The sequence below is a fragment of the Rhineura floridana genome, chromosome 15 (genome assembly GCF_030035675.1).
Source record: "Rhineura floridana isolate rRhiFlo1 chromosome 15, rRhiFlo1.hap2, whole genome shotgun sequence".
Classification (NCBI taxonomy): Eukaryota; Metazoa; Chordata; class Lepidosauria; order Squamata; family Rhineuridae; genus Rhineura; species Rhineura floridana.
This window is the reverse complement of record NC_084494.1, coordinates 15,336,612-15,390,521: the sequence shown is the minus strand read 5'-3', so window position 1 is coordinate 15,390,521 and position 53,910 is coordinate 15,336,612. Positions and strand designations below refer to the sequence as shown.

General features: G+C 44.3%; 1 protein-coding gene across 2 annotated transcripts; it reads left to right on the top strand.

The window, feature by feature from the left end:
* Positions 1-24,928: 24,928 nt before the first annotated feature.
* On the top strand, positions 24,929-52,697 carry TRIM63 (tripartite motif containing 63). Of its 2 annotated transcripts, none has more exons than XR_009759100.1 (9): positions 24,929-25,252; positions 33,312-33,481; positions 38,633-38,801; positions 42,269-42,364; positions 43,081-43,314; positions 45,717-45,739; positions 48,237-48,357; positions 50,050-50,121; positions 52,028-52,697. XR_009759100.1 is itself a non-coding variant. In XM_061596243.1 (9 exons), the coding sequence occupies exons 1-9, from the start codon at positions 25,094-25,096 to the stop codon at positions 52,036-52,038; spliced, it is 1,059 nt and encodes a 352-aa protein (XP_061452227.1). In that variant the 5' UTR covers positions 24,930-25,093; the 3' UTR covers positions 52,039-52,697. The 2 variants fall into 2 exon arrangements, 1 of the variants encoding a protein (XP_061452227.1); XM_061596243.1 differs by having other exon boundaries at positions 24,930-25,252; positions 48,237-48,361.
* Positions 52,698-53,910: the final 1,213 nt, after the last annotated feature.

Below are 53,910 nucleotides of genomic sequence, written 5' to 3'. Positions count from 1 at the left end.
CAGGATCAGAGGCAGCATGTCTCTGAATGCAGGTTGCTGGGAATCGCAAGTGGGAGAGTGTTCATGTCCTGCTTGCGGGCTTTCTGCAGGCATCAGGCTGGCGATAGCGGTGAAAAGGATGCTGAACTAGATAGACCTTTGGTCTGATCCAGTAGGGCTCTTATTTATTTATTTAGACATTTCTATACCGCTTAATATCTAAAAATATCTCTAAGCGGTCTGATCCAGTAAGGCTTTTCTTATGTTTTTATACTTGATGCATACAGTAAGCGTGCAAAGACGACAACAGATAATGAAAATCATGGACTGACAAATAATTAAATGTTCACGGGCAGCGATAGCTGTCGAAACCGGAAACCTTGATCTCAACTACAGCAGGCCATAAGATTGTGTCAGTTTTCAGTGTGGGTGGAGGGGGAGGAGGCAGGGGAAGTCATAAAGTTCAGGTCGCACAACTCATTCACTAGGCAGACATGTGAGAATCCAGATCAACACCACTCCAAACAACAGCTGAGACTCTCCCAGGCCACACAACAGATGTTAGTGTTGCTTAACTCTTCTGGAAAAAGAGAGAGAGAGAGATATCCAGAGCTGAGAATTTCTGTCTTCCATTTTCTCATACACTAGCAGTGTGTTGCTACACTGTCACGGACAACCATGCCCTACCCCAAATGTCACAAGAACCGAATTGCATGGGGAAACGATGGAGTAACTGCACCCCCTCATTCCTGGAACTTTCAAAGAAACAAAATCAGGCCTGGCAAAAACAATTTCTGGCTGTAGAAATCATAAACAGAGCAGGCAACGTGATCTGTGCTCCTGTGAGTTTCTATTCCTGGTCTTCAGCAGGTTGCCTGCATGGCCCAACCATACACCTGTTTACTTGCAAGTCAGTCCCACTTGGTTCACTCCCCAAGTAAGTAGGTGCTGGGCTCCAGCCTTGGCCTTGAAATTATTTTCTATGAAATTTAGCAGCACTGGAGGCAATGCCTTTTTCTTGTAATGAAAACTATGGGATGGATTGTCACTGCTAGATTAGGGTGACCAGGTGCAAAAGAAGACAGGCAGGCCTGTAGCCAGGAGGGTGCAAATGGGGGCACCTCCCCCCCGAGCTGTTTTGCCCCCCCTTAGGATTTTTTTTGGGGTGGATATTGTCTTTTTAATTTGTGACATGACAGACAATGACAACCTCCTTAAACAATGATATCTATTTTTAAGGACAGGAGCAATTTCAAGAATAGGGCTCTCTGAAAAATTTAGTGAATAAGGCAGGTTGAGGGCACAACAAAAACTTCATCTGGAAGAGCCCCCAAAACTCTGCTCACTCAAGACCTTCCTTGACGAAGGGTGGATTTTTCATTATCACAATCACCCTATAATTGCTTAAGTGATCCTGAAGAAAACAGCCCATATAACCCTTGAAAAGTTAAATATTAGAACTTTGTATTGTGGGCTGGAGTTAGACTTCACTCCTTGGACTTTCCTTTGCTCTGCTTTTCAGTTTCAGTTGTGTTCTCTGTCAAGTCAGCAATAAAGAAGCATGTTTGCTTGCCTACAGTAAAAAGTAAGAGTTTGTTAATTTTGCAGTTATTATAATGAGTAGAGCAGGATTGAGTGCTTATTCCTAAAGGGAGAAATACAGCGATAACTTAAAGTGATCTGAAAAATTGCTACGTTAAGTTAGTCTTTACTCTTTTAAAGCATTCACTGTCCTCACAATAATGGTGGCTATTTTTTTCTTCTTTTCTTGAATACTTGATGGCAAAAGGATGAAAATAGTCTTACAGGAATAGAAATATTGTTATATATGCTACAGTTAGCTAGCTGGCTGGCTGGCCACCTAGGCTGTAACTCAGGCCTAATTTCTGATTTTACCAGTATGTACCACTCAATGTGAGTCCTTTTCAGGTTTCTGCACAGAAAAATCAACCCAGCAACTGGTAAAAAAAAAAAAATCCCACCACTTTCCGCAATTAGTTTCCAATTGCTTAGTTAGCCCTTTATACAATTCCACAATTAATTTCCAATTGTTTAGTTAATCCTTTATGTAGCAGCCACTTAAAAGGTGTTCCCTTGATTGTCCAACAAGAAGGAAAATCTAAAGTTCACGAACAAGACTAGAAGAAATGACTCTCAAGGAGGAGTTAACAAACACACCCTAAAGAATTTGTTTTCTCTTTACCCTTCCTAAACTTGTATTGTGCACAAGTTTGTTTTTCAGGTGCAATTTTAAACTGAGATAACTAATGCAGCATCAAAGCCAAGCTCAGGAACTCACTGTCATTACCAAAAAAGTTCAGTTCATGAAGAATCAGAACACAGGGACAGACCACAGGTGAAAGGGGACTAGGCAAAGTCATGCTTTTGAGTCTGGTATTCTGGGGATCTCTCAAAAAAAAGTGAGGCAATTCAACATATTAAACTCCATTCATGTAAGTTAACACACTCTCTGGATGGAGAAGGAGTGAAGGAAAGGTCACTGCCTTTCCCTTCCCCTGGCCTCATGTCTTCTCCACCAGTTGGGGGAAAGATTGACTGGTGCTATGCGCCTCTCTCCCTCAAATGCCTAGAAACGTGGCAGCTCCATCTGCAAATGTGGCTGCCTCATCTGACAAGGAAGGATGGCTACCGGGCTGAGGACAGGACTCCTGCACATAAGAAGAGCCTGCTGGATCAGGCCAATGGCCCATCCAGTCCAGCATCCTGTTCTCCCAGTGGCCAACCAGATGCCTGTGGGAAGCCTGCAAGCAGGACTTGAGCACAAGAGCACTCTCCCCTCCTGAGGTTTCTAGCAACTGGTATTCAGAAGCATGCTGCCTCCAAAAGTTCAGTTCATGAAGAATCAGAACACAGGGACAGACCACAGATGAAAGGGGACTAGGCAAAGTCACGCTTCTGAGTCTGGTATTCTGGAGATCTCTCAAAAAAGGTAAGACAATTCAACAGGTTATAGCATTGCCATAATGGCTAGTTGCCATTGATAGCCTCATCCCCCATGTTTGTGTCTAATCCTCTTTTAAAACCTTCAGTAGTTGTGTAGAACAGCCTTTGCCAACCTGCACAGCAAGCTACACCAACTGAAATTCCCTCTTCTCCACATCTATTCAAGGTGCAAGAGTCCTGTCTTCTTTTGCACCTGGCCACCCTACCCTAGATTCATTTGATCTGGAATGGTCACCTTTGGCCATGCTAACCCCGGTCTCTTGTAGGGGCAAATCCTGCCTTGCCCTCAGCACTGGATCTACTCCACATTTCACAGCTAAGAGCAACTGTCAGCTGCAAGACTGAAATACAAGGCATGCTTCTTCTCCTTCTTGTATATATTTTGGAAAGTTGTTTGTCCGACTATTCTGTTTGCATTTGGACATCTCTCAAGACATAACAGCCACATTTTGCATGATGGTTCTTGAGATCAAAAGGCAGTTTTTTAAATCTTTGCTTGGATACAGTTGGACACCTTTTTGAAACAAGATGGCAGAATGAACCTTTCAAAACTGCACTGATTTTAACAACTGATTTCACAACTGCACTTTTTTTGGTTTCTTAGAATTCCCAAGCAACACCACATATGAGCTGCTAGTTTTACATACACATATATGTATGTAAGCAAATGTTGCCCTTGAGTTATCGTCAGTGAATCTGCATGTTAATAAATGCATTGGACTGGATGCAGATGTTCTGATATTTATGTATTTGCATCAGCCAGTGTCCTTTGCAATTTAAGAAAAACACACAAACATATATAGACAACAAAGGAAATAACGTTATCAAACGAAATGAAAACACCAATAATGTTGTACAAATATAAACATAATATGAATATAAGCATAAAAACACTACTAAGATAAAATTACCAATTTAATTTGAATTCTAAAATTAAAATTAAATTAAATTAGGATTTTTAAAATTGTACCATTTCAGATTCAGGGCATTGCAGTGGCTCTCATTTTTTTGGCAATTGCTAGGAATTTTGCAATTTTTACACTCATCAGCTTGTTTGATCCGAAAGGAGAAAAGTCACATAATAACTAGCTGAATGCACTGGTGAGGCAATAATAATGGAGCAATCAACTCTTTATGTGAACCTATGTTGAACGTACAAAACAGCAAAATATGGGCCTCAGTTTCAACACTGTCATCTCCACATGGGCATATTGGATTTTGTAATGGAATTCTCTTATAATGGCCCTCAAGTACTGCTGAGGGAAGTACATTCAGACATGCACTCAAGAAGGCTCTTCTAGCTTTGGGGAATGTTAGGTTCTGTAGATAAGATGCTACATCATCAAGAGGCCTAACTGGAAAAATGTCATGCCAAGGACTCCATCTTCTCATGCAGACAGATGCATCAAACAGGCATCGTGGGGCCCCAGGGATCCATACCTAGGCCAACTGATGCAGGCTCTCTGGTTAAGCTTTGGACTGGATCTAGACCAGCCTTTCCCAACCTTTGGGGGCCCAGGTATTGCTGTACTACAACTTCCATCAGCCCCAGCCAGCATGGGCAATGGTCAGGACTTATGGGAACTGTAGTCCAACAAACTGGAACAGGTTCAAAAGAGGGCAACAAGGATGATCAGCCCTATAAGGAGAGACTGAAAGAACTGTGCATGTTTAGTCTTGAGAAGAGAAGACTGAGGGGAGATACGATAGCACTCTTCAAATACTCAAAAGGCTGCCGCACACAGAGAAGGGCCAGGATCTCTTCTTGAACGTCCCAGAGTGCAGGACATGGAATAATGGGCTCAAGTTGCAGGAAGCCAGATTTTGGGTGTACATCACAAAAAACTTCCCAACTGTTAGACTGGTACGACAATGGAACCAATGACCTTGGGAGGTGATGGACTCTCCAACACTGGAGGCATTCAAGAGGCAGCTGGACAGCCATCTGTTGGGAATGCTTTGATTTGGATTCCTGCATTGCACAGGGGGTTGGACTTGATGGCCTTATAGGCCCCTTCCAACTCTACTATTCTATGATTCTATGAACATCTGGGGACCCAAAAGTTGAGAAAGGTTGAGAAAGGCTGATCTAGACTAAGGCTGCAATCCTAGAATATAGGGGCGGGAAACTGCAGGCCAAGGGGCCACATGTCAACCCTCCAGGTCTTTCTATCTACCCCTCAGGATTCTCCCCAGGTCATGCCCTGTCCTCAGCCGAGCACTGTCTCCTCCCTTGCCTACTTCATACCTTCCTTGAGTGTGCTTGCCTGGCTGGAATGTGTCATCATTGAACTCCGATAATGCCTCTTGCAGCCCTGGATGGAGGATAGAGTCGTGTATGTGAGTGTGTTTAGAAACTGGCCTACTGTACAACAATTAACATTTGTTGCTCCACCTACTTTTGCCTCTGGCCCCACCCACCACTGGCATGTGGCCCCCAGAAGGTTGCCCAGCTACGAATATGGCCCTTGGATTCAAAAAGTTTCCCCACACCTGCCATAATACTTATCTGGAGGTTACTCCCTTTGAACATGGGGCTTACCTCTGAATAGAGATGCACAGGATTGGGCTGTAAATTAGTCGCCTTTCAATCTCATCAGAATCGGTGTGAGACATTACAGTGTAACCCTCGTGCTTCTATTCAGAAGTAAATCCTATTGAATTCAAAGGGGCTTACTCCCAGGTAAATGGGATTAGGATTGCTGCCTTAATCATGCCTTAGCAAGTCCATTGACTTGTCCATTGACAAGTCCATCAAAGGGAACTATGTGCTATTAACTTTCAGTGGAATCCTATGTGTTCTCAGAAGTAAGTCCCATTGAATTCAAGGAATCTTAGGTAAGAGGATATAGGAGAGTCGTCTTATTCTGGATCATTGGTTCCCAAACTTTCCTCCCAACGTGGACCACTTGAAAATTGCTGAGGGTCTTCATGGACTACTTAATGATTTTTCTGCCAGTTGCGGCAGTTGTAATTACAGTTGTAATACAAATAAAATACAATATAAGAAATAAAAGAAGCAATAAAAATCCAATTAAAATCAATATGAATATTCAGTGCAATGGATGTGCTATCTCCCATCTTCAACCACAAATCCACAGACATGCCATGGACCACCTGAATGAACCTCATGGACCACTGGTGGTTCACGGACCACAGTTTGGGAACCCCTGGTCTGGATTCAACCCATTATTTATTTTTATTTTATGCATTTACCCACCGGTTTTCAGGTATACAGCCTCCTAAAGCAGTTTACAGGATTTTGAAACAATACCATATCAGTAAAGAATACAATGCAGCAGCAGAAGAGCATTTAAAAAGCCATTAGTCAAACAAAACATCCTGCATTGTATTTATTTACTCCATTTATATTGTGCCTTTCAGTCCAAGTAGTTCAAGGTAGCACCTATGGTTCTCCTCTCTCCATTTTAATCTCACAGCAACCCTGCAAGATAGGTTAGGCTGTCCCAGCAGTGCAGCTGTCCCAACAGCAGCAATGTAATGTTTTTTTAAAAAGGGTTGAAAGGATTATTAGACCTGATTTTGCCAATCTGGTGCCCTCCCTATGTTTTGGACTACAACTCCCATCAGTCCTTCTAGGGAGTTCTAGTCCAAAACATCCGGAGGGCACCAAGTTGGCGAAGGCTGTGTTAGACGCTGGGGTGGGGGCAAAGAAGGCTTCACAGGACCAGCTGCCCCTTTGCTTTTGCACTCAAGTTGCTTTTTTACATGAGGCTGGAATGCCTCCCCGGAGAGTGCCAATCTGATTAACACGAGGTCCTCTGGCATCATAACCCTGAGTCACTGTGCTAAATTTATGCTGTTTGCTGTTATCCCCACACCCCAGCCCTTAGCCTGCCAATATTTAGGTCTCTGTGTAGATCTGGAATAATAACCTGTTTATCACTTGGGTTCCCAGATGCAACTGAAAGTGAAACCCTGATCATATGAGCCAGTGGGTTGTTTGGGGTGGATTCCCCCCCCTTTGGCCTATACTAAACTCCTACCTGCCCTCCAGATATTGGGGAGATGTCCTGCCCCAACTCCCCAAAATTAGCCCTCTTTCTGAGAGCAACAGAGTGCCTATTGAGTGGGATCATAATCATATGTAACCCATTGAGATGTTCAGTTTCTGTTCTCTCCGTTTCTAATGTTTGCACTCTTGAATCCAATTCCCCACATTTCAGTAGCAACATGAGGATTTAAAAAAAAATCAACATTTTAGTGCGAATTTCACCTAATAAACTTATTTTTGTAAGCAGCTTACACATGTAAACATTGTTGCAAGCAATTTCTCCTAACATAATGCATGCTGTATGCCATTTTCACCAATATATTCATTTTGTGCATGCTTTCCCCTAATACATGATTTTTTGTAAATATTGCTTTGCTTGGAGAACTGCATCCCCAAACTCAGATAAGTGCAAATTTTGAAGGACGGCTGTGTTTCGGTTCTCATATTGCTTCAGAAACTGCAAATTTGATAGATTCCACTTTAAATTTGAATGGAATTGAATTTCTCCCCCATCCCTGATAACCTACTAACTGCCTGAATGGCAGGACACTTCCTATTTTCATGCATTTCATCCTGTATAGCAGGGTGGGGAACCTTTGGCCCTCGAGATGTTGCTGAACTACAGTTCCCATCAGCCTTAGCAAGCATGACCCAGTGGCCAGGGATGGTGGGAATTGTAATTCAACATCTGGAGGGCCAGGGGTTCCCCACTCCTGCTACACATTATACTAATTGCAAGTTCATTCCTATGGATTCATGAAATGGAAATGGACTGCCTTCAAGTTGATCCCGACTTATGGTGACCCTATGAATAGGAATTTCATGGTAAGCGGTATTCAGAGTGGGTTGACCATTGCCTCCCTCTGAGGCTAGTCCTCCTCAGCTGGTGAGGGCCTGCTCAGCTTGCCACAGCTGCACAAGCCAGCCCCTTCCTTGTCCGCAACTGCCAGCTGGGGGGCAACTGGGCTCCTTGGGACTATGCACAGGTGGCAGGGCACATAACCCCTGAGCCACTCACTGTGGGGGTGATCTTTAGCTGGCCCTTGACGCCCAGGAGACATGAGTGGGGATTTGAACTCACAGACTCTGGACTCCCAGCCAGGCTGTCCTCCCATCTGTGCCATATACATAGCCAAAACTGCACCAGCCATGCACAAGAAGAAGGTATGTGTGGGCTTGGGGGAACCTCAAGATTTGCACAAGTGCAATTAAAAAAAAAAACCTTAAGGAGGGGAAACCTCCCAAACAGTCCAGAATGAGTATTGAGCATGCTGAATGGGCTGGAATGTTGACTGACTTGAGTGTTTGAGGGGGAGAGAAGACCGGGAGGGGGGAGGGAATGGAATGGAATGGAGCATCCTGGGAGGGTATAGCTGGCTGGCACCCTGAATGGGAGCGCTCCACACGCCAGCATTTTGTTGCCAGTGAAAATATTAACCCCGGCTGATTTTAAACCCAGGCGAAGGTGACAATTTTTACTGGATTAATCACATTCAGTTTTGAAGATGCTGGAGTGCCAAGCCCCTTGCAAACAGCTTTGGCACATCTGGGAAATCCCCCAGGAGAAGTGACTGTGCTTCAGAGCATAGTTGTCACCTTCTCATCACATGACAGTGAACAATTCCTGAATTTCCAATGGTTGTGGGGTGCACAAGGCAGTGATTAGGTAACTGCCTGAATCAACATTCCCCCAAGCTGGTGTCACACCATATATTTTGGATTACAAGCCTCATTAGTCCTAGTGCCAGGATGGTCAATGGTCCCTGCTGGTCATGACCATGCTGGTGGTTAGAGTTAGTGCTGATGGTCATCCAAAATGCCTGGAGGGCACCAGGTTGGAGAAGGCTGAGCTAAATTCTTCCTTTCCTCCAGGATAGGCAGAATTAAACAATTCATTCTAAGAACATGCCTTTTCCAGGCCTTTTATCAGCTCAGACTATTTGTCTAGCCTTGTGTGGTTATCTACTCTGACTGGGCATGACATTCCAGGATATGAAGCCCAAGCTTTTGGCTGTGCACACACAACATTTTATTCTAAAATCATAAGAACATAAGGAGAGCCTCCTGGATCAGGCCAGTGGTCAACTAATCCAGCATCCTGTTCTCACAGTGGCCAACCAGTAGCCAACCATTCTCAGTGGAGAGTTAATACTTTTGTATTTTTACCCAGTCCTCACACATAATCTACATTTATTGCATAGTTTTTTGTCCCTGAAAAGTGGTTATTGAGAAATAGGTCTCATCCCAAAAACAAAAACTTATCATAGATTGATTCTGCATTATCCTGCAGTGTGTCCTTTTGCAAATAGATGTAGGCAGTCCTGGCAATGGGTGTGTGTGTGTGTGTCTGTATCCACATCTGCCCAATGATGTTGTGTGTGGGCGTATACCAAGATCACAATCACTTCTTCCTTTGTCAGTCACTGGGAAAAGTGTGAATAACCTAACCAAGGGGAGGGTTTTCAAAATCGTATCAAGTAACCACATCTACCCTTATGGACAACAGGATCTAGAATCAATCTAGACTGAAAGTAGCATGTTGAGAATGAGCATGAACTATTCCAGATTGAACTACCTAGTGTGTGTGTTTTTAACTGGAGATGCCAGGGACTGAACTTGGGACCTTCTGCATGCAAAATGTCTTTCCCATGCACAATGTGAGATAGTACAACAATGGCCATTAAAGTGAAAAGCTTTAACCCAGGCGTGGGGAACTTCCATATGTTGTTGAACTCCAGCTTCCATCTCCCCTGACCATTGGCCATACTGGCTGGGGCTGATGGGAGTTGGAGTCCAATTACATCTGAAGAACCACAGGTCAGCTACCACTGCATCAAGTTTTTGCTAGCTAATAGTTCAGTGCTTCCTCCTTCCCCTTTGGGCAAAATATATACATTTCCTTTTCGTATATAGCACTGAAGGCAGATAACAGGAGGAACAATTTTAAAATACAATCAAACAATGTTTAAATCAGTATTTCAGTTCAAATGCTTATGGGTATTGGGAAATAGCCTCTGAGACAGGTAATATGGCATACTGTGGTGGTCACATCCACATCATACATTTAAAGCACATGGCTTCCCCCAAAGAATCCTACAGACTGTAGTTTACCCCTCAGAGAGTTATAATTATTTATTATTATATTATGATTACTCTTTATTTTTACCCCGCCCTTTTTCCAAAACTGGAACTCAGGGTGGCTTACAAAAAAAAACTACACACAGGTAAAAAACATACAAAAATATACAATTAAAATAGAATTAAACTATTCGTAACATTAAAACCATGAAACATACACTTAAAATACTAAGACAATTTAAAACATTAAGAATAGGACCATAGAACAATACAACAGACCTTATGAGGCCCTATCTTAAACATCTTCTAGTCCAAAAGCCTGTCGGAATAAAAAAGTCTTTGCCTGCCGACAGAAGGATAGCAAGGAAGGGGCCATTCGTGCTTCCCTAGGAAGAGAGTTCCAGAACCTGAGGGCAGCCACCAAGAAGGCCCTATCTCACGTCCCCACCAATCGCGCTTGCGAAGGTGTTGGGACTGTGAGAAGGGCCTCTCCTGAGGATCTCAACGCCCGGGCAGGCTCATATGGGAGATACAGTCTGACAAATAGCATGGACCTAGGCCATATAGAGCTTTATAGGTCAAAACCAGCACTTTGAATTGTGACCGGAAACAAACTGGCACAATTCCTAGCACCTTTAACAAATGACACTTCCCAGGATTCTTTGGGTGATCAATGTGCTTTAAATGTATTGTATGGATGTTAACTTAGTTCTGTTTACTAAAGTCACATCCGCACCATACATTTAAAGCATTTCTGTACCATTTTAACAGTCATAGCTTGTGCTGGGAACTGTAGCTCTCTGAGGGGTCTCCAAACAGCTCCCAGCACCCTTAACAAAATGCAGTTCCCAAGATTATTTGGGACAGTCGCAGCTTGTGGCTCCATGTCAGTGGGGCAGTGGAATCCACTCCAAACTTTCAAGTTGTCCAAGATGCTGAAAGTTCAGACTAAAACCCAGAGCAGATTCTACTGCCCCACTGACATGGAGCAGGCAGACCTTTAGGCTTAAGCTCAGACTCCCTGTTTCCTTTGTGAAGTTTAGCTGTGGGAAGAGTTAGGAACTCCACCTATCTGTAGGTCTGCAGGAGAACTGAGATACAAAATGCCCCATACCTTGTAGTCGCAAAGGAAGCTTCACTCATTCAGCACCAGGTGGAGGGATTTGAGCGACTGACCTCCCCCAGCTGCATCGTGCAAGCTGGTGGGTGCCGGGTGAAGGAGATCAAGCACTTTGGTTTGGCCAGCAGGATGGCAGCACAGAAATCAAAAGTATAATAAACTGTGCAGCCGCTCTCTCATTGAACTGGATAGTCTCATTCTATAGCTTCATCACTAGGTGTTTTTTTTTAAAAAAAAGTGGTCTGTTTAATTGGGGCACCTTTTTTTGTTGATCCAAAGTTTCTTAATTGATTAAATGCTTCAGCCTTAGAGATCAGGAGGACGACTCGTTGTGGGCTTTAGTACTTCAGGGGTTGAGGGTTTAACTTATTATTTATTTATTTAATTTCATTTATACCCCACCTTTCTTTTCTTGATAGAAACCCAAGGTGGCTTACATATGGTTCCCACGCGGTCTCCCATCCAGGCAACGACCAGACCTGACCCTGCTTAGCTTCAGAAGGGAGCTGGCCACATGTGCCTTCAGACCATAAACTGGGACTTAGGACAAGGGAGGGACTTTTTCAGCTGGAGGGCCACATTCCCTTATAGGCAACCTTCCAGGGACCTCATGCTGGTGATTGGCAGGGCCAGAAGAAAAAGTGGATGGAGCAAAAAATGTTCATTTGCTCCCCCGCCTCGCTCTGTACTCCATCCAGGCAAGCAAGAAGCGTTATCAGCATTCAAAGAAAAAATCTAGTCCAGCAAAAACATTCAAGGAGTAAAAGCACGGACGGGGGATGTCTTGGAGAGAAGGGGTGGGGCCAGGAAGGGGGGATGTTCTGGGGAGAGTCTGAAGGGCCAGATATAGAAATCTGGAGAGCCAAATTTGGCCCTCAAGCCAGAGGTTCCCCATTCAGGAGCTGGAGTGTTCAAAGCAGAGCATCCTAATTGCTAGAGAAGTTCTTTCTTGTTGGATTGCCACCTTTTTATTCACCCAGCTCTTGCGTGTTTAGCAGCAGCCTGTCTGACACACTGAAATTTGGCAGACTAGGTGAATCCAATCATCTCTCCACGAGAAGAAAACAGTGGCGGCTGGTGGCTCGTTGCCAGTGGGGCAGTGGAATCTGCTCCGGGTTTTAGTCCAAGCTTTCAAGAAGCTGTCTAAAGTACTTCAGCACCTCAGACAGCTCTCTGAAAGTTCAGACTAAAACCCGGCATGGATTCTACTCCCTCACTGACATGGAGCCACCAGCCACCACTGCAAGAGATGTATTACTTGCTAAATTTCTGTGTGTCACACTCCGAATGTAAAACATCCCCAGGTTTGGCCCAAGCATCTCCAGTTAAAAGGATCAGGTAGATGGGGAAAGAGCCTTGCCTGTGTCCCTGGAGAGCTGCTGCCAATCAGAGTAGACAATACTGGCCCAGCCGAAACTGATGTAAAACAGCTTCCTAAGAGTCTCCTTAAAATTATTAAAATGCCTTTACAGGACTGTTTTGCCATTTCCCCAATCTAGATTCTTCCATAGCATCTAAAGATATCTTCTGGAAACAAATATGCTTGATTATTCTTTCAAAACAGAAATCAGCATCTCCCTTATGGTTTGTCCTTAGCATTTGGTATTCAGAAGTAGATTGGTTCTGGCCGTGGAAGTCATGATAGCTAAATAGAACCCCTAGCTCCAGATGCTGTCTACCAGGCACAAACAGCATGGGAGAGTTGTTGCCTCCATTCACTGCTGGTGTGATTACTAGAAGCATCTGACTGGCCGCTGTCAGAAACAGAAGACAGGGTTAGATGGTCTTTGACATAAACTATGAGGAGTCTTCTGATGTTCTTATCTAAAAAGCTCAAATTTCCTTTTACTTTTGTTCTTTGCTCACAACACAATCATATGAATGTTTATTTGGAAGTAAGTTCCATAAGGATGTTAAGAAGACTGCAGCCTCAGTGTACAATCCTCACCTAATTACGCCCAGTTCCTGCAGTGCCTCAGTTTCTCCAGTTGCAAATATGGACTATTATTTTTAAATGTGCTGTGATTTGCAATCCTTGGATGGAAAGGAAGATATAATTAGACCATGGCCGATAGTGGCAATGGTGCAATGCTTTAAATTACAACACTAATGTCAGGAAGAGCAAACTGATGCATTTCTCTTTGGGTTTGACAAATTCCCAAGTTCCCGCAGTTAGCATTGCTACAATCCACTATGAAAGATAACACTTAGCTCGAATCCCAGAGGCTAGTGGGAGACTTTTCTTTTTTTCTCCCTAGAACTACAGCTGCCAGCTTGGTTAACTGTCTCCGGGGCAGAAATGTTAATAAAAGAAACTCCGCCTAGTAACGGCTCCCAGTGTTGGGCAGCAAGTCCAGATCAACGCAAAGCTGCTAATTTTGTCCCAGCTGTTACTTGGCTCCCTGCAAAACCCATCAGGGAAGAGAGAGACAGGAATGGGGAGAAGGCCTTGGAGAGGGTAGAGAGGAGGCCAGCCAAAAATAAGCGGCAGGCGCTCAAAGGTGACCAGGGTCTGCTGTCCTCTTGAGGTGTAAGTGCTGCCTGTATACTGCATATAGACTAGGGATGGGGTTCGCTGCCTAGTTCCGATCCACTTGTATTCCGATAGTCCGTTGTTCAATTCCGATCCAACTTTTTTTTGTTCCTCCTTGCTTTTGCACTAGGTGATTTGATCCGCTGGTTGTTGTCTTCTGGCGGCGAAAAGAAAATCCATAATTTTTAACATAAATGCTTATGTAAATCCATGGAAGTTCATGGATTATAGCGATTGTAATGACGAAGATAATTACGTAAAATCAGGGGAGAATTCAGGGGGGGAAAGCCATGCCAATTACAGCCGCGACCCACCACAAGAAATCAGTGCTGGTCCAAAAAGACAGCGGACAGTCGGATTCAGTCAAAATCTGGTACTAGGTCCAATTTAGTAGATATTCTCCCCCTTCCCTGATATAGGCACACAGCAATCTCACAGAGCCACCCCTGTCGTCGGACAGATTGTTCAATTGTCCCATGTGCCGGCATCTAAAGTTATAACTGTGCAGCCATTTGCTGTTCGGGAGCAGGTGGGATTTTCCAAGGGTTGCTAGTTTTTGATTTTGGAACCTGGGTGAGGCCAAAGGGAGGCGGAGCCAATGGAGGTCAGAGGGTGGAGTTTGACAGACTCAGATAGGAGAGGAGGCAGAGCTCTAACAGCCCAAGCCAAACTACTGTGACTGGCTCTGACAGCTACAGCAGACCTAGCCTTCTCTTGGAATCTAATTGCTACGAGGAGCCATGGAGAGGATCACATGTGAGTGCAAAGATGATGTACAGCTGCTGCTGCCACCACTACAGCACCATCCTTTTCTTCCGGTCTTACAGAACAAGCCAATCCAAACCATAGGATGCCAACATAATTTATGCTGGGATAAATTAAAAATGTAAATGTACTGCCTTCAAGTCGATTCTGACTTATGGCAACCCTATGAACAGGGTTTTCATGGTAAGCGGTATTCAGAGGGGGTTTTATCATTGCCTTCCTCTGAGGCTGAGAGGCAGTGACTGGCCCAAGGTCACCCAGTGAGCTTCATGGTATGTGGGGATTCAAACCTTTGTCTCCCAGGTTGTAGTCCAGCACCTTAACCACTACACCACATTAGGCCAGTGTAATTTACCCCATTCCAAACTCTGTTCAGGAGTGGGGCTACTGTCTGCCGAGCCAGCCTGAGCCTAGCAGAGAGGAAACAAGACTCCAAAACAGAGTTTGATTTGCACCATCGTTTAAATTTTTTTTTATTTTACTTTATTTATTAAATTTATATCTCATCCTTCCTCCCAGAAGGAGCTCAGGGGAGCAAACAAATGATAAAACACTAAAAACATCTATAAAACGTTTTTTAAAATCTATAAAACATCTTAAAACAAAACATATTTTTTAAAAAAATATTTAAAGACATCTTAAAAACAATTCTAGCACAGATGCAGACTGGGATAAGGTCTCTACTTAAAAGGCTTGTTGAAAGAGGAAGGTCTTCAATAATGCCAAAAAGACAACAGAGGTAACACCTTTCTTGCCAGGGTAACTTCTGCTGGGTTGCTAAGTCATGTAACCAAGCTGAATGGAGTGTGGAAAAGGGGTAAGTCTCCCCCTGCCCTGAAATGCCCCCTTTTCATGATTTACCAGGCCTCTGCTCAACTGGCCCTGGCTGAGCCAGGATGGAGCATTTACCCTGGTGTATCTCTGGCTGAGTTGGGACGAGGGGCTCAGGCAAAGTTCCATCTATTCCAACCCCGGTTCATTCTGGCAAATCCTGGGTTTGGATTGCTCCCTTAGTCTCCAGCTCTTCCGATACTAGAAGACAGCGATTGTCCCTCCACGTCATCTTCTCTATTCCAGGCTAGACATGACCAAGTCCTCATAGGACTTGGTTTCCAGACCACTCGCTATCCTGGTTCCCCTCCTCTGAAATGTTCCAGTTTGTCAATGTGCTTCTTAAAATGTGTTGTCCAGAATCTAGTGCAGAATAGAGTGGAACTATTACTTTTCATGATCTGGACAGTATGCTTCTTCATGGGGAAGGCCATAGCGGAGCCGTGGATCATCTGCTTTGCATGCTGAAGGTCCCAGGTTCAATCCCCAGCAACTGCAAATAGTGCTGGGAGAAACCCCTGCTGAAACCTTTGAGAGCTACTGCCAGTCAGTAGTGACAATATGGAGCAAGATGGACCAGTGATCAGTATAAGCCAGCTTTATATATTCGCATCCATCGCAGCTCTGATGCAGTCTCTTTTGGGAAGGGCCATAGCTCAGTGGCAGAGTATCTGCCTTGCATACAGAAGCTCCTAGGGTCAATCCCTGGCTTCTCCAGGCAGGGCTGGGAAAGAATCCCTGTCCGAAACCCCAGAAAGCTGCTGCCAGTCAATGTAGATGATACTCTTGGAAAAGTTACTTTTTTGAACTACAACTCCCATCAGCCCAATCCAATGGCCATGCTGGCTGGGGCTGATGGGAGTTGTAGTTTAAAAAAGTAACTTTTCCAAGCTCTGATACTGACCTAGATGGACCAATGGTCTGACTCAGTCAAAGGCAGCTTGCTATGTTCCTATGTCAATGCAGGTAGGAATTGTCATTCTTCACAGTTCAGCTCCTTCTCCCTGGTCTCTAGCACTTACATCTCATGTGAGCTTTGTGTGTGTGTGTGTGTGTGTGTGTGTGTGTGAGAGAGAGAGAGAGAGAGAGAGAGAGAGAGAGAGAGAGAGAGAGAGAGCAGGGCCGCCAAGAGTGGGTTCGGGCCCTGGTGAAAAAAAAAATTGGGGGCCCACCCAGCAAGGGCTAAAAATCTTTACACTTTAATCTTGTATATCATTATTATTTTCTTTGAAATTCACCAATTTTACGACGGATGTCAAAAACCATCGACAAATCATGATACTACCGAGAAAGACAAAAACATATGCAACATAGTCAGGCCTTGGGGCCCCTTCCGGACCACCGGGCCCCAGTAATTTGTACTAGCTCCCCCCCCCTCGTCAGCCCTGTGTGTGAGTGCACCCATTGCTTTTAACTGGTGCAAAATATTGCTGGGTAACAAATGAATACAGAATACAGCCAGGCATTTTAGCATGTGTTTTTAAATTGTTTTAAATGTTTAAATTGTGTTTTAAATTGTTTTTAAAAGATGTGTTTTAAATTTGTATATTTGTTTTTAATGTTTTTAGGTACTGTAAACTGCCCAGAGAGCTTCGGCTATGGGGGCGGTATATAAATACAATAAATAAAGAAATAGAGTAAAGCCTCCAGCAATGTGTAACAGGGTGTGCTGAGATGTGTTAAAGCAGTACAGATGGTATGGATGCAACTGACCATTCCAAGCCAATGACTTTTCCCACCCACTGAAATGATGAAAGCTAACCAAGATGGGTCTTGGGCTGGAAACAAATTCCTGGGCTCAGAATGTGCTCAAAGGCACCCTTATTCTTTAATTTTAATGGGGTGCCTTTTGCATCTGTCTCTGGATGTAGTTCTTGGCATTCTAGTAAAACAAATGGGTGGAACCAACAAGCTTGATGTCTCTCCCCCCCCCCATACTGAAGGACAGGGGTGGGGAAGAAATATAAAGTTTGCATTTAAAGCTGAATCAATCGAATTCACACTTTCCAGAATAATATGAGAACCAAAACACAGCCATCCTTCGAAATGCGCACTTGCCTGAATTTAGCACAGCCGTTCTCCAACCAACCAAATGTTTACAAAAACGCATATATTAAGGGAAAGGGTGCGTAACAATGAATACATTGGTGAAAATAACATACAAAAATGCATTCTATTAGGAGAAATTGCTTGCAAAAATGGGTACATTAAGTCAAAGCTGCAGACAAAAATGGGTTTAGTGGGAGAAATTTGCCCTGAAATGCTGAACTGACTTGCTGCAGAACCAAATTTCAGATTGGAGAAGTGAGAAATGGAGAGGAACCAAAATGGACAGATCCTCCCATCCCTGCTGAAGGATCACATGAAATAAAAGAGGGCATGCAAGCAGGAGCTGGTCTTCAGCGCTTTCAGAGAGCCACGTGTGGCACTTTGAAGCCCCAGCGATCAGCTGATTGTGTTTGCCAGCACACAAACTGTGCAGGCAAAAACTGATGCTATTAAATACAAAATACAGAAAAACAAAGTCCAACTCATCTGCACCTGACTCAAAGCAAGCAAAGAAATTAAGCTCTGAAGGCCTGAGTAAAGAAAAAAAAAATTTTCCCCTGATGCCTAAAAACAGATAGTGACGGCACCAGATGTGCTTCCCTGGGGAGAGCATTCCACAATTGGGGAGCCGCCACTGAGAAGGCAATTTTCATGTTGCCACCCTCTGCACCTCCTTCAGGGGGGCACGCAGAGAAGGGCCTCAGATGCCAATCACAGGATTTCTAGTGCAGGGATGGGGATCTGGATCCAGCCGATGGGTGGGTTCCTTATCTCTCCCACCCCCTACAGGTCGAAGTTGACAGGTGATTGTTGAGGCTTCAAAGTGGCGCACAAGGTGTGCTTGTGCCGGCATGGTTTGATTACAAACCGTGTGAGCAAAAACTGGTCAGCTGACATAACTGGAACATTAGGTGGCTGACAGGCAGGCAGCCCTGCCCACCAGTCAAATTCAGTGTTGGTGTAAAAAAGTCTTCAAGAGAGACCTCAAAGTCCAATGCGAGGATGCCTGGCGAATCTCTGCAGGAAGAGTGTTTCACAGCATGGGACCAGCTACGCCAAATGCCCGACATCCAATTGAGATCAGTAAGGCCTCTGTAATGTAGGGGACAACAGAAAGCCCTCCTCTGGATTATCTCAGTGATTGGGATGGGATATAAAGGCTCAAGCGGATATAAGGGCTTTGATACTGTCATCAACATTTTCCAGCTCTGGATGCTTTCCTGGGTCAGGAAAGATTTGTGAATGTAACGGAAAGAGGGCATCTTTACTCAGATGGCCTCTACAGATGCAGCAACTTCCACAGGTCATTGGAGTTATCAGAGATGAGTGGCCCAAATGTAAAGTAGCAGGAAGGGGGACCCTTTGCCCAGCTGTTGTTTTGGCTGGACATTCCCCTGTTCCTACCCAACAAGCATCAACTGATTTGTCAGCTGAGATTCATGACCTCACCCCGGGGGGTATCTCTCAATCATTCTGCAACTAGATGTAAGAGAGTGTTGGAGCAACATGCTCCTTTGTCTATGTGCCTAGCAAGCCAATGTCTCTTATACACTAAGGCTCTAGTGGCACAAGAAGCACGCGGTGTCTCCCTCAGCGGGTTTTTTGTTGTTGTGACTTCAATGAGCCATTGGAGGAGGGGCTTAAAAGGTACAAGAGCGTGCTCAGCACTTTCCCTATGGGCCTTTTCCCCGATCATAAGAAGGCAAAGAGCGCCCTGCTGGATCAGATCAAAGGCCCATCTAGTCCGACATTCTGTTTCTCACAGTGGCCAACAAGATGCCATTGTGGAAAGAGTCACAACTAGGGAAAGGGCCATAGCTCAGTGGCAGAACATATGCTTTCCATGCAGAACATTTTTAGTTCCATCCCTGGCATCTCTAGGTAGGGCCGGGAACGGGAATGCCCCGCCTGAAACCCTGGAGAGCCACCGACAGTCAGTATGGACGACACTGTGCTTGTCACGTCACGGGTCTCAGACCTACTGTACAATCCTTCCTGCTCCTTCACACCTGAAACAGGGACCCCTGAAGATGCCTGCCTCAGCTTTGGCCAGTTACTTGCTGCACCACAAGCTTCAGCAATCCCACCTCCTCCCTGGAAGTGGCTAATGGGTTGAATATGGTTTTGACCTTTGGGTTTATATCTAATTATGAGCGCTTAGAACCCTGTTTGGTAACATAGTAAAGACCAAGCACCCACATGGAATGTTACAGAAACAAAAAAACAGTTACTATATTTCCAGTATAAATTATGGATATCTGATATAGTCCTAAACCTCACCTGCCTGCCTACCCACTCTAAACCCAACCCAAATCCCACAATATCAACCTCACAAACCTACCCCTGTCAAACTCCCACAACAACCACACAACCAACCAACTCTCCCTTCTTTCCCTTTTAAACCTTTCACTCACTCACTTCCCCCTCCCTTGCAAACACTCCAGCCTATCACACTCAGCATTCTATTAACCCTAACCTCCCTGAACATGTTAATAGAAATAAACATTATGTTTTCATCATAGTGCTCAATAGACCAATGGTTTGACTTGGTATAAGTCAGCTTTCGTTTTTTTGTTTTGTTTTGTGTTCTTGTGCCTGCAGGCAGCCCAGAAGCAGCTCTTTTCTGTGGTTACACTCAGTTTGTTATGTACAGCTATACTGCTTCTGACAGTGAGGGTTTCACATAGTCATCATGGCTAGTAGTCACTGATAGGCCTGTCCTCCTCCATTAATTGGTTTTCAGTTTGGGGTGGTGGTAGAAATGACAAATATACAAAATAATACAAAATAGTACAATAATTTGTCTAATTCCCTTTGAAATCCATCTAAGCTCGTGGTCATCATTGCACCTCTCGTGGTCATCATTGCATCTCATGGAAACGAATCCCATAAATTAATTTCACATTGTGTGATGAAGGCCTTCCTCCTTTCGCATGCCTACTATCATCCAAGATGGCAGTGGGGCTTCCCTAAGAGGTTGATGCTTCCACTGCCATCTTGGTTAATGGCAGGGGTACACTATGTGTGCACATCATGCACATTGATGTGAGAAGTAGGTGGGACACACGGATGGTCTTATTAGCCCTGCACTGCCTGTATCAGGAGTGGGTGTTGGGCTATGGTGCCTTGGGCCTGGGGCAGGCTGGTGCCCAAGGGCCCAGTCACACCTGGCACCAGCCCTGCATGGACCACTTGAAAATTAGCAATAGCCTTGGTAGACCACTTAATGATTCTTCTGCCCGTTCTATCAATTTTAATGCACTGTTTTAGAAGATTTTTAATTGTATTTTTATGGCTTCTTTTATTTCTTATATTGTACTTCATTGTATTATAATTTGCATGCCCTAGAATTCAAATTGTAATACCACAAAATACAGTATAAGAAATAAAAGAAGCAGTGAAAGACGATTAAAAATGAATATGAGTATTTAATGCCGACACGTTGCAGACACCTGAATGAAGCTCGCAGACCACTGGTGGTCCATGGACCACAGTTTGGGAAGCCCTGGTGTAGACAATACTGAAGCCACATCCACACCATAAATTTATTCCACTTTAAACAGCCATGGCTTCCCCCAAAGAATCCTGGGAAATGTAGTGAGTAAGGAGGCACCAGATGTTGCTGTAAATGGTGAATAACCTTCAGAAGGGGAAAGTGGATTTGCCAGACGTCCACAGACACACTGTTCCTAGTTCTGGACTCCCACTGACATCACTGAATAGAGGTAATTTTACCACCCACAACTGTCCCCACCCCCAGTCATGGGTCTCCTCCCTGTGTATCAAATTTCTGCCATATCAGAGAAATGGGCCCCAAAGGTTTAGAGGTGTGGCTTGGCCTGTTTGCATGGAGCAGTAAACAGGATGCTTTCATTCTAGATCTTTGTGCCAACTGGAAGGAACCAGTGGAATCTTCCACTTACTTTTCAGGGAAATCACCAACCCTCTTAAAAACATGCAAGGAGATTGGGCCCACTCCCCCCTCTCGCTTCTTGTGAGATCTTCCTGGGAATCATTGACCAACACCAATAAAGATATGTCAGGAAATTGCTCTTGTAGTTGAGTAATGGGCATGTGTGGTTTTTCAGAGGCTGTATGCAAGTCTGGCCTAAGACTAGGGGAGAAATATCGATTCAGTTTGCACTTAAAGGTGAACTTACCTCATTTGCACTTTCCAAAACATGAACTGAAACACAGCCGTCCACTAAATTTAGAACTTCTCCGAATTTTGCATTGCAGTTCTCCAGCCAAGTAATGTGTACAAAAATGCATACATTGCTGAAAATAACATACCAAAATGTATTATATGAGGGGAAACCATTTTGCAAAAATGTGTAATCACAGAGTGGTTTAGCAATCCATCTCTCTTCCCAGAGAACTCTGGGAACTGTAGCTCTGTGTGGGGAATAGAGGGTCTCCTAACAACTCTCAGCCCACTTAACAAATTACAGTTCCCAGGATTGTTTGGGGGAAGCCATGACTGTTTAAAGTGGTATGATGCTGCTTGCATTGTATAATGCAGAAGGGGGCAGTGTTATGCTGATCAACATCTGGGTTGCAGTTGTGGCTGTGCAAGCCAGGGCAAAATGGAAGCACCTTCATGTTAGGTACTGAGATGGTTGTCCTGATGCCACTCAGGGAGCAAGAGCCACAGAAATTTGGGAGGTTACACTGGGATGGATTTATTTGCAAGTAGCACAATCAAGATTCAGAAGGTGCTATGGTAACAATCCATAGACATGAATAAGGGATTTCAGGGTGTTTCAGACAATACACCTTTGCTGACTACCTCATATCATTTACCGAAGACTCCACGGAGGAAGTCATTTTTGTCCATTTTATTAAAAAATCCAAAATTCACTGTTGGTCAATGCCTTTATTAGGACTAAATTTTTAAATTGTCTTAAATTTTTTAAATTGTGTTTTAAATTGTTTTTAAAAGATGTGTTTTAAATTTGTATGTTTGTTTTTGATGTTTTTAGTTGCTGTAAACCGCCCAGAGAGCTTGGCTATGGGGCCGTATACAAATACAATCAATCAATCAATCAATCAAATGTCTGTAAAATGAATTCTCCAGAATTTTTCTTCAGGCTGGATGTTAAGCAAAATGTGGGGGAGGAGGGTAGAGAATGTTGGACATGATGGAGGGCAGGGGTACCAGTGGGGTGCCCATCCGATGCTGTTGGATTGTAACGGCCATACTCTCTGACCATTGGCCATGATGGCTGGGGCTGATGGGAGCTGGAATATGACAACATCTGGAGGGCACCATGTTGGCTACCCCTGATGTAGAAGAAGGGCTGTAGCCCAGTGGCAGAGCACCTGCTTTGCATGCTGAAGGTTCCAGGTTAAATTCCCAGCATTTCCATGTAGAGCTAGGAAAGACCCTTATCAGAAACCCTGGAGAGGTGTTGCTTGTCAGTGTAGACAATACTGAGCATTGCTGGCTACAGGTTTTTTGTGGGGGGCTTTGGGCAAGTTGCTCTGCTCTCCAAAAGCACTGATGTTCACTCGCTTGTCATGTTCCTCTGGGCTCAACTGCACAAGTACCCAGAGGGAGTTGCTGCTCACTCTTGTCCTTGCTTGTAAGCCTTGCTATCTTGGAGACAGCAGGTGAACAGGCAGTGATAGCAACAGGAGCTGCAAGACCAGGAGGCTCCTGGCTGTAGGAGTGCAGGCCTCAGCAGGTGCCCAATGAAGCCAATCCTGATACATTGCTGGCAGGCATTGTAGCCCACAGCATGAGAGGGAAAGGAGTCAAGCAAGCCAACCTCTCCTCCCTGTTCATTGCTGCCACCAAGAGGATAACTTTATTTTGCTGTGGCTATCTCTGCTTAACAGTCCTTTAACTTTTTGTACTTTAACTGGCCCAACCTATTCCCAATACTGGATAGAGCAGTACGGCACTTAGGTGTGGGAAGAATAATTGGGCCTCAGACCAATCCCGCCCCCCAACAAATTTTTAGTAATGCAGCAAGTTATGCAGTTTGAGATAATGATTTTAGGAAAAGGAAAAAAGAGAGCTAATTTTACAGTTTGAGCAGTTTCCCATAAGAAAAAATTGAAAAATAGATAAATGCATTCAGCTACATATATTCTAGAGCGTTTCTCTAAACCAATATGAATAAATTTACATTCCTCAGTTCAGCTTCCAGGTATTTGTGTGCCCTTCACTTGGTTATTTTCTGCTGCAGTGCCCAATTGCTCTCTGACACTTTACAGTGTTACAGCTATCTTCAAGAGTTTCAGCCCTTTGGCAGCTCTTCAAGTTACTAACTTCACAGCTCTTTTCTTCCACACTACCCTATTTTCTAACTCAACTTATATACAATATTTTCACTCCCCCTCCTAACTTTTTAGCTGATCGGGAGGATTCCTATTTCCCATTAACTGCCAAGTTCCTAGGCTGACCTTCAACCCTCCTGTACAGAAAAGAAAGTTCAGCAAAACATCCCCTTAACTTTTTAACCTTTCTTTGCACTTTGTTGCTGCTTCATTGACCTGCCATCACCACTGTCACTGTGGCATACCAGGAGGGCGAGGTGTTGTGAGATTAGGGGGGGCGCACGTGCACCAGAAGAGCCAATCCAGTGCTCCTGCTAGTGCGCTTACACTACACTGATGGTGGTGACAGGAAGTCAGGTAAGCAGTGCCACCCTGCTCTGCCAACTGCTTTGCATGCAAGAACGTCCCAGGGTCAATCCCCAGCATCTCTAGGGAGGGCTGGGGAAAGACTTCTGTGTGAAACCCTGGAGAGCCTCTGCCAGTCAGTGTAGTCAATACTGAGCTAGATGAATCAATGGCCTGATTCAGTATAAGCAAAGCTTGGAAAAGTTACCTTTTTTGAGCTACAACTCCCATCAGCCCAATCCAGTGGCCATGCTGGCTGGGGCTGATGGGAACTGTAGTTCACAAAAGTAACTTTTCCAAGCTCTGAGTATAAGGCAGCTTCCTATGTTTTCCTGCATAGTAGCCCCAACAGAGGCTTGATAAATCTGGTTGGATTCCTGCCTGAGACTGGAAAAATGGGGGAACAAGGGCACTGAGCCTGTAGCTGGCCAAGTACCCAACTGGTGGGCTGTATTCAGTTTGATGGATCACACAACAAGTCCCACAGACCTTGTATCCTAGGGTGAGGAGGGGGCCAGCTTGAGATGCAGGGTAACAGGGTGTGATATTCCAGAGCAACGGCAGTAGGAAATGTTAAGAGTCACTTCTGGAAAAGGACGGCAGCTGGTGCTGGAAACAGCCAACAGTTTTTAAGTGGCTCAAATTTAACCCATGGTTTTATAGAAGTAAGAGGAGGGTCATGTTGCCTGTTTGACTCCCTGAAAAGTGTGACTGTTTACACAACCAGGTCTCCAGTTTCTTTGTCCCAAAAGACACTGCTGGGGTGGCGAAGAAGAAAAATAATATACATCCCTGGAAGTCAACTTCCCAGCCTTCGAACAAATTGTCCTCAGCCTTGTTTACAGGCCCCTCTCTGGAGGGGTCACCCCCCCCATGTGACAGCATGTCAGCTTTTAGGAAACACGACCCTCTTCCCAACTGATCCTGCCAGCCAAGACACATGTGACTCTGATTATATAAATAGGCCAGAGGAGCTGTCTGAGACAAAGTGCAGCAACCCAAAGGGTTACTGTTAAGGGTCGCCGTGCAAAGCACAGTTCCTAAAACTCAGAAGCAGACCGTCAGGAGAACTTTCTGCCCGAGTCTCCAGCCACTAAAAGGATTTAATTTGGAAGCACCAACTGGGACAATGGATTACCAGCCAAACATCATCCGGGACTCTAACCCCATGGAGAATCTGGAGAAGCAGCTGATTTGCCCCATCTGCCTGGAGATGTTCTCCAAGCCTGTGGTGATCTTACCCTGCCAGCATAACCTCTGCAGGAAATGTGCCAATGATGTCTTTCAGGTCAGTATGCAGCCTTACATTGTACAACGGGTGTGTGTATGGGGGGGGGGAAGGAAGCTGTGAGTATGTTTGAGACCAGGAGTGAGCAGAAGGACTCGGAGCACAGGCCCACAACATACTTTTGTTTAAATGTATAGAGCATTTATGTGCTAATTAAGATGGCAGGTTGCTGGGGTCTCAGTGACACTGCAATGCAGCCAGACACTATGTAAATATTTTTTTTTAAAGTAAAGAGGCAGGAGATCTGGGGCTACCCACCCCTAACAACACCCTGGTGTGCTGGGCAGACTTCAGCCTTGTAGAATATATTGTGGGTTTTTTTAAAAAAAAGCCTACAACCCTGAGGTTCATCAGTTGGATACAAAAAAGTTTGGGGAGTAGAGGACACAGAATTAAGAAACAGGGTACTTCTGAGCACATGCTGAGAACATAAATTTGTGTCCGGTACCAGATCTGAGCTCACCATTCTGTCACATTAAAATCTACCTGGTTTCCCCTCAAGCCTTTGTTCATTTCAGCAGGCTAGTACGGAAGAAAGAGCAGATGGGATGATCTGGAGAAGACTTTTTGTTGTTATTTTTAAACCTTTGGGAGTCAGAACCCTTTGGTAATCTATTACAGAACACCCAGAGACCTACCAATAGATCCTGATCTACTTTCTGCCAACCCATATTAGGCCATTTTGTATTTGCTAAGAACCAGGATAGAAACGCACTCATGATTCTGCTGGTTCCAGTGCGTCTCCACCTCTCTCTTCTGAAAACAGGGACACACGATGCTAGTCATACCCCACCCTTCGTGGGAGCAGCTTGAGTTGGTTTTGTTTTTTTTAAAATTCAGCTTCAAAGAGATTTTGCAAATGATCGGCTCATCAACCCGTTCCCTTTCCAGGTGTGGCTAATGGAAACGCTTTGTTCTGGCGACTAGCGTGTTCACAGTCCCAGACTGCTATTGCCCAAATAGAGCCAAATGGTTATGTTGGTGGAACTGATGGAATGGTTGGTTCCCTAACCTCTGGTTGCCAATAAGGTAATACTGGGAGAGCATTATCACAAAGGCTCAGATCGGCTCTTCCTTCAATCAGTCGGCAATGCGGATTTAAATGGTTCTGTCTCTCCTATCCATGCTTACTCGGAAGGAACTCCCACTGAGTTCAGTGGGGCTTCCTCCCAAGAAAACATGCATAAAACTGCAGTCTTTGGCTTATGGCCAAGTAAACATGCTTAGGATCATAGAAAGAGATCTATAGCACTATTCAGCTGTTGCTCATGTGTCAGGCATAAGTGTTGTTGAGCAGGGAAGGGGAACCTGAGTCTCAGGAGTCAACTATGGCCCTCTGGGATTCTCTGTCTGGCTCTTGAGATTCTCCCAGGCCACACCCCTCACTGGCCCTGCTTTGCACCCTCGTTGAGTGCTTTTGCCTGGCTGGAACGCATCCTTAAACTCAGAGCTTGGAAAAGTTACTTTTTTTGAACTATAACTCCCATCAGCCCCAGCCAGCATGGCCACTGGATTGGGCTGCTGGGAGTTGTAGTTCAAAAAAGTAACTTTTCCAAGCTCTGCTTAAACTGTGATAATGCCTCTTACTTGCCTAGATGAAGGGGGGGTGAGTGTGTGTAGAAACTAGCCTACTGTACAAAGGTAAATTTTACATTCGTTGTCCTGGCAGCCCACATCAGTATACCTAACTGTGCAGGTGTACTGACTGTATGGAGCCCCTACCCTCACGAGCAGCACAACCATGCATGGCATGGGGTTGTAAGAGGGAGATGCAATGTCAGGGGTGGAGCTCAAAACAGAGCCCTGCACCTGATGCCCAATGCCAGGGGTGGGGAACCTGTAGCCCACCTGATGCTGCTGAACTACAGTTCCCATCAGTCCAGCAAGCATGGCTAATAGCTAGGAATGATGGGAGTTATAGTTAGTAATATCTGGAGGACACACACCAATAATACATGAGGACAGTTTACATCATCCTGTGATCTAACATTGGTACTTTGCATCTTACATTATAGGTCTGTGAATCAACCACAACTAGGTAATTGCTTGTTAGCCAATCAAGCCATGTGCATACACAGTCAATAAAAACAGCAAGAAAATTGGTACATACAAGCCATGCTAAGGTATAATTAAAAATTATACCATTACAAGTGGCTGACATATATTATCATCTGAAATGTTAAATGTCTTCTGCTTTCCTAAAGTCAATTTTACAAATTTCACATTTCTAAATGTCACATAATAATCTGTTCCGCCCAATAGGTAGTTCTATTCCTTATATATCCAATATATTTTATATAATGGTCTCCATTGGTCTCCATCATGGTATTATTTATATGAGTGAAAAAAGTGGTTAAGGTTATTGGACTACGACCTGGGAGACCAGGGTTCGAATCCCCACACAGCCATGAAGCTCACAGGGTGACCTTGGGTCAGTCACTGCCTCTCAGCCTCAGAGGAAGGCAATGGTAAACCCCCTCTGAATACCGCTTACCTTGAAAACCCTATTCATAGGGTTGCCATAAGTCGGAATTGACTTGAAGGCAGTACATTCACATTACATTGGTCCAAGGAAGAGTAGGTCTTGACTAGGAATGGATCTGTCAATTTTGGTTCTCTCAATTTCTCATTTTTCGAATCTTAACTGCAGTTCTCTTTTTTTTCTGCAGTAATTTGTGATTTAAAAAAAAATCCTCATGAAAATTCTGCAGCATTTTAGTGCAAAATTCTCCTAAAAACACGTTTGTATATAGTTTTGCCTCATGTACACATTTTTTTCAAGTAATTTCTCCTAATGTAATGCATTTTTGTATATTATTTTCAAAAATATATTCATTTTTATGCACACTTTCCCCTAATACATGCATTTCTGTAAACATTGCATGGTTGGAGAACTGCATCACAAAATTCGGATAAGTGCAAATTTTGAAGGATGTGTTTCTGTTCTCATATTGTATTGAAAAGTGCAAATTTAGTAGATTCAGCTTTAAACGTGAACTGAATCGAATTCCTCCCCCATCCCTAGTCTTGACTTAGAACTAATTATCAGGATAGCCACATCCCTTCTCCAAGAGGACCTGTGGCTAAGAACTGAGTCACAGAGTTCTATACAACCCCTTCCCCAATTTTCTGAACACCAAACCACTCAAGATCAATTTGTCAAATGCACAGTTGTCATTTTCTAATTTAAAAAAAATCATGTTGACCCAATCTTGGTGCTTGATTGTCTGGAATACAGGGTAACTATATTAGTCTGTTGCAACAGCAACAACAGAATCTTGTGATGCCTTAATGCAGAGGTTGTCAATGTGGTGCCTTCCAGATGTTGTGGACTTTAACTCCCATCAGCCCCAGCCAGCATGGCCAATGGCCTGGGATAATGGGAGTTGTAGTCCAGCAACATCTGGAGGGCACCACTGTGGCTACGTATGCCTTAGACTAACAAATTTATTATGGCATACACTTCCATGGACTGAAGGAAATCCACAAAAGTTTATGTCATAATGAATGTGTCAGTCTTTAAAAGTACCACAAGATTCATTCATGTTTCATGGAATGAACCAAGTAGGATTCATCTCCAATCATAAGTACATTTCAGTGCTCTTGTTTCATCAATGAAGAGAATTTTATGTTCTGAAAGAAATAACCTTCTGCTCAATCATATGAATGACCTAAGACATCTATTGATCAAATAACCAGAACTATAAGATACATTAGAGGCAACAGAAAATTCATTAGCACAGTTGTGCAAAATTACAAGAAGAAAACAAGAAGGGTGTTAATGTAGCTAATTTTAATTAAACATTGAGTTAAATCTAATGAGAGAGAATCCTGTTTGAAATCCTGGAGAACTCCTGCAGATCATAGTAGACAGTACTAGATGGACCAATGGTTTGAGTCAGGATAAGGCAGCTATGTGAAAATTTCAGTTTTTACTGTGGTGCCATACATTTGCCAAAGGTCTCACCCCGTGGAAAATTTAAGTGTACTCCCATTCTGATTTCCGTTTGTGCAGAACCCAGTGACACCACTTCCTAAGAGGATCAAGAGGAGCTCTGGCTGGGAACCAGCTGATAAGAGCACTGGTCCCTTAGGGGCCTGTTTTACTTGACAGTCTTCCCAAAGTGTTGTTGCTGGGCCTCCAAGGCAACAAAACAAGAAGAGGCAGGAGGGAAAGCCCAGGGGCAGAGGAGAAATTGGACTCTGTTTGCTGGAACAGAGATACAAAAATTCCAAAGGTCTTATAGTTTGGCAGCCAATTGGGGAGACGGGCAGGGAGGGTAGGCAAGGGCAGAGGGGCTTGTTGAATCAAAGCCAGACCTGTCATGATTGTTAATTGCCAAGGGCTGCTTCTCACAAGATGGGGCTTCCTACACAGACATCACTTCCATCAGACCCATGGGTGTACTATGCCATGTGACACATAGGTGTATATGTCACTTGTATATTTGTTAAAAATGGAATTATTATCTTTTTGGAGGAGAACCATCTGGTGGGAAGGTAGCTGGAAACAGAATGTTAGAGAAAGCCGATCCCATTGTAAATTGACCCCAAAATGGTGTGGACACTGCCATTATTGGGTCCTGCATAGAACTGGGATCATTAGCACTACCTGGCAATGATTTATGTCTTTACTTATTTATTATTTATTTTAAAGCATTTCTAAACCACTTAATATGTTAAAAACTCTAAAAGGTATACAAAAATAACATTAAAAAATGTAAATGTACTGCCTTCAAGTCAATTCCGACTTATGGCAACCCCATGAATAGGGTTTTTGTGATAAGTGGTATTCAGAGGGGGTTTACTATTGCCTTCCTCTGAGGCCAAGAGGCAGTGACTGGCCCAAGGTCACCCAGTGAGTTTCATGGCTGTGTGAGGATTCAAACCCTGGTCTCCCAGGTCATAGTCCAACACCTTAACTACTACGCCACATTCAAACAGTATAATAAAAACTGGAACAGCATTGTAAAAACATGAGCAGGTAAAAACAGGAATTTAAAAATAACAGAGCCCAATCTTGTGAATCAGGGAAAGCTTGGGCAAAATATATGTCTTCACAAAAAGTCTGGAGCAACTAATAGGCGATGCTTCCTATACGGCAGAGGAAAGGGCATTCCAACATAGGGGCAGTTTTCCCCTATGGGTGGGCAGGGTGTCACTGCCCTGTGATATCTTGAAGGCTGCAATGCCACAAGTAAAAGTTCCGCAGTTGACCTAAGAGATCTTACAGGTCTATAGGGAGGCAGGTAGTCTTTCAGATAACCTGCTCCCAAGTTGTCCAGAGCTTTATATGTTAGTCACAAGACCTTGAACATGGCCTGCCAGCTGATCAGCAGCCAGTGCAGTTCCTTCAGCAGAGGTGTAATATGTCTGTGTCTGGGTGCTCCACTCCACAAACCTGGCTGCGGAGTTTTGCCCTCTGCTTTCTCAGTTGCTGCATAGTTCTTCCTTTATGAACTTAAGAACATTAGAAGGCCCTGCTAGATCACTCTGAAGGCCTATCTAGCCCATAATTCTGTTCCCACAGTGACCAACAAGCAGAGGCCTCTAGGAAGCGCAGAAACGGCATGGAGGCAATAATCCTCTCCTTTCTACCCAGCAAATGGTATTCAGTGGCATATTGGCTCCAAAATCAGGAGGATAGATATAGTCATCATGACAAGTAGCCATTGATAGACATTTGAAGTATAGTACCCTTCTTCCCACCTGCTATCATTTTGGACTGATGGTAGTGCATGGTGTAGATGTATACCAAGTGTGAGAAACTTTGGCCCTCCAGATGTTGCTGAATTTACAGCTCCCATCAGCCCAAACAAGCATGGGCAATGGCCAGGGACGATACAAGTTGTAGTTCAGCAACATCTGGAGGGCTAAAGGTTCCCAACATCTAATGTATCACAGTCCCAAGAATATTTTTTTAAAGTTGCCAATATTGCTTCAGTGACTACTCTAAAATAATTAACACTTCTTTTTCCTGTAATCCCCAACTTGGATTGAACCATATGTAACACTGAAATTAAAATGTCATTCAAAAGTTGGATCTGCGCTCAGCTATCAGTGGTGGAAACTAGGAGCTCATTCTAATGAAGGGTTGTCTACAAGCCTATTGAAATCTGCATTGGTGGATCAGGCTGAAAATTAATCAAGGACTGGAATACTTTTTCTCACACTCATTGCCTGGTGAAGCTGATTTGCAGTTGGTTGAAGACAGGCAAAAGAAAGTTCTTCCATATGTGGAATCTCTGTCCACAAGATGCAGTGAAGGCCACTAGCTTATATGCCTTTTTAAAAGGAGATAGAAAAGAGATGGGGAACCTGTGGCCTCCAGTTGTTGGACTCCAGCTCCCATCATCCCCAACTAGCATGGCCAATGGTCAGGGATGATGAGAGTTGGAGTCTAGCAACATCTGTGGGGCCACATGATTCCCATCTCTGGGTTATACAAGTTCACCGAGCATAGACTTAAAATCAATGGCTATAAACCACGATAGTTAAAATGGAACCTCTATGTTCAGAAGCAGTATATCCTCGGATACTAGAAATACTAAGGAACAAAATAAAATGGGACAGCTGTGCCTATTTTGTGCTGTTTTAGTAGCATTTGCTGGCCACTGTCAGAAACTGGGTCCTTCCAGAACTAAGATGGACTTTAGGCTGTCCCGGGGAAGCTATTCTCATGTCCTTGGGCTCTTTTATATATAAGTCAAGGATACATAATCCTGAGCCATACGTTGTGTGCTGTATTTTGCTGTTTGGGTTTCTCCTTTGCCCTCTGTCTATGTAGCTTAGGTGTCATCTAAAACAGGAGTGGAGATCCCATGGCTCTCCAGATGTTGTTGGGCTGTAACAAGGGGAGGGAAACCTCAGACCCAGAGGCCAAATGTGGCTTTTCAGATCTCTTTGTGTGGCCCTCCAAACTTTCCCCAGCCCACAGCTCCTCTCCCCAGGCCCAACTCCTCACTGGCCAGGCTTCACACCCCAGATGTTTTTGCCTAGCTGGAACGTGTTCTTGAGCTTTGATAATGCCTCTTGCTTGTCTGGATGAAGAGGGTCAGGTGAGTGTATGTAGAAACCACCCTAGGGTGCAAAGGTGACATTCACAGCTCCATGCACTTGTGTGTTTGGCCCTGCCCATCATTGGTGTGTAGGGTTGCCAGGTTCCTGGCCTGAGACTGATCCTGTATCGTTAGGAGAAGAGAAAGTCAGCCAAGTGCAGGTGTTCTTGCAACACTGTAATGGGAAAAACCACAAGGTGGAATTCTCCCTTCCCCCTGCACAATTTTTAAAGATACAGAAGACCTCTTGGTTGCCAGGCCCAGCCTCCAAGAGGTCTTCTGTATCTTTAAAAGTTCTGCAGCAGGAAGGGAGAATTCCACCTTGTGGTTTTTCTCATTACAATGTTGCAAGAACACCTGCACTTGGCTGACTTTCTCTTCTCCTAAAGGTACAGGAGCAGTCTCAGGCCAGGAACCTGGCAACCCTATTGGTGTGTGGCCCTCGTAATGTTGTCCAGATGGGAATGCGGCCCTTAGGCTGAAAAAGGCTCCCTACTCCTGGGCTACAACAACTCCTATCATCCCTGACCATTGGCCATGCAGGCAGAGCTGATGGGAGATGGAATCTAACAACATCAGGAAGCCCACAGTTCTTTACCTGTAATCTAAAAAGGCACGTGAAATATCCAAGTAGACTTGTCAACCTGCATCTAATGAAAAGTCTAGTTCTGGCTGTTGATATCCAGCCCCTGCAGAAAGGCTGTTGTTGCAAAAGTTCCAAAAAGAGGTTCTGACTGGAGCGTTCATTTGATTAATTGACATTGGCCAGTTTTCCAATGATGCACTCTGATACAAGCACAAAGCATGATGGGGTTTTTCCAGCCCTGCCCAAAAGGACAACTATGAATCATTCTTACAGAAGCATGACTATGACAATACTTGAATCGCTGAGCCGTCACATAATCCTTTCTAGGCCAAGTGATAGGGTTTGGAGGGGGTATGTGTTGCATTTTTGTGAAGATTACTGACCTTTGCCTTTACATTGTTGATGGTACTTGTAGGCTGCTAACCCATACTGGCAAACGACTCGGGGGACTACCATATCAGGGGGACGGTTCCGCTGCCCCTCCTGCCGCCATGAGGTTATACTGGACCGTCACGGAGTCTACGGCCTGCAGAGGAATCTACTGGTGGAGAACATCATTGATATCTACAAGCAGGAATATTCCAGGTTTGCATGACAGCTGCCTTCCTTTCGTTTGCCATAGCTCCGAGGAAAAGCCATAGCTTAGAGGTAGAACACCCCAGGGTCAGTCCCCAGCATCTCCATGTAGAACAGGGAGAGACTCCTATCTGAAATCCTGGAGAGCCACTGCCAGTCAGTGTAGACAATATCAAGCTAGATCAATGATTCAGTACAAGGCAGCTCCCAGTTGTTTTTAGGGGAAGAATTATTAGCCACCATCTTTGAGAAGGAATGATCTGGTACTTTAACCTCTGCAAGGACCAGGAGGAAGCAGTCTGTAACCAAACAACACATCTGGTTTCTTTTCCATTGTCCCAAAAGGAATTTTAATTCTCGAAACTGGGGTCGGAGGGCTTCTGGGAGGGCTGACAACTAATGATCAGGAACAAACAACAACCTGGCCAGACCTGCCCTTCTGTCTTTGACAGCAGCTTGATTTGCAGAAACCAGCCAACAAAGCTATTTTGTGGTGGGGAAAGGAAGCCTGCTAATCACTCCAGAGCAAGCTGCTGGCAAAAGACACAGGTACAAGGTAAGGATGGTTGAAAAGTTGGCAACCCTGGTAGGGATTCAGCCTGGATGGCCCAGACAACTCTAGCTAAAGGAAGGGAACTACAGGCAGAATATCATAGAAACCTCTCGACAACACTAAGTGAAAGAGGTGACATTCCTTAACCCCAATAAAAGCTTCCAGGTCAGGCTTGCTAAGCAAAGAAGAGAAACCATCTGTCCATTTCCATTCGTTCAGATTCTCATTTTTCCCAAATCAGTTCTCCACATTTCTGCAGCACTTTGCAGATTTTTCTAAAAAAAATCATGAAAATTCTTCACCATTTAGTGTGAACATCTCCTAATACACACATTTTTGCTTTGCAGTTTTGACCAATGAGCACAATTTTGTGAGCAATTTCTCCTAATATAATGCATTTTTGTGTTATTTTCACTAATATATTCATTTTATGCACACTTTCCCCTTATATATATTTGTCAACATTGTTTGGTTAGAGAGCTGCATCGCAAAATTTGGAGAAGTGCAAATTTTCGAAGGATGGCTGTGTTTTGGTTCTCATGTTTCCTAAAGTGCGAAACTGATTGATTCAGCTTCAAATGTGATCTGAACCAAATTTCTCTTTTATTCCTACTGAGTGTCGCCCTTGTGTTCCTTGACACAGATTGCCTTTGCTTTGCTGGCCCTCCTTCTCTGAGCTGGGTCTGCTCTAATGTCAAATGAGCTGCATTCTTGTTCGCATGACACATACATTCAGTTGTGGAACTCACTGCCACAAGATGTAGTGATATCTAAGGCAGATTTTAAAAGGGGCATTAGACAAAGTCATACAGGGAAGACCTATTAATGTCTATTGTTTGGTACAGAAGCAGGAAACTTCTGGATGCCAAATATAGGCAAACAAATATAGGCAAAATATAGACAAACAAGAAGCAGGGAGCCATTGTTTTCATGGCCTGCTTGTGGCCGGCATATGGCTTGCCAGTGTTACAAACACAGTGCTGAACTAGAATTTATTTTGTTTGTTTTCTTCTAATATATTTCTATCTCCTGCTTTTCTTCCATCATAAAACTCAAGGCGGGGTACATGGGGCTTCTTCCTAGCCTAGGCAGTCTCCTACCCAGACACTGACCAGATCCAGACCTCCTTAGCTTCAGTTAAGTGTCTACATCAGTCTTGCCCAACCTTTGGGTCCCCAGATGCTGTTGGATGGCAGTTCCCATAATCCATGACCTTTGGCGATGCTGTCTGTGGCTGATGGGAGTTGCTGTCAAGCAATATCTGGGGACCCAATAGGCGGGGAGAGGCTGAACTACATCATATGCCCTCAGACCAGGCTCCGATGTAGCGAAGGTCTTTTTAAAGTCTATAGTTGTATTTTATAATTGTTGTATTATATTGCGGAAGGACTGTAGCAGAGTGGTAGAGCACCTGCCTTGGATGCAGGAAGGTCCCAAATTCAATCCCCAGCATCTCCAGGCAGGGTTGGAAGACAGACTCCTGCCTGAAACCCTGGAAAGCTGCTGCCAGTCAGTGTAGACAACACTGAGCTAGACAGACCAGTGGTCTGACTCAGTATAAGGCAGCTTATGTCCCAATGTTTCATTGTCCAGGAATTAGTATGCCATTAAGCCACAATAATTATAGCGACAATCCTATGGCATCTGGTCAAGAAAATACCCTATAGGGCAACCATGGGGAACCTGTGGCCCTCCAGATGTCATTGGACTCCAGTTTCCACCAGCTCCATCCAGGAAGGCCAATGTTCAGGGATGATGGGAGATGTAGTCCAGCAACATCAGGAGGGCTATAGGAACCCCTGCACACATACACTAAGAATCCATTTCCATTAGGGGAAATGAAATCTGGGTGGATTAGAGAGGTATCTGAATATAGTAGGGGAGGTGCTGATGGAGGGAGACATGTTATACGTCCTGACCAGAGTGAAGAAATAGCACTGACCTCCCAAAATAAAATCAACAGCTCTGTCTAGGCAGAGCTAGCTTCTTGGACATTTTGGCATGCACAGAAGCAAGGTCTAAACATAACCTCACCATGGTGTTTAATGTTAGAGGCAAGGTGGGAGTCAGTCCAATTCCTACTGTACAAAGAGGTGGCCAGGGTCTAGTCTCCTTTACCTTCACACTGAATCAGTTATATCTGATGACTTAGACCAGCCTTTCCCAACCAGTGTGCCTCCAGATGTTGTTGGACCACAACTCCCATCTTTCCTGACCATTGGCAATGCTGGCTGAGGCTGACGGGAGTTGTGGTCCAACAACATCTGGAGGCACACTGGTTGGGAAAGGCTGACTTAGACAAAGTTTTATACCCATGCAGGGGCAGCATCGGAGGTAGGCATCCACCTGCTGAGGCCCACAACCTCGCAGGGGACCCACTGCCCACTCTTTGGAGGTCTCCTCTTCCTTGTTGCTTCTGCTGCTGATTCCCCTACACTAATCTTTCCCAATATTTGGGTCCCCAGATGTTGTCGGACTACAACTCCCATCAGCCCCAGCCGGCATGGCCAATGGTCAGAAATGATGGGAATTGTAGTCCAGCAGCATCTGGGGACCCAATGGCTGGGAAAGCCTGCTCTACACCAATGGTGGGGAACCATCAACCCATGGGCCTAATTAGGCCTGCCTTGCCTCCCATTTGACCTGCAAAGCCATTTGGGGCAATCCACGCCCACCTGCAGTACACTTGATGTCACATATGATGTCAAGTGTGGGGCAGGTGAAGTTGCAGTGGTCCTCTGATTGCACCACCAATCAGAGTCTGTACCTTGCCCTCTTTGAGTGTGCCAACACTGACAAGAGTGAGGAGATGGAGCAACATGTGCTCACCCTCTGGGTTGTCTGGACTGAGCACAGAGGGAGAGGGCAAGGGAATGAGCTGTGGTGCCTTAGAGCAGTGGTCTTCAACCTTGTGCTCATGGATGTTGTTGGACTACAACTCCCATAATCCTCAGCCATCTTAGCAAATAGCCAAGGATGATGGGAATTGTAGTCCCACAACATCTGGGGACCCAAAGTCGGAGAACACTGCCTTCAGCAGGCTTGCCCAAGCCCTACCTCCCAACACCCCCCCCCAAGTATTGGAGCTGGCACTGGACCCATGGGATCACAAACTAGGGTAGAGAGAGGAATTGGTTTGGTAGTTTGTACTTCCTGAATCAGTAAGTGAGCAGAACATACATATAGCCCTTGAAGTTTGCACTTCTCTGAGCTGTGTGATGCAATTCTCCATTCAAAAAGTGAAAACTACATTATTTTGCAGGAATTGCTTGCAAAATGCATATATTAGGCAAAATTACAGTGGCAGCTGGTTGTTCCATGTCAGTGGGGCAGTGGAATCCACTCCAGACTTTAGTCTCAAGGAGCTCTCCAAGGTGCTTCAGCTTGTCTAGCACTTCCCATATAACATGCAAACCTGACTTTCCTGGTTCATCTTTGAATCCTCCTTCTCCTTCTTTGTGGGTTGGGAGGGTGACCTGCACATTACATGCTAGCGCGTGGAAGAGCGTACAAAACTGCCCTTTAAAAACAACAACACAACTTAAGGAAGGGGATATTTAGAGTGGAGAAGTAGCAAAGTAGGAAAATGTGCTTAACCCTTTCCCTGCTCCTAATTGCCCCCAACAGGTCCCCCTCTTTGTTGTCTCTCCCACTTCTCCACTCCAAATTGTCCCCCTAGGGACTTTACTTTTTACAAGAAGGCACAGGAACAGTGTTACATGAATGAGTGGGTAATGTATGTTGTTTGCTTCTCAGTCCCTATGTGCCCACCTCTTCCTGAACCAAAACCAACGGGTGAATACAACACACTCTGTGTGTGTGTGTGTGTCCAGTGAATAGTTTGAAAATACCAGATAATGTAGGTATAGCCCTAATCAGCCACCTGGATGGGAGACTAGTGGGAGCCCCGTATATGTATAATAATTCAAACCAAATTTATTTTGTTTACTAGCCACAGCGATGACTTCCAAATGTTGTGGATGACAATTCTCATCATTCCAAACCATTGGCTATGCAGCTGGGGGCTAATGGGAGTAGTAGTCCAACAACACCTGGAGGGCACCACCTTGGCTATCCCTGATTTAGGGCACCTCTCCCACTGTGCCTCCAAGGAGCTCAACGTGGAGCACCTCTTCCCAACAGCCTTTTGAGGTGTCGGAATTTTGATATATATTGTAGCAGAGTGCAGAAATAACAGACTAGATATTTCTGGTAGCTGAAAGAATACAGAAATTTAAGGTTTATTACTATAAAGGAATAAAATCGTATGTGCTGTTGCAGCCATTGTGGAGCCCTGAGCTTGCACTCACAGACACTATCTCTGTGGAAGTGGAAGTGAGGAAGTGAAGTGAAGACAGGAAGGGAAGTGAGGAAGGGGAGGAGCAAAGCCTGCATAAACAAACCAGCAAGTTATAACTTTAAAGAAGGAGTCAGCAGAGGAAGAATAGAGTGCCTTTCTTTCTTTCGTCCCCTACTGGTTGATGTTACTTTTTACATGTGTTGGTGCCTTCCTCCCAGCATGAGGTGGGCTAGATGGGGGGGGAGAGAGAGAGAGAGAGAGAGAGAGAGTTACTGGCCTCTCAACTGGTTTCTTGTGTTTTCTCCAGCCGGCCGCTGAAGAAAGGAAACAATCCAATGTGCAAGGAGCATGAGGACGAGAAGATCAACATCTATTGCTTAACCTGCGAGGTCCCCACCTGCTCTATGTGCAAAGTCTTTGGGGCTCACAAAGACTGTGAAGTGGCACCCCTACAGAGCGTCTTTCAGGGACAAAAGGTACAAGCTGAAGTCCAGCAACTGCTTCCTGCTCACTTTCAAACATTTTTAACTGCCTGCCTCCATCAAACCCTTTCCCACATTGACTAATTTGCAGAGAGGGACTCCTAAACGGGGAGCAGGCAGAAATTAGGTTCGGTTCACATTGAAAGCCGAATGTATCAACTTTGCTCTTTCTGAAACGATATGAGAACAAAAACGCAGCCATCCTTCAAAATTCATTTCCGAATTTTGCGATGCAGTTCTCCAGCCAAACATTGTTTACAAAAATGCACATTAAGGGGAAATGTGCATAAAAATGAATTATATTAGTGAAATTAGCATACAGAAATGCATTATCATAGGAGACATTGCCTGCAAAAATGTGTACATTACTCGAAATTGAAGCACCTTGGACAGCTCCTTGAAAATTCAGATTAAAACCCAGAGTGGATTCCACTGCCATGGAGCCACCATCTGCCACTGGGTAGTGCGTAAGCTATCTTGCAAGGAAGCCGTTGCCCACCATTTCTGATCTTCTCAATGAGGAATCCATGAAAAGCTTTGTTGGAATGTCAGGGTGCAGTTGGTTCATTTTAGCCTCTGGAGTTAATGGTCTTATGGGATGGGGTCCCCTTTTTAGATGGTGATGTATATTACTTCACTTCAAAATGTGGCAAGCTAGACCTGCTGTGTTGGGGACCCTCCTGCCTGGTCTTCTGAATGGGGCCCTGGGCAACCACCCCCAAATCCTACCTGGATGGCGCCAGTATTGGAAACAATCACATTTGTACAAAAGGAGTCCCATTAGGAACGCTTGGTGCATTCCACCAGGGCAAAGAGTTCAGTTCCTTGGCTTCAGAGGGGTTCACATCTCATCGCTTGGCATGCAGTTGAGTAGGAGGGAGCATCTCCCATTTGGTCTGAGAAGCGATTGGAGACATTACGATGTGCTGTGCTGTGTCTTTCAGGAATAGCCTCTGACCTCTAACACAGCTGGTATGGATATACACAGATGACAGCAGCCCCTAAACAGTCACTGGCAGGTTATATTTAGAGTCACTTGAGAGCCACAAGAGGCAGTGGTGGACCCCTTGGAAAGGCATTAATTCCCAAGGGAGCAGCTGTGAGCAGGGCTGGCTGGCTGGAGGTCTTTCCCTGGTAATCCTCGATGGGATCCATGTATAGGCTATGGTTTCTCTCCTAGGAGCTGAACAAATTAATCTCTGCTTTGCATGCAGGAGGTAGCAGGTTCAATCCCCGGTATCTCCAGGTAGGGCTGGGAAATGCTACCTGCCGGAATGCCTGGAGAGCCCCTACCAGTCAGTGTAGATAGTACTGAGCTAGATGGATTAATGATCTGACTCGGTATAAGGCAGCCTCCTGTGTTCCTATGAATCCTTGCCACACTGTAATCAAGGGGTTAGAGGCCCACTCCTACTATCTGCAGCCCCGCCTTCTTCCTAAGCCACATCCTTCATTGGCCATGCCCCGCCCTTCCATGGAGTACTTTGCCTGGCTGATAATGCCTATTGGTTGCCTGGATGGGGAGATGGTTGCTGGATTTTGCCTAGCTGAAATGTAGCCTACTGTCCAAGGTTATGCTCATGTCTGTTGGTGCGCCCACTTATGCTTGTGGCTCTGCCCATCACTGGCAAGCGGTCCCTGGGAGGTTGTCCACAGGGCTCATGGCCCTTGGGTTGAAAAAAGTTCCTCATCCCTGAAGGTGATCCAGAAGCAACTGCCTTTTCTGCAATGTAGTTTGATCCCATTTGTGGAAGCTGCAATTTGCTAAGCAGTGATAATATGTGGTCTTCATATGTGGCAGTTCACAGCGCAACTCAGTGTTCCAGCCACAAAGGTGTCAGATACTGCAGGCATAGGGAACCTTGGGGCCCTCCCGATGTTGTTGACCTATAACTGGCACCTTCCTTAGCCAATTCATTGGGCCGTGCTTGCTGGGGTTGATGGGAGTTCTAGTGCTGCAACACTGGGAGGGCCAAAGATTCCCCACATCTGGGGTACCAGGCTGAGTTTTGGTATAGCAGCTTAGTTGTGTGAGCCACGATCATGAAAAGCAACATGTCAAGGGCAGTTCACACAACCAACAGGGGCCATCCTGGACACAGCACGTTGTCAGTGTGAAAACCAGTTCAGACAACCCTGTCAGACTCTGGCAGATGCAGTTTTTTGCCAGCCTCTGCAAAGCATCTGGATGACAAAAGAATCTGTGCTGGCTTCGGTGTGGTGAGAAGTCAGTAAGAGGCAGCAGAGACTGGTGGTGCAACAGTATCTTGGACAGCTCCTTGAAAGTTTTAACTAAAACCCAGAGCAGATTCACTGTCCCACTGACGTCAGAGCCACCAGTCTCCACTGGCAACAGGGAGACTCAAAATGCATGTCTGCCAGGGGCTGGAGGGTTGTGTGAACAGGCCTTCAGAAGCCATCAGGTCTGTGATATACTGAATTAGCCATACTGGCTATACTGAATATAGCCATCTCTGCTATCTTTTTGGTGCCTTTTGAAGACTCTCCTCTTTCAAGAAGACTTTTAAGTTGAGACCTATCCCAGTCTGCATCTGTGTTAGAATTGCTTTTAATATGTTTTGTTTAATAATATGTTTTAACCCTTTTTTTCTTTAAAGATGTTTTTAAAGCTTTTTAAAAATGTTTTTAATGTTGTTTTGTTTTAATGTATTTTAAGGTCTTTTTATGATGTTTTATAATGTTTTTAGCATTTCTGTTTGCCGCCCTGGGCTCCTGCTGGGAGGAAGGGTGGGATATAAATCAAATAATAAATAAATTTGCAAGGGAGCATGAGGAGATGGATTTGCACTCTGCCTCATGCCCCAGTCAACGCACAAGCAACCACTGACCTTGTGTCTTCCTAGCAACATTCTTTGTTCCCTTAGAAAGTCCTGCCTCCTTCTTTCAAAGCCACATGTAATTGGCTGTAGTTGTGGTGGGACAAATGCAACCTCTTTGAGTCAAAGTTGAGCAATGCATTATTGCTTTATCATTATTATTAAAATGCTTTCTAAGCACTATACAAAACACAGTTCCTGCCACAGGGTTACAATCCAATAGACACAAAGCACAGTAGTGGCTGGTGCCCACTGGGACTGGTAGGGCGGAAGGCAGGGAGACCAGCAGTAGATGGAGATGGAGCCAATGACCAGCAGAGACATCCCCAATTGGTTGGTGGGGCAATGCCCCATTCGCCCTAACAGACCAGCCTCCACTGACAAAAAAGGAAAAAGGGATGTGCAGGGAAAAGAAAAACAATCCAATCTAGGCACGAACTGTTTATATTACAACTCCACTCGCCCACACCCACCCACAATTGCAGGGTTCTCCTTTATCTCCCCATATGGACCTTCTATTTCCACAGCCACCATTCTCCAAAGAGGAACTACAGGTTGTCCTCTCACTCAAAGGGTTGGGGCCTACAAGTTTCAAATCTATTTTTATCCTCTTCTCTCACACAGACTGAGCTGACCAACTGTATCTCAATGTTAGTGGCTGGGAATGACAGAGTCCAGACTATCATCAACCAGCTGGAAGAGTCGTGCAAAACCACTGAGGTGAGGAATGCGACAAATGACTGAGCCCTTCGAAATCCAAGCAGCAGAAGGAAAACTGGACCCCGAGAAATGGCTGATGAGGGTGTTGCCAGGGGAGAGGAAGGGAAGAGAGATGTTTGCCTCCCTATGAAGCCCCTTGTGTTTTCCCCCTTTCCAAATCTGGGCAGCTAAATCAGAGAAGTCTGCTTCATTTACACAAAGAGGTGGCAGGAAACTGCCAGCTGCGTAGGAGAGTGCAAAAACTTAGAAGCCTGAAAATCCTAGACTTTATATTTGAATTAAGCATATCAATGAGCAATTCAGGATTGTGCATATTAGAAAAAGGGAATGTGGCACACCAGAAATCCTGCTTATGTGACTAGAGAAAACTGGGGTGGCAAAGTAGCTAAGACACCATCTGCACTATACATTTAAAGCACGATTATCCCGCTTTAAAGAGCCATGACTTCTCCTAAAGAATCCTGGGAACTATAGTTAAGGGTGCTGAAAGTTGCTAGGAGACCCCTATTCTCCTCATAGAGTTAGAGTTCCCAGAGTTCCCTGGGAAGAGGGACTGATTACTAAACCACTCTGAGGACTGTAGCTCTGTGGAACTGGTGGTACTGTGATGTTTCTCCCGACTGCCTGAGACTGAACCCAAGTCCATTTCCTGCACCCCCAAGTCCCCCAACCCCAACCAAGAGCTCATTCATTCATTTCCTCTCATTCCCTGGCAGGAGAACAGCCGAGTGGTCAAGCAGGCCTTGTGCGAGAAATTCGAAGCCCTCATCGCCATCCTGGAGGAGAAGAGGAGTGGTCTGCTGGAGCGCATCTCCAAAGAGCAAGACGAGAAGGTTGGGTTCATGCAGAACCTCATCCAACAATACAAAGATCAGCTGGAGAAGTCTAGCAAGCTGGTGGAGACCGCCATTCAGTCCATGGAGGAGGAGGGAGGAGCAGTTTTTCTCATGGTGAGCCAAACCGGTAGACACTTTGGCAGGGACGGGGAGCCTGTGGCCATCCAGATCTTTGTTAGACTACAGCTCCCATCAACCCTAGCCATTGGCCAAGTTGGCGGGGGGTGATGAGAGATGGAATCCTATGACATCTGGATGGCCGCAGATTTTCTATCTAAGGAAAAGCAACAGATTTTCCTTAGATATTGCACTAAGAAAAGCAACAGATGGCCAAATGCTCTTGGTCCTCTGGATGATTGCATTTTCTACACTTCAGTAGCTACAGGCAACTTAGCACAGGCCTCTAATCATAATGGCAGGATTTTTTCTTCTTCTAGCCACTGAGGGTCCACCACTGGCAGTGCAGGGGGGGATTGGATTAGAGAATACAGAAGGCTTGCTTTCACATTCCGGACCTTGAGGCATTGCTTTTCCATAATCAACTAGTCCAGTGGTTCCCAAATGTTCCCCCTCCCCCACTGACCTCTTGAATATTGCTGATGGTTTCGGCCAACCACTTAATGATTTTCCTGCCTGCTGCGGCAACTGTAATGCGCTGTGCTAGACGCCGGATGATTTTTAATTGTATTTTTATTGCTTCTTTTCTTTCTTAAATTGGTATTTTATTGTACAGTAATTTGAATTCCACACAATACAAGAAATTTGAAAAAGCAATAAAATACAATTGAAAATTAATATGAATTATTTAATGTGCTGCACCTGCAGTTCTTCACAGACCACCTGAATGAAGCTCACAGACCACAGTGAGAACCCCTGATCTAGAAGTAGAATTAAAAGGGTGATTCCACATAGGACAATATATATAGGCCTGAGAAAAGACAGAAACACAACACTAGAATGCAGTGAGCTGGCAAATGCATTGTCCGGATTCTCTGTTCAAATAGTCTTGAACAAACAATGGCGATTCAACAGGGAAAGGGCTCATGCGGAAGTGACCGCAGAGTGGGAGCTGATGAGCCATTCGATCACGTGCTCTGATAGCTGCCCAGTTCTGACAGTAGTGAACGGTGGGCTGGGGTGGCGTTACTTACCTAACCTCCCGGCAGGTGAGTCGCTGCTGCTTACCAGGAGGAAGAGGGGAAGGGGGCGAGGGGGCAGCAGAGTGCAAATGCACCACAGAAGCCATTGCGATACTCCTGCTGGTGTGTCTGTACTGTGCCACCCTCCCTGCTGTCTCCCTCCTCCCAATAAGCAGCAGCAACCCACCTGCCAGGAGGTCAGGTAGACAGTTCTACCCCATGCTGCTGCCCGCTACTGAATTCTGAGTGCTAGTACCAGCCATGGTTTAGAGTGACTTTACACAAAATAAGTCCAAGGGAGACCTTACATGCCCAAGTACAACTCTCTACTTGCTCTTTTAGAAGACGTAACCTCCAACTCAACTGGTAATAGTTCAAAATGTTTTAAATAATTACTTAGGATTTATATGGCATTTCACATACGTTATCTCAGTAATCCCTACAACAACCCTGTAAGGTAGGTCGATATGACTGACAGACTCTTACAGTTGGGAAGGGACATAGCTCAGTGGTAGAGCATCTGCTTTGCATGCAAGAGGTCTGAGGTTCAATCCTTGGTATCTCTAGGTAGAGCTAGGAGTGACCTGGAGAGCCGCTGCCAGTCAGTGTAGACAATACTGAGCTCAATGGGCCAATTGTCTGATGGTATAAGGCAGCTTGCTATGATCCTAGAGAACTAAGTGCTCCTCTTGCGGCCTTGGGAGGCAGGACTTGAACTAAGGGCGTCATCTGTCACCGTGCAACACTAATTCCCCCGATACAGAATATATTATCATTGTGAGCACCTATGTTGATGAGAAGGATTGGGGAAACTGAAGTTCAAATCCCACTTCCAGCCAGCAGACGCATTGGTTGACCTTGGCCCAGTCACTATCACTCAGCCTAATCATCTCATAAGGTTGTTGTGAGGATAAAATAAGAGGGGGAAATCATCTATGCTGACTTGGGTTCCTGGAGGAAGGGCAGACAATCCATCCAGGTAGAACTTTTGAGATACTGCCACTGAGTGGCACAGTTTAAGCTGAGGCCATGTACATATCATACATTTAAACCAAAGCGGCTGGTGGATCCATGTCAGCATCACACTTGGACAGTTCCTTGAAAGTTTGGAGTGGATTCTACTGCCCCACTGACATGGAGCCACCAGCCACCACTCCATTTAAAGCAGATTTAAAGTGCTTAACTTTCTCCAAAAAATCCCAGAAACTATACCTCCAGTTCTCAGCACCATTAACAAACTACAGTTCCCAAGATTCTTGGGGAGCAGTCATATACTTTAAATCTGCTTTAAATGTATGGTGTGTATGCAGTGTGGAATGTCTTTATCCACTAACGATCTCTTACTTTCTGTCTTTCTCCTTTTCTTTCACATTCCAGTCTGCCAAGCAGCTCATTAAAACGTAAGTCCTGGAGATATTCCTCCCCCCCCCCAAATTGCGGCTTCCGTGTGCAAATGGCATTGCAGTTCTTTTCACCGAATGCAGGATCTTAATGAGAAGCCCTCTCTGGTTAAGAGCTTAAAGGACAAGGCTTCTCTTTCAGAGTTGACCAACTTGGAATGGGTGTGCTGTGGGGTTTTTTTTGTTTTGCTTGTTGAGTTGCAATTCTCCCATTGGCAGAAAACCAGGGTCAAAATAATAACCATAAACTGTGCTATAAGACCTCAGCCAAATTGGACTCCCTTTAACAATGTGTTTTGTTTAATGAAGGCACTCATAGTGTCTTGACAGCTGCTTTCTTAGTCCATATGAGATCAAGAGGATATGTTCCAAGCCACAACTAAAATGACTACTTAGGACATGGGGTTGTGCTAGTTAAGTTCTACTCAGAGTAGACTCATTGAAATTAATGAACCTTAGTTATTTAATAATTTATGAATTGCTTCCCATGAGGCATCCCAAAGTGATTTATAATATAATAACATACAGAAAACAGTTGCACATATAAAAACAGGTAAAAGAATTGCATATATAAAAACAAAACCATTATAAATACAAAAACAGTTTAAAACAACAACAGCACATCCATCAAATCAATTCAGACCCAAGACAGATACCTACTAGGATAAAGATTTTAAAAGGATTAACGAGTAATGTCTTTAGCAGGTGCCATAAAGACAATAGAGAAGGTGCTTCTATGCAGTGTGAAAGAGTTCCAAAAAATAGGTGTTGCCACACTGAAGGCGGCATGCCCATTAACTTCAGTGGGTCTACTCTGAGTGGGATTAGCATTTATTTATTTTGTGTACTGCTTTACCACGTGAAAAGAAGCATCCAAGTGGTTTACAGTGTTGTAAAAAACAAAACAAAATTACACATTTTAAAAAAAGCAAAACATTTAAAAGAAACCATCTTAAACATTAACATGTTAACATTAGCATTAAACATCATAAAAACCAAGTTACACATTTAAGACAATAAAAAACTTTTTTTAAAAAAAATCTTAAACATCCATATAACCTAACATAATAAATAACAACCATTGCTAACAGATTAAAATACAAATATACCAGGAAGACAAACAGCCCCGCCCACCAAACACACAAGCATGTGTGTAACAGGAGGTGGCAGCATCACTCCTACTTCTGCTGCCACCACCCCATTGCATTGGATACAATCCAATGATTTGCACACACACAAATGTAGATACTTTACATGTTGTCAAGATACATAATTAGAAATAATGACTATTTATTTGAAAATAAATATATAGTCCATTGCACCATAGTGGCAGTGGAAGCTCACCCATTAGAGCGAATGGGGCACTCCCCACCAGTCTCAGCCAGTCTCTACCTCTCTGCCGTCTTACAACCTGTCACTGGCTCCATCTCTACTCACTGCTGGTCTTGCTGTCTTCCGCCCTACCACTCCCAGGGGGCACCAGCCCACACTGTATCGTGGAGAAGACTGTGGCCAGGCAACTTGTGGCTTGTGCCTGCTCCGTTTGCTATCTAGATGGTAACTGGCGACGGCCAGCCTCAAGGCCCCCTCCTGCTCTCCCTTCTTAGGGTTTTCTTCATTTATTTAAAACATTTCCATACAGTCTCCCACCTCAAGGCCCGCGCCAGTGTGCAACAATATTAAAATATATATCAAATCTTCAAAATACAGAGAATGCAATGGGGTAACTAGGCCAGAGTTAACTTTATTATATGCGTATTTGCATAAAGTGTGATTATGCTAATTTAGAAGGATAGGTAACAATTCTGGGTGGTATTCGGTGCTAGTCCTACTCAAGAGTAGACCCATTGAAGTTAATGGACATGATTAACTTAGGTTCATTAATTTCGATGGGTCTACTCTGAATAGGAGTTGAATGCAACCCTTAGAGATAATTGCTGCCATTTAAGAAATGCAATGCATCTCAACATAGTGTGGAGAATTGTGGTTAGGTGGCCTGTCTGTGCCTACCTGTTGATGGCCTCTTCATAGAGTTCTGTCTCTTTAAACAGGAGCAGACAGCCCTTCCAATAAAACAGGGGTGGGAAATGTTTGGCCCTCCAAATGTTGCTGAACCACAACTCCAATCATCCTTGCTCATGCTTGCTGGGGCTGATGGGAGGTGCAGTTCAGCAACATCTGGAGGGCCAAAGATTCCCCATACCTGCAATTGAGGACTGTTCTCTGTAAAGAAGGCCACATGGCCATCCTACCCATACCACTAAACATGTCTGTCTCTCTGTGAGAGGGATATCTTATGTTAATTGATAAATGGGGGAGAAATTGAATTCAGTTTCCATTTAAAGGCAAACTTACCCAATTTGCACTTTCCAAAACAATACGTGAACTGAAAAGAGCCACCCTTTGCATGTTGTCAAGATGCATAATTAGAAATAATTACTATTCTTGTAGTAACAGGAAGAAAATAACATCTCTTTCCATTCCATTTCCTCCCTAGAATTATCGATGCATCAAAGGGTACTCAATTGGAGAAGATCGAGCGTGGTTTTGAAAACATGGATTATTTTACCATAGACGTGGAAAACATTGCCGAAGTACTGAGAGACATTGACTTTGAGGCAGGTATGGCAAGCATGTCATCCTTTCAGTATTATTGTCATTTAAAGAATTTGTACACTGCCCAATAATAATAAAAAGGCTCCCAGGGTGGCTTACAGATCAGTAAAGCCAAGACCAAGTCCCTACCTTCAGGCTTACAATCTAAAAAGACACAACATGAAAGGTAAGTGGATGGGGAGGGAGGAGGAAGTAAGCAAACTCAAGTACCACTTCTTACAAGTTCTTCTAGTAACCAGCTGAAATGTAACAGCTGAAGGAGAGGAGGAGCAAATATGGCAGGCAACATTGCTGTGCAACACTCCCATCTCTTCCCTCCTCTGCTATGGCCTGATGGAAGTGGCTGCTGCCAGGTCACAGCAGGTGATGGAGGCAAAGGGGTGACTCAGTAGTGGTCAGTGGGGCAGTGCAGGCAGGGCAGCACTGCTCACCTGCTTTTCCAATGCCAAGCAGGTGAGCAACGTCATCCTGCCTGTGCTACCCTGCTGACAGCTCCTGGTAGGACTTCTTGGTAGAGCTGGTGGTGTTGATGGCCCCACATCTCTTTGAAGTTCACATGGCTAAGGGAATTGGAGCCCCACAAACATCTGCTAAAAGCAGTATTGATCTATCAGTGCAGCTCATGTAATGAGCCAGTGTGGTATAGTGGTTAGAGTGCCTGACTAGGATCTGGGAGACCAGGGTTCAAACTCAGCCAGGAAGCTCACTGAGCAACCTTGGGCTGGTCACTGTATCTCTCAGTCTAACCTACCACATTGGATTGTTGTGAGGGTAAAATAGAGAAGGGAGGAGAACTATGTATGCCACCTTGAGCTCTTGGGAAGAAAGGCAGGATATAAATGTAGTAATTAATATAGTAAATATAGTACAACAAAAAAAGTCCTAACTGGTAGAGCTGTAGACAATGGAACCAATGACCTAAGGAGGTGGTGGGCTTTCCAGCACTGGAGGTGTTCAAGAGGCAGCTGGACAGCCACCTGTCGGGTATGCTTTAAGTTGGATTCCTGCATTGAGCAGGGGCTTGGACTCGATGGCTTTATAGGCTCCTTCCAACTCTATGATTCTATGATAATCATCATCATCTAGGGGCAGAGCTGGCAGTCTGGAGGCAACTTGGGTGGTAAGGACAGGTAGACTGAGAGGTCTGTCTACCATGAGCATCAGGTTACTCAGACCAAGGAAAAGCAGATAATGGAAAGACTCTCAGCCCAAGCAACCGCGAGTCAACAGAGTATACCAGGAGTGGAGAATCTTTGGTCCTCCAGATGTTGCTGAACTACAACCCCCATCAGCCCCAGCCAGCATGGCCAATGGTAAAGGATGATGGGAGTTGTAGTCCGACAACATCTGGAAGGCCAAAGGTCCCTCACTCCTGGAGTAGATAATACTGGAGTAGATGGTGGCTGCGTACATGCCATACATTTAAAGCAAAGAATCCTGGGAATGGTAGTTTGTTAAGGGTGTTGGGAACTGTAGCTCAGTGAGGGGTAAACTACAGTTCCCAGGATTCTTTTTTGGGGGGCAGGGGGAATGTCTTTTAAATGTATGGTGTGTATGCATAGTCTGACTGGGCAACGTCTTTCCTAACTGAACTCCTGGCATCCAATTTCATATAGCGGATGGTTTCTTGGCAGAAAATGTGGTTCTAATCTCCTATGTTGTTTCTGTCCTTGCCCTCCCAACTCCTTTTTAAGATGAGGAAGGTGAAGAGCTGAATGCGGAAGAAGAGACAGAAGAGGAAGACCCTCAAGATGGGAAAGTGAACGGTATGTATGACAATGGAACAAGCTTGAGAAAGGGAAAGTGAGACATGATTGTCAAGAAGCTTGTTTATCTTGGGCTGTTCAGGGTACCTACATTCTTGCTGAGGATCATTCTAACTGGAATCTCAAACCATGGCAATGCCATTTTCATTTCATTTAAAAAAAAAAGCACCAATGGGAAGGGATGTGCATATCTGCCCGTCTCAGCCTCTCTCAGTGTTTCATGTTTCCAGTCCTCAGTTTGGTTCTCTACATTTCCACATCAGTTTGCAATTAAAAAAAAGTCATCATGAAAATTCCTCAGCATTTGAGTGTGAATTTCTCCTTATACACAGACATTTGTAGGGAAGTTTGCCTCATATAACCTTTTCGCAAAGCAGTTTCCCCTAATATAAACTCATTTTTGTAGGTTATTTTCACTGATACAGGGAAAGCTTGTTATAACATGGGGTACAAAGGATACACCCATATTATAGGGGTTCCACATTATAATGAAAGCCGCTGTACCTTACACAGTATTTTACTCAGGGGACATTGTCATACCTGTGGTGTATCAGAATCCATGGTACAAGAAGCTGTGTTATAATGAGCTTCCACTATATATGCATTTGTATGCACACTCTACCCTAGTATGTGCATTTCTGTATATATTACTTGTTTGGGGAACTACACTGCAAAATTGTGAAAAGCATGGAGTTTGACGGATGGCTGCGTTTCACTTCACAGATTATTTCGGAAAGTGCAAATGAGATAGCTTCACCTTTAAATGCAAACAGAATTGAACTTCTATCCCATCTCTACCAATGCTTTGTCCAGCTCTACCCTTCCAGTGCTCCACATCACTGGCTGCCATCAAGAGAGGCAGGGAGGTTCATAGTGCAACAGCGCCGTGTCACCGGGGGATGCTGTTTTCAGCAGACAAAGAAAACTGGCCAGAATTAGAGAAATAGTTGCGAGGGGGCAAAATATGCCCCTCACTGCAGAATCTGGGGTCATCAAGGGCTGTTTTAGCCCACCACCAGAGTGGTGTTCCCAAGTGCACCCCTTTGCTTTCTCCCATATAAGCAAATGAGGAGGAGGGGCCATTGCTTAGCGGACAGAGTACATGCTTTGCATGCAGAAGGTCTCAGAACCAATCCTCAACATCTCCAGGTTTGTTTTGTTTTTTAAGGATCAGGTAGCAGGTGCTGCAACATGCCTCTACATAAGACCCTGGGGAACAGCTGCCAATCTTCAGCATAGACAATACTGTGTCAGATGGAGAAATAATCTGTCCTGTTAGGGACAGAGGAGAAATTCGATTCAGTTCGCATTTAAAGGCAAGCCTACCTGATTCACACTTTCCGAAACAGTACCCAAGCCGAAGCACAGCCTTCCTTCCAAATTCAAACTTCTCTGAACTTTGCAATTCAGTTCTTCAGCCACGTAATGTATACGAAAATGCATATACCACAGGAAAGTAAACCATGTAGAAGTTTTTTATAATCAAGCGGCATATAAATTTTGTTAAATAAAAATAAAGTGTGCCTTAGAATGTATATATATGTGAAAATAGCATGCAAACATGCATTATATTAGGGGGAATCGCTTTGCAAAAATGTGTATATTAGGCAAAATTGCATACACAAATATGTATATCAGGAGCAAGTTTCACAAACACTGTCTTTAAAAAACATAATGAGGACTTTAAAAAACGTAATTGCAATTGAAATGGAGAACTGAACACAGGATTGGAAAAATGAGAAAATGAAAGGAACCGAAAGTCCTATTGTTCCTGGCCAGTGACCATGCTAACTGGGGCTGGTGGGACCTGGATCCAAGAACACAAGTTCCTCATCCCTGATGTAAGCCTTCCTTTTGTCCTAAATTGCTTTCACTTAAATGTCTTTTCCACCTTTGCTTGTTTCAGATCCTCAGTAACAAAGCAGGGGGAGGAAAGAATTCCAAAGAGGGAGAAGAAATTCTGCCTGTACAGACTGGGAAGATTTGGGTAGGAGGTGGCAGCGGTGAGGTAGGGTAGGGAAAACCCAAACTGAATGCTCAACAAGCAATGAGGAGGAGGATGGGATGAAGTTCAGCTGAAGAAGAGCCATTTGGAATGTGGAATTTTTGGCAGTTCGGGAAGAATATTTGCACAAAGACACTTTTATGCACGGGTGCAAAATGGAATCTTTCATACATTTTATATGTTGTATTTTTGGTTTTGTACATAATGGTCATGGCACTTGATTTTTATTTTTTTTTTAAGAAAAAGAATAAACTTTTTCTCCCCTCTTTTTTGTTTTGTTCTGTTTGTTTCAGAGCATCCTTCTGACGATGAAAGGATGCCAGTTCTGGGAGTTAGTCAACGCATGTCTTTGCACTGTTTAGACTGGTCGGACAAAGTTGGGAAAGTTTTAGTGATAGCAGACCTTAGCAAACCAGCCAAACAAACAGTTTTAGTTAACTTTTTTTTATCTAGGAAGAAGGATCTGATAAATAATATTGTCTGCCTCAAAGCCTGTAGCTGAACTTTACAAAGATGTCTGCTGATTTTTCTTCTTTGTTGTATATACTTACAATAAAATGAATGCCAGTTTTATCTTGATTAGTTATTTATTTAGGTTTATCACCTGCATTCAATCAAATGATCCTTACTTAAGTCACAATAGATTGCAATACACATGTACAGTTGCAGAAAACACTAAACCCATACACAGCTCAGTGAGCGGCCCTTGCTCCTCTGGGAGGAAATGGGAGGATGGGGGAGAAAATCGACTCAGTTCACGCTTAAAGGTGAATCTATCAAATTTGCACTTTCTGAAAGAATATGAGAACTGAAACACAGCCATTCTTCAAAATGCGCAATTATTTAAATTTTGCAATACAGTTCTTCAACCAAACACTGTTTACAAAAATGCATATATTAGGAGAAAATGTGCATTATATTAGGAGAAATTGCTTGAAAAATGTGTACATTAGTCAAAACTGCATACAAAAATGTGTTTATTGTGAGATATCTGCACTAAAAAAATGAAGACTTTTCATGAGGATTAAAAAAAATCACAGAATGTGGAAAACTGAATTCAAGATTAGAAGAGTGAGAAACTGAAAGACCCAAAGTTGACAGATCTTTCCATCCCTAGATCTGACTGGTCTTCCCCTTGCTATGATGGTCTCCTGGGAGACACGAAAGGACAGATTGTCTTTCTTTCAGCTATATATAGCCCAAAGGCAACCCTTTCCTACTTTTTTGTACAAAGGTACAAATTCCAGGTTATCTTAATGCAAAAAAAATCTAGGAGTGGTGGTGAGAGTAGTCATTTGGCAGTAACGATGTAACTCAATGCCACAAGATGTTGCAGTGACTATTAGCTTAGATGGCTTTTTAAAAAGGATTAGCCAAAAGCATGGAAAACAGGCCTGTCATCAACAGCTGTTAGCCACAATGGCTAAAAATGGAACCTGAGGGTTCCAAGACAGTATACCTCCAATAACCAGATCCTGAAAACAAACAACAGAGAACGGCTAGTTTAGCTGCCCTACAACTGCGCCATCGTTCCGCAACTCTTGACATGAACAATTGTGGTACCTGGGGGTGAAGTCCGGAGTGGATCTGGCAATGAAGTGGCTGCGCAAAGATGAATGGGTTTTTAGTGACTCCAAGGGCAAAGTCCAGCACAAAAGCTGTTTGTTGTACTAATCATTTTAAAAAAATGGCTGGGGAAATTCATCCTTGTTTTCTGGCAACAGGGCCCAAAGTAAACAATGCCACAGCCACGCAATTAAAAAAATTATTGGGTTAGATTCAAT

What these genes read in the sequence shown, in the direction of transcription:
- TRIM63 (XM_061596243.1), top strand. Translation starts at nt 25,094, where the DNA reads ATGGATTACCAGCCAAACATCATCCGGGACTCTAACCCCATGGAGAAT. An exon ending in GTGCCAATGATGTCTTTCAG is followed by an intron (nt 25,253 to 33,311) that starts GTCAGTATGCAG and finishes TGGTACTTGTAG; the next exon opens with GCTGCTAACCCATACTGGCA. An exon ending in GCGTCTTTCAGGGACAAAAG is followed by an intron (nt 38,802 to 42,268) that starts GTACAAGCTGAA and finishes TCTCTCACACAG; the next exon opens with ACTGAGCTGACCAACTGTAT.